At 43.7% G+C, this 71773-nt stretch overlaps 4 protein-coding genes across 5 annotated transcripts in view; 3 read left to right on the forward strand and 1 right to left on the reverse strand.

The window, feature by feature from the left end:
• The first annotated feature begins 1624 nt into the window (after positions 1–1624).
• On the forward strand, positions 1625–8562 carry LOC146635110 (low affinity immunoglobulin gamma Fc region receptor III-like). Its single transcript, XM_085350030.1, has 8 exons — positions 1625–1655; positions 5559–5594; positions 5775–6035; positions 6115–6360; positions 6447–6653; positions 7175–7267; positions 8126–8224; positions 8537–8562. Exons 1-8 carry the CDS (start codon positions 1625–1627, stop codon positions 8560–8562), a joined length of 999 nt encoding a protein of 332 aa, XP_085206156.1.
• Positions 8563–37150: 28588 nt separating this feature from the next.
• LOC146635111 (V-set domain containing T-cell activation inhibitor 1-like) lies at positions 37151–45219 on the forward strand. The gene is made up of 4 exons (XM_085345625.1): positions 37151–37211; positions 39088–39426; positions 39974–40312; positions 45029–45219. Exons 1-4 carry the CDS (start codon positions 37151–37153, stop codon positions 45217–45219), a joined length of 930 nt encoding a protein of 309 aa, XP_085201751.1.
• Positions 45220–56670: 11451 nt separating this feature from the next.
• LOC146635112 (general transcription factor II-I repeat domain-containing protein 2-like) lies at positions 56671–57647 on the forward strand. Its single transcript, XM_085350031.1, has 2 exons — positions 56671–57505; positions 57616–57647. Exons 1-2 carry the CDS (start codon positions 56671–56673, stop codon positions 57645–57647), a joined length of 867 nt encoding a protein of 288 aa, XP_085206157.1.
• Positions 57648–61012: 3365 nt separating this feature from the next.
• Positions 61013–71773, reverse strand: part of LOC146635113 (low affinity immunoglobulin gamma Fc region receptor III-like) — an 11106-nt gene continuing 345 nt past the window's right edge. The window contains exons 2-9 of one of the 2 annotated variants that reach the window (XM_085345543.1): positions 71519–71554; positions 71120–71392; positions 70795–71040; positions 70531–70716; positions 70289–70378; positions 67954–68052; positions 62591–62677; positions 61013–61318 (exon numbers count right to left, since the gene is read on the reverse strand). In XM_085345543.1, coding sequence (XP_085201669.1) covers positions 61275–61318; positions 62591–62677; positions 67954–68052; positions 70289–70378; positions 70531–70716; positions 70795–71040; positions 71120–71392; positions 71519–71554 — 1061 coding nt within the window. In that variant the 3' untranslated portion in view covers positions 61013–61274. Of the gene's footprint in view, positions 61319–62590; positions 62678–67953; positions 68053–70288; positions 70379–70526; positions 70717–70794; positions 71041–71119; positions 71393–71518; positions 71555–71773 lie in introns of both variants that reach the window. The other variant, XM_085345552.1, reaches the window with a different exon arrangement.

Consider the following 71773-nt stretch of genomic DNA (forward strand, 5'->3'; position numbering starts at 1 on the left):
GAATCAAACCTGTTAAACTGTTTTAATTTGGTCTACTTTCCTGGTCAATACAGTGTTATCCACACAGAAGCTGATATAGTCTGTTATGCAGGTTGTTAGGCTGGTTGGATGGGGGAGTGGCGTGTGCCTGGCGGCACTCTCGATGGAGACACTGAAGACAAGATACTTCAAACAGATCGTGAGAGCAGCTGAGAAGATCATTGGAGCTCCTCTTCCCTCCATCACCGATACTTATAGCACCTGTTTCATCGGCAAAGCCACCAGCATTGTGGAGGACCCCACACACAGTTTCTTCCCCCAAGCCGTCAGATTCCTGAACACTCAGTGACTGGAATGACACACACACTCGCACACCTCCATACTCATGACTACCAAGCACTTAACTGCAGTCTCTCACTCTCATACACACACACACAGGGAGAGAGAGAGAGACTAAGTTACTTTTGCACAATACTCAGCATTTTGCACATATCCATTGCATCTTGTGATTCTATCATCCTGTTCCATCTAGTGTTGCTGTGGACGGGCTGTGAGTACTCAGACTGCTACAGAATGCAACATGGAGGCCTGTTGACTTTTTCTTAAAAGTGGGTGAAATGACACTCTCTTCAGTTGACACAGGATACACACACACACACACACACACACACACACACACACACACACACACACCCTCCTACCCCTCTCAAAACACCTCCAATGCACATCCTTTATATGTTGTAAGGTGTGAAGATTCACGTGCTCTCTGTGCTGAGGTGTTTTGTTTTTCTCTGTTCTCAAACTGTTCTCATGTGACAAATAAAGGCTTATTCGTTCATTATTCATTAATTTATAATCACCCATAAAGGAAAATGAATGTTTTTGTCTGTTTTTGTAATGTTTAGATGAATTAACCTTTGGTTCAATCAAACTGAAGTCAACACTGTGTTGGAAAATTGATCAGCTCTTCTTTAGTTTATTAAAGTTATTACAACCTGATCTGGAAATCCAAAACAGTCATAGCTCAGTCATACTCGACCAGCATACCGTGTCACTATCTGTAGTCTGCGGTTCAGGTCTGTTCATGTGTCTCTGCACAGCTGTAATTAAAATGTGTTCAGAGGGCCTCAGTGTCTGAATGGTTCCAGTTCAGCTCCATAACAGCAGCGTCCCTGGTTTGATTCCTGTGTTTCAGCTCACATCTGCCTCTCTCACTGAGGGGGACGTAACTACATGGACATGGATTTGTTCATCAACCAAACTACAGATCACTGAGAGCAGAAAGGACTTCATTCTCTTTCCTTTTTGAAATTCTTCATTTTCATTTATGTGAAATAATGAATGATAGAGAGCATCACTGATATTAAATATAATCAGACTGTGTGAAAACATTTCTTATGTATATATGTTTTGCTTTATAGACAACAGTGGATTTTCTGTATACACTTATGTTTTCCTGGTCTTTGTTTGCATAGAAGCTTTAAGCCACTATCTTTTAATTTCAGGGTTTTTTACACAAAGGAAAATGTTTGTGTTGTACTTCAGTGTTTGAACCAATAGAAAGCTGGTGCTCAGAGGAAGAGGGCGGGCTTTACTTGGTGACAGTGACAGAAATGAAAAGAAGCTCAAATGAGTGAGAAGGACGATGAAGGAAACATCTGTGCTGTGTCTGCTCTGTAAGTAGAATCTCTGTGTTTGTTTGAATTCTTGTACTTTGACTGTCTGCTCTCCTGATAACTGATGATGGAGGAGAAGACATGAAAAACAAATCAGGCTGAATTCAAGTTAAGGAAATAAGGATAAGCTGCATTTGTCGGTTGCAGCTGCCTGCAGCTGAGATGACAGACCTAGTCAACCATACATACAATATACAAACAGTGGGGAGCAAGGCTGGACTGGGACAAAAAATCGGCCCGGGCATTTTGACTAGAGACCGGCCCACCAGGATAAAGATTGAAAATGTGACGTCATTCAGGGATAAAACCGCAAAGGATTCTGGGAACTTGTGGCAAGAGGTACTAGCGCACGCAGGCTTTCAATTGAACTCAGTTACACAGCGATAAAAAGAAACCCAAAAAATGCCAAGAAGCTGTTGTATTATTAACTGCAATAGTCGGTCGCATGACAGCCACGGGAAGCCGACGGGTAAAGAGATCTTTTTTTTTTTTATCGGATTACGTCGTTGAAGTGAAATTTTTTAAGCCATGTTTCCGAAGTAAGAGCCGACGGATGGTCTGGATATACCAAATATAACATCTCAGAACACTCCAGCTCACAGGTTAGTCTGCTCCAAGCATTCCCACAAAGGTCAGAGTTTTGTAGTAGTTAATACGTCATTTTTCTTAACATAATTGGTGATATAGGTTACAAGCAAGTCTGGCGCTGAACAGAAATTGTCGCGCTATGCTCCTTTGTTTATTGTGCATAAATAGTGAATTGTCCTGACACAATATTGCGTTTCGCTTCTGTTATTACCATGGTACACTGACAAAACCATATACTTTTATTCACAGGATAAAACAGTTGTTTTGTATCACTAATTGTCCATTGCGATTACAACATACAATATTATTGTCACTGCTACATTTCTGTAATGCTACTGTAACCGGTTTCTGCTTCATCCCGCTGCAACAGTTCGGCCCAAACAGACTCCTCGACTCTGCGTTGTGTAGTGTTTTTAAAAAGACAAGGAGTCTCTGATCGATCGTTGCCACTTTATTTCCTGAATGGAAACAACGGTGTATTATCAGTGCACAGGCTCGCCATACACCACTCCGCACAGCACACTCTCGTATGGCTACGGCAGACTGGCAGCGATTACTGCAGCAATATTACAATTTCTAATATACAATAAAATAACAGCAACAACAAATGATGTACCTGAATGGAAACAACGGTGTATTATCAGTGCACAGGCTCGCCACACACCACTCCGCACAGCACACTACGGCAGAACATCTCATTAGCATTCCGCTTTAGCATACAGTTTCACACATTAATAAACAAATGAAAAGTACATAAAACTGGTGTTGGACATGTGTCCACTAAGCACTTATTACACTCGGTGCTCGTCAGCTAATCAAACATGTTTTATGTGTCTGTACTACTTAGCTATATTGTGTGCGGAACAATACAACTCACCTCTCGTATGGCTACGGCAGACTGGCAGCGATTACTGCAGCAAGCTACACCGAGAGGGGGGGGGGGGCGCTGTTTCCCCATTACACTGATATTTGTGGCAAGTGGAATAATACCAGATAAACACTGTTACACTACCAGAAATTATTTCCACTACTAATTAATTACCGTTGAGCTCAAAGGTCCTATTAATAAACTGTTAATGAATGTGTATTTATGAAGACGATTTGTGAGACTGGTAAACTTATGATACGTACAATAGTCTTTCGTTCTACATGGTGCATTTCAAGGTCCTGTACCCATCCGTCGGTAAACTGTACCTGGGCTTGTTGCAGTGACCTGAAGTTACTAAACTTCATGAGTGTATGCACTCACTCCAAGAAGCGTATAATTATAAATCTGAGCGTGGTGAAAGTTGGGCAGAACGCTGACGTCTTTTGTCCACTCTTTCACTCCTTTGATTTTTTCCTCGTATCTTTTCTTTGTCTTTTCGTCGAGTCTGTCTTTGTACGGACCGGCATTGTTCTCCTTTTGTTTTGTACATTCCTTTTTTGTGCGGCAAAGAAAAAAAAAGAAGGTATTGGAACCGGAGAATGAACGTTTTGCGGTGCTGCAAATGTTTGCATTTGATGCGGTACTTGGATTGTTTTGCCACGAGTTCCCGGCATGCAATGCGCGAAAATCACGTGATTGTTAAACAAGGGGGAGGGTGCATCCAGCCTCCTCGGCTGTAATTGGTCCAGCCCAGAGTCGATCATGACCAATTGGCCAATCCAACACCTTTCATTATATATACCCTTCCTAAAAAAAAAAAAAAAAAAAAATAATCCATCGGCCCATAAAAACAAAAAATCGCCAGCGGCCCACCGGGCAAATGCCCGGTATGCCCGATGGCCAGTCCAGCTATGGTGGGGAGACAGGCCTGGCTAAGTAGCAAAAAAGGATAGACAATGAAATATGTAACACATAGGGGCAATTCAGGAGAAAAAATAAGGATTTCTGCTCATAATGACTCCCCTATTGGCAGAAAACAAAAAAAACCCACTCCATAGCACACAAAGAAGCACAGATATCATGGACGCTGCTACCTCATCGCGCCTCCGGCTGAGCAGCTGTCCCTATCAGGTGGGAGGTAAGCGTGGGAGGAGGCATTGGATCCGTAGAAGGGAGGGCAATGGTGAGGGCGTATCAGTATTACTGTGCGTTTGTTTCCTGAGTTCAGCTTGAGAAAGTGTCCTTTCGCCTATTACTCAAAGACCAAAAGTCCACGGCCTACGCAGGCGGCCTTGAGGAATAGGGCAGAGAGTCAGTTCAGTCTCGTTATCCTATCTTTTGGAAGAATGTTGTTGTCAACCTTTAAGCAGCTGGTGCCGTCTGGGGTGGAGGTGTATCCGCATGAGAGATGTTGGTTATGTGAAATAGGGTGAACAAACTGCATTAATTCTTCAGTCGTTTTAATGTCCATCACTGGTCTTCAGGTGTATCTGTCTTTTGGAGAGCATGTATCAGAATTTCAGGAGCAGGACCACGCTTCCAAACACGCTCCTTCCGGCTGTCATCTCTATAGGCTCCCCTAGTTCTGCAAGCTGATCGTTCTCGTTTACGTGCCCCACCCTCCCTCCCTTCGTCTCCATTCTTCAACTGCTTCACTTCTATTTAGTAAATGTGGATCTGCCAGGCCCGGGAGCCATCGCCAGTCCCCTTTTGAGCCCTTCCCCAAACCACAGCTCATTTCATGTCAAAGCATCACTTTTTCCTACTAAAACGCTGTCAAACAGAAATGAGGATGTTGGCCCAGCTAGTGAATTAAGAGCTGTGAGCTCTTCCAAGATCTTTCCCATATTTTCGTTCAGTAAGAACAGTCTGAGCTCTCACCACTCTTCCCACACTTTCGATCATAGTTGCAAGCCAGGTGGGTTTTCAACAGTAGTTACAGCTTTCTTCAATTTCTGATAAGCCAAGCCAGCTCCAAACAGGAAGAACCCCGTTATCATGGTGCTGAATAGGTAGATGTCTTCAGTATCCTTGATAGACAGTCCCGCCAGGAACACAACACGTCACTTCTGACACCTGTTCATCATGTATCCAGCAGGGAACATCCCTCCAGGATACTCAGGCGCTCCTGCACCTAGGCTTCTTGTCAATAGAGTGTCAATTGCATGAAGGGACCAGTTGATCAAATCCATAGTTCTTCTATAGATTTCAGAGAACAATAGCGAGACTGAGAGGCTCTATCAGCGTTAAAAACACCACGAGGACCAACTGCAGGTCTGAACTGACTCTTTATCTTTGCTCAGGAGTCGAGGAAACACAGCAGGCAGTGAAAAGATCAAATCATTCACTCGATATATGAACACAGCTGTTTGTGTGTTTGTCAGCTGTTTGTGTGGAGTTGTTCTTTATGTTCACCTCGAATCAACCTGAGTGTCATTTCTCTTTAGTTCTGATCTCACTGCTGAGCTGCACAACAAACCAAGGTCAGTAACCTTCTTCTGTCACCGTTTAAACCTGATAAATGCTCACTGATATGACCTGATTGGGTTCATGTTTCACAATGTAGCGCACATATAAAGTGATGAAATGAGGATTCTGCAAAACATTGATTTTACCATTTTATCACATATAAAATTATAAGTTTTTCATTGTAACCCTCACAGCTCGTCTGACTGTGAGTCCCAGCAGCTCTCAGTTCTTTAAAAGAGACTTTGTGTCTCTGAGCTGTGAGGAGGACGACAGCTCTGCTGAATGGACTCTGAGGAGAAACACAAGCACACGACAGAGGACTCAGTGTGGAGATGGGTGGGGAGAACCAGCTGGTTCTTCATGTAACATCACGGTTTACCAATCATACAGTGGAGTTTACTGGTGTGAGTCCAGAGAGGGTCCCATCAGTAACATGGTTAACCTGACAGTCACTGGTAAGCTGAGTGTGTGGAGTTAGTGTTGATGAAGCTGTGTGTAAATGGATGAAATGCTGTAGTTTGTCTCTGTGTTGAGGTGGATCAGTGATCCTGCAGAGTCCTGTCCTCCCTGTGATGGAGGGAGATGACGTCACTCTGCTCTGTAAAACAAAGACCACTCCCTCCGACCTCCCAGCTGCTTTCTATAAAGATGGCTCCCTCATCAGGAAGCAGCCTACAGGTCACATGACCATCCAGCATGTTTCCAGGTCTGATGAAGGCCTCTACAAGTGTGACATCAGCGGTCATGGAGAGTCTCCATCCAGCTGGATCACTGTCACAGGTGACACACTCACCTGTCTGTGTTTCTGCAGCTTTCAACATTCACAATGTGACAACAACTTAATGACTGTGTTTGCTTTATTTTAGGGGAACACACCACCACACCTCCACCTACATCCACACCTCCACCTACATCCACACCTCCACCTGCATCCACTTCTCCTCCTGCCTCCATTGCTAGCCCTGGTTCCCCTCTCATACCTGTGTTGTCATGTGTTGGATCAGTCTGTGCTGTGGTTCTACTGGTGTTACTGGTTCTGCTGGTGAAACAATGTGTTCACAGAAAACCTGAAGGTGAGAATCAAACTTCCTGCACTTTTATGTGTGCGGTCGTTACTTGATGCATGCTTGCATGTTACTTGACTCATTTTTAGAACTAAGCCCAATCTAGTCTTTCCAAACACGGTAGTGTTGCCACTTTACTATTTAGCATTCCAAATGATCTCCAAGCTACCCAATCCCATTGGGGTCATACAAAGAGATAAAAAGCATCAGAGGATGTCTCTGTGTGGGTCATACAGAGAGAACTCAGGAAAAGCAGAGTTAAGGAATGTATAAATGTTCTCTTACTTATGAGCAAACACGTGTCTCCACTACAAAGGGGTTACCACCACCTAAACAGTGGATATAGGGTATGTGAGCAATATGTCTCTGCACTGTGCTGCATGGAGCTCAGTTTATCAATTACTTACCTCTCTGAAAATGTGACATTGCAGCCATGGAGTTTTCTGTTTGTGCAGTAACAAATTTCTTAAATGTAATCTCTGTTTAGATATTTAATTGAACAATTTTTTTATGTTGAATGATTTCATCAGATCAAGAAGAAACCGAAGATGACATCATCACTCATGTCAAGTACAACATCAAAACATCCAGTCATCAACAACAACCAATCAGACGAAGCAGAGGTAATTTTGTGTTTTCTTCATGGTGAGGTTCAGACAGTTTTAGCTCCATGTTATCGTAGTAAAGATGGGGATCATTTTACTTGTTGTTTTGTTGGATTACTGCGTTGGACAATATGGTTGTCTGTGGTGACTGATTCACCTTTGGAGCCTCATGTGGACATTAGAGTAATTGCATTTTTTGTCAGTTTTTTCCATCTCTGGAAGTTTGTTTGATAGTTTGATTAAACTTTATAGCACAGAACCTCACCCATATGTGGACAAGTTTTACCAGTTTGGCTGCTAAATGGTTAAATTTGCTTCTAAGGACTTGGGTGTCGACTGAAGCAGTCGACAAACACACGGAGCAGCAACAGCGGCCAAGCCGAACACAGGCGCCATGTTGCGTGTCAACCTCCGTGACATCTCATTGATTCCGAGTAAAGAGGCAGACTTAACAGACAACCTCCAAATGCCAGGAAATGTTGCACAGAGAGAAATAAAGCTGCAGAGAATCAGCGGAAAGCAGTTTTGCCCAGACGTCTTGCTTATTAGCATGTTCAGAGCTACTGAATCCCTCTGTGTGTGGGTCATACAGAGAGAGGCAGAACGCAGGCAAAACAGTACTAAGAGATGTAGAAATTACCTCTTCTCAATGTCCAAACACAGGTCTCCACTACAAAGGGGTTACAATCTTACAACCAAACATGTACAGTACATGCTGGCTAAGTCTGAGCACCATGCTCGATGAAAATCTCAGTTTATCGAGTAACTCTGTGATGTCCAAATTGCGGGGATGGAGCACAGTGTCTGTGCTTTCTTAAATGTAATCTCTGTTTAGATATTTAATTGAACAGTTTTTTTTATGTTGGATCATTTCAGCAGATCAAGAGGAAACTGGAGAAGATGACATCCTGACTCATGTCAAGTACAACATCAAAGCATCCAGTCATCAAAAACAACCAGACAGACGAAGCACAGGTAATGTTGTGTTTTCTTCATGGGGGTGGGGAGGTCAAAGATGAGGGTCAGACAGTTTCAGCTCATTGTTATCATAGTAAAGATGATGGTCCGTGTACTTGTTGTTTTACTGCACTGGACAATGTGGTTGTCTGTGGGAACCAATTCGCTTTTGGAGCCTCAAGTGGACATTAGAGTAATTGCACTTTTTTTTCCAGTTCATTTTTTGGCTCTGGCAGTGTCACGGTTCTGGGTCAAATTGACCCAACATTTCGAGTTCTCATGTTTTGGTTTGATTTTGTATTTTTAGTTATTTTCTTGATCTATTGTCAGGAGATGATGATGATGACGATGATTAGTATTATTTAGTATGTTCCAGCTTATTCTGGTTTAGGTTTAGTTCTGCCCGTTTAAAGTCCGTGTTTCTTAGTCTCTGTCTTTGTGTATTGTTTCCTGTTTTATTTTGCCTTTGCTCAGTGTCGCATCGTACTCTCACGTTAACTGTGATCTGTCTGCCTGCTTAGTTCGGTTTTGGATTCTCAGTTTAGTGAAGTTCCTGTTCTGTTGCTATCAGCAATAAAGTCTTGTTGAGTTTACTTTTGCCTCCGAGTCCTAGATTTTGGGTCCTTTCTCCCTGCCTGCCTGCACACAGCCAGTTTCTGTTTGGTAGCCCATATTTAAGACAGGTATTACCAGTTTGGCTGCTGAGTGGTTAAATTTGCTTCTGTGGACTTTGGTGAAGGTTTACAGTGGGAACATTTATGCAACATGGTGATGGTATTTAAAAAACATAACATCGAGATCAGGTGTGCTCATGGTGGTGTGGCCACAAGTATATGTGACCAAGTGGTCAACAAGGGTTATATCAAAATAATACAATGACAATGCCACCAAGGGGTATTTCACCCCCAGTTAATATAAAATCTCCTTAAAAACTAGAAAAGATACAGGTTTAAGGACTCAACACCGAGGCAGATTGGCTCCAATATTAATATGTCATTTATTTGTATTTATCACAATTAAACAACAGATAAAAAAAAGATGAAATCTGACTGTGGCACCGCCTATTCTTTAACAGTGTCCTGGATTACATAAAACCATACATTGAACTGGACTTACCAGTAGCTGAAAACCACACAGAAATGAAGTTTACACTCCAGGTGCTGTACAGCAAAGGAAGTGTGGAAAATAACCATCACCAAAGGTCCCACAGCTACTGGTGTGTGCACTTTAATAAAAAAAACAACACAACAGTCATAAAGTTAAAAGTCAAAGAAAAACTCTAAAAGGAACCAAGCTTGTTGCGCACAGTCAGGAGACAGTGTACATTTGAATATTTAACCTGTCCACACTACACCGGTAGCACAGTGCTTGTTGCAGGCCTGATTCGAAGTTCGGGTGCGGTGAGGCTTAAAACTGTTGGCCGCTTCACTCAAGCTGAGCAATAAACAAAATATGTGCACTTTAGTTCCAGTTAGTACTCACGAGTCCAATGAGTTTGTTAGTGGGGAAATCAGAAACGGGCAGTTAGCAGTTAGTTCACCAGTAGTGAAGACAGTCAGGGGCGAGAAAACAGTAGGGTCCATCCGGGCAGAAACCTCTCTCTCCCTCTCCTTTGTCCGCTCTCTGGTATGTTGTATGCTCTGTCTATTGAACCGATGTGACATAATGTTAGGTGTTCTATTGCTGGTATGAGTTTAGCAGGTTTTAACATGCTTTTTAACCTATCTGCATGCTGATGATGTTATTGTTTTTGTTAGAGCGAAGCTCTTGCAATAGGGGGTTGGCGCACTGGACTCCCGCAACTTCCAGGTGGTTTGAAGTGGAAAAGGGGTGGTCTAAAGTATTTGGGTGTGTACTTGGGGGATGAGGATATGGTAAACAAGAACTGGGAAGGGGTGTTGGGGACAGTTGAGGGGAAATTAGGGAAGTGGAGATGGTTATTACCCCAGATGTCATATAGAGGGAGGGTTTAGATTATAAACTACCATGGCTGGGGCGACCATGGCTCAGGGGGTTGGGAAGCGTATCTGTAACCGGAACGTCGCCGGTTCGATCCCCGGGTTCTCTGTCCTGGTTGTTGTGTCCTTGGACAAGGCACTTTACCCTACTGCCTACTGGTGTTGGCCAGAGGGGCCGATGGTGCGATATGGCAGCCTCGCTTCTATTAGTCTGCCCCAGGGCAGCTGTGGCTACAACTGTAGCTTGCCTCCACCAGTGTGAGAGTGAATGAGTAGTGGCATTGTTATAGATGGCCATTTGTACTTCAGATCTATGTTCATGTGACAGTTTTGTTTTTTCTTTTCTTTTCCCTTTGTGACAAAACTTGTGATGTCTTGATGTTTATTTATTGGTAAAAAGTGTGTTGTTAAAAATAAAAGTCTGTCTGTCTGTCTCTGTCTCTCCTGACATTGTCATCTTGGAAGATGTGCCATTAGGTAACGCAAAAAAATCCACTTATGTAAAAACTGGCCCTGACCAAATTTTTTTAAATAATGAATTGCATTTATATAGCACTTTTTGACACCCTCAAAGCACTTTACAATTCCACTATTCATTCACTCTCACATTCACACACTGGTGGAGGCAAGCTACGGTTGTAGCCACAGCTGTCCTGGGTCAGACTGACAGAAAGCGAGGCTGCCAACACCAGTAGGCGGTGGGTGAAGTGTCTTGCCCAAGGACACAACGACCGAGACTGTCCAAGCCAGGGCTCGAACCGGCAATCTTCCAGTTACAAGACAAACTGCCAACTCTTGAGCCACGATCGGCCACATAACTTTGCTAAAGCGACCCCAATCCTCAGTACACAGAAAACATGATGGTGTCACTTTAACAGTAGCTCTTTTTACGCTAATGTGCTCATTGTACAGGAAAATCTGGGCTTATCAGATCACATGACCTTTGTCCATATTGGTCCACGGTCCAATATTCAATTCCCTTAACAAACTAAAGCTTTCTTTTTTGATCAGCGTCTCCAACAAATGGTTTTCACAGCTGTTTAGTCTCAACCATTGAGTTCTCTTTGCACTGTGCATGTGGAAAAGATTTCTCATTCAATATTAAAAATAACTCAGTCGTACTGTTCATTTTTTATGATCTGACTTTTTGCAGTGAGTCAGCATAACATTTCTATTCCAGTTGTTGTACCTGCAGTAATTTAAATGTTTTATTCTGCAGAGATTGATCCAGTTGCAGTGAGAACTGAAGACACGTTGAGCAAGGAGGTCCAGGTACAGCTGCTCTTTATCTTTATATTTGGACAAAGCCAAGCTAGCTGCTCATTCAGTTTCCAGCTATCACAAGATAAGCTAACCAAACCACATCATGACATAACCTCAGATCTTTGAATATGTCACGGCGAGTGAGATGAGCCGTGTGGAAAATAAAGGAGGATCCAAACGCAGGCACTTGTATGGGTGTGAGGGTGGTTTATTAAACACAAAAAGGAAATGGACAAACGGCGAACGGAGCAATGACTAAACTAAACTGGGAACAAAATAACTACAGTACACGAACCTGGACATGAATGAGAGCGGGCGGAAACAGATGATGGTTGACTGCAGGGAAACACACAGATGAAGCAGGGTGGAAACACAGACGGACCAGCAACTACAATGACGGAGGACACGACTTAAATACACAGAGAAACATGGGAATTACACACAGGTGGTGGACATAGCTGGGAATAATCCGTAAGACGAGACAGAGGTAAAACTGAACACACTCACATAAGACGCAGACCTTCACAATAAAACATCACACGCAGGCTCGACAGAGAGACAGACAGGAAATGACATATGAAACTAAACCCACATCTTAAACCCAGATAAACAGAAACATGGAACTCTAATAATAGACATCATAAACATCATCAACACAACAAGAGAACAAGAAAACAATCCCTGATGCAAACTAAAACCAAAACATAATAACCTCAAACATGAAATAACAAAAACATGAAACTCCACATACTGGGTCCAACGGACCCAGACCCGTGACAGTACCCCCCCTCAAAGGGCTGGCCCCCGACAGCCCCAAACAAAAAGCACAAGCACCAAGCCAGGGCGGGCGGAGGGGGCCCAGGAAGGAGGGCCCGAAACACAAAAAACCAGGAGCACGAGAGTCCAGAACCAAATCAAAAACAGGCCAACACAAAACAAGACCATTCATGAGTCCACAGTAAAGTCCGGGGGTCGACCATGCACACAGCAACGGCGGCGACGGGCAAACAGTTCTGGGGGCTGACCGTGCACACGGCAACGGCGGCGACGGGCAAACAGTTCAGGAGGCCGACCGCTTGGAAGGTAGTGGCGGCCACTGAGCAGGTCCGGAGGACGGCCGCAATGCCAGCGGCGGCGACGAACTCTTTCCGGAGGCAGTCTCCGAAGGCCATGATGCCATCTTAGAGGCCCGGAAAACGGCCGGCAGAAGCGAGGCGGAACGGGTCGAGCTGGCACTGACGGCGGCGTGGCAACCACAGGACCAGACGAGGCAGGACCAGACGAGGCAGGACCAGACGAGGCAGGACCAGACGAAGGCGGAGCTGAAGCTGGACCAGGCGTGGCTGAAGACACGTTGGCCGGACCAGGCGTGGCTGAAGACACGGAGGCCGGGACGGCTGCGGAACCTGACGGCAGCGGGACGGCTGCGGAACCTGACGGCAGCGACGCTGCAGGCAGTGATGCGAATGGTGATGATGTGAATGCTGTAGGCAGTGGCATGAATGCTGCAGGCAGTGATGTGGATGCAGGCAACGGTGTAGGAGTCACAGGGGATGATTCAGCAGATGGTAGCTGAACAAACTTCCCCGGACCACCAGCAGATGTGAGGATATGCTGGCTGGGTCCTCCAGGACCCTCAGCTAACGAGGCGTGGTGCTGGGCGGGCTCTTCGGGCCCTCCAGCAGACGTGGCTTGAGGCTGGCTGGGTTCTCCAGAACCGCCAGCAGACGAAACATGAGGCTGGCTGGGTTCTCCAGAACCGCCAGCAGATGAAACATGAGGCTGGCTGGGTTCTCCTAAACCCCCAGCAGACGACACTTGAGGCTGGCCGGGCTCCTCAGGCCCTCCAGCCGACGAGGCAGGACGCTGGCTGGGTTCACCTGAACCCCCAGCTAACATGACTTGAGACTGGACAGGCTCCTCAGGCCCTCCAGTGGAACCAGTCTCTGAAGCAGCAGGTACGGAGACCTCTGCCAGTGTGGACACTGGCTGGGACTGAGCAGCACAGTGGCTAGACTCAGGCAGCAACAGTGGGATACAGTCCTCAGAGGGCTGAAAGTGTTCCCCAATACACTCAGCAGAGGACTGAGGCAGACGGGTGAACTCACTTGAACTCTCAGGGGGTGCTGAGAGCCGAGACTGTTCTGGTGAGCTCTCCGGTGAGGCTGCTGGTGCTGGCGTCTTGACCTCTAGGGGTCCAGAGTTGGCTGGTGACTGACACCCAGCCTCTGGGGAGGCCCTAGAGGGAGCAACTGTCTCTGAGATGGCCAGCTTAAATGAACCAGCAAAAGTTTGTGTGGAGTGTGTTCCCTGCTTGTAATGAGGCTGTGAGGATAAAGGCTGGGTAAATGAGTGGACAGGCTGCTGAACTGGTGGCAACTGAGCTACAGGTAGCAAAGTAGTAACAGGTGGTGGAGTGGCTGGCTGAACTGATAATAAGGCTGATGAATCTCTTGCCAACTGAGCTATTGACTGGGCTATGGACTGTAACATGGTGTCTACTGGGTCTGACTGTGACTGTAATGGAGGTGATGATTGAGCGGCTGACTGAGTTAGCGACTGCTGGGCAGCTAACCGAGCTACCGGCTGAGCAGCTGACTCAACAAACACAGCCCCGGTATAAACAGTCATATGAACTGGTGAAACAGACGGAACGTCTCTTCCACTCACCACAGCCGGCAGTTCCGAAGTCCCACTCTCCAGCTGTGGGGCGACGCGCCGACGGCGCGATCGTCGCTTCCTCCCGGGCAAAACCTCTGGCGGGCCGGGCAAAACCTCCGGCGGGCCGGGCAAAACCTCCGGCGTCCGGCTGGGTTGGGAAGCGGTAGCGGCTGGTGGGTGTAGGTGAAGTTCGTGAAGGATGAAGTCTTGCACGAGTGGGTGTAGCGAGTCCAATAGCCAGGGATAATCCGTGAGCAGCTGTTGCAGTCTGGCTTCCAGAACGTGGAGGAATGCCTCCCCCTCATGCTCTAGCCACAGGTTGATTATGTTTGAGGCGGAGTTCGTGATGAGGTCCCGAAGCTCCGTGGGTGGGGTGAATGCCGCTGGATCCATATCTGGCTGGTCCGTACTGTCACGGCGAGTGAGATGAGCCGTGTGGAAAATAAAGGAGGATCCAAACGCAGGCACTTGTATGGGTGTGAGGGTGGTTTATTAAACACAAAAAGGAAATGGACAAACGGCGAACGGAGCAATGACTAAACTAAACTGGGAACAAAATAACTACAGTACACGAACCTGGACATGAATGAGAGCGGGCGGAAACAGATGATGGTTGACTGCAGGGAAACACACAGATGAAGCAGGGTGGAAACACAGACGGACCAGCAACTACAATGACGGAGGACACGACTTAAATACACAGAGAAACACGGGAATTACACACAGGTGGTGGACATAGCTGGGAATAATCCGTAAGACGAGACAGAGGTAAAACTGAACACACTCACATAAGACGCAGACCTTCACAATAAAACATCACACGCAGGCTCGACAGAGAGACAGACAGGAAATGACATATGAAACTAAACCCACATCTTAAACCCAGATAAACAGAAACATGGAACTCTAATAATAGACATCATAAACATCATCATCATCAACACAACAAGAGAACAAGAAAACAATCCCTGATGCAAACTAAAACCAAAACATAATAACCTCAAACATGAAATAACAAAAACATGAAACTCCACATACTGGGTCCAACGGACCCAGACCCGTGACAGAATAATATCAGACTTTTCATCTCTCTGTCAGAAAAAAAGGTTTCATCGAAAGTTGACCGGTTTCTTTAAAAGAGAGATGGACAGGAGAATGTAAGGTTGGTTACACGCTCACCTATCATAGGTACACTGATTCAACTGCTCATTAACACAGATATCAAATGACCAAATCACTCATTTGATTAGCTTATTTACTTTCCACCTCGTAGGCCCAACAGCCTACCTGACTATTGTTGTTGACCAAGCCCATCCCTTTATGACCAGAGTGGACCCGTCTTCTAATGGCTCCTGTGCACCACTGCTCACTGAAGCCAGAGCACAGTTTCTGTGTCTGCAGACTCACTACTGATCAGTACGGCTGCGCAGAAATGTTTTGTCAGGCTTTTTTTTTTTAAATGACAAAGTCATTAAGTTGGTAGCAATGAGGTGATGTCATGGGCGTACATGGTATTCACTTAAAAGTCTTTTCTTTTTTTAGTTGTTTTTGTCATGTGGTTGTGGGTTTCACCTAGTGTCTGATGGAAAAGATGATTTGTTTGAATTTGACTGGCTAACCGATACACACCTCTGCTCCGCAACCACAGACTAAAATCAGCAGGGACATCATTCAGTGGGGGCAAACTACAAAGAAAAGCTGCAGTGCATAATTTATTTGTGTTTGAGACTGAAGAGATTTTATTTCTTTTTATTAGTCCCTCAGAAACCGATCAATAATATCAATGCCATCATTCCAGCTTTTGATCAGCAGCATCATTTCTTTACATTGCACGCTAAACATAACTTAAAATGCTGCTGCTACTAACAAATTGTCTTTACATGTTTGCAATGTGCCACAAATGACATAGGCAAAAGTAGGAAGTACAAGTGATATATTTCCTTGTAAGCTAGGCCTTTATTTTATTGTTTGATGAACTATAAATGAACATGTGACTTATCTCAGAAATCTTTCAGGAACACATCACCTAAACCAGCACAGAGTTCCTCCTGTTAAACCTCCCAGTAACACTAGAAACTGCTCCCATCTACTGGTATAACCTGGTGTTACAGCAGAGCAGCTTTAATAACGGCAACAATTTAACCTCTTAATGTCGACTAGGTCATCACTTACAGGCAGGGTTAGGGCTTAGTTCATTTTCTCGACATGCTTTTTTTTTTTTTTTTTTGGCCTGTCCCGTTTGGCTCTTTTGCCATCAGAATTGTTGTCTAAAGGCAAAGAAAGATGCCCAACGGATTTACTTTACCAAACTGACCATCCCAGCCTTGCCGTAATGGTCCATTTGATTCACCTTTTATTGTTTATTTTATTTTCACTTACTGAATACGGGACAGACTTGACTGGGGGAAAGAAGGGGAGAAAGAAAGAGGGAAAGAGAAACAGCTGAGAAGAGGGACGGGGGAGAAGGGCAAAAGACAAAAACCAACAGAACGGGCAGAGAAAAAAAATGCATATATCAATCACCTGGATCACCTGCTGAGAAAGAAAAAAGAAAGCAAGCAGAAGAGAACAAGAGTAATAGAATAAACAACATCACAATGATATATGGGAATATGACAGTAAATACTAAATGTTAAACATTATTGTGCAGCACATAAGATCAACAGAACACAGTGTGCTTTGAGGTAGGAGCCAAAAAGGGTGTAGTTTGTGGGTGTGATCACCCGTGTGTACACCTGTGAGCATGGACGCGCTTGTTTTTTGTTTTTTTAAAAGGTTCCTTCATGTAATAATCTGCTAGAGGGTGTGGGGGGGCCACAGCCCCGTCCTCCAGGGCGTGAAGCAGGTGTGGAGGAGATCAAAACTCCAGACATCCAGAGGCCCCCAGAACACAAGAGACCAAGGAAGACTAACAGAGGGGCAGCTGCGCCACTGTCCCGGAAAGAGCTGAGGAGAGTCCCAGATGAGGGCTCACTCAGCAGCCGCGGAGCAGAAGCCAGGGGGAGTTGCAGTGACGCGCCCGTGAGCTCCGCCGGCAGCCAGCTGCGCCTGAGTGACCGAGCCCCAGGCCGAGAGGCCGGGGGCACCCCACCTCCGAAGTGGCCCGAGCGAGCCCCAGGCTCCAGGCCCCGATAAGCGGCCGCCAAGGAGTGAGCCGGTGTGTACCTGGACGCCCATCCCCGGACACAAAGAACCACCAACGCACCGATGTCTGAGGGGGTCCGCCACTGGCAGGGGAAGTGGTGGTAGGGGGAGATAGGCCTCCAAACCTTGGAGGGCCTGAGATGTCCCCAGAGAGGTGGCGCCTGACACCCAACCTGACATATAGACACAGACATACAGGCACACACAGATACAAACATCCATTCCCACCCTCATGCTCTCATATGCACTTACTCCACACTCAACCAACGTGGAGACAGACATAAAGAGACGTTGTACACACGATCACACTCCCCAAGCGTACTCTACAAACCGGGTCTAGGTGCCCCCGCCCCTGGAGGGGGGAACTGCACCCAGACCCAGGTGGTGTTTCCCTTTTCCCTGCGGTGGGGGGAGGCAGACCGCCCCGACTCCGCAGCAGCAGGAAGGCTCCACACTCCAGACCGCAGTCGGACGGCCAACTCCTCCTCCTAGTCCTAGCCCCCCTGCTCCAGCAGGTCGCAGAGAACGGGGGTGAGAGAAGACTCCGAACCTCCCTCCACCCGCTCATTGTAATGTTGATGCATGTGTGTTCTAAGGTGCATTTAAAACCCAGGAGGGCATGGAGCTACCTGCCAGAGAGCAGCAGGTAAGCGCATGGTCCCTCCTGCTAGCCCTCAATGTCTACGTGTATTTAAAATTGAGAGGTGGGCAACGATGCCAGGGGTGGGGTGTACACCCTGATGGTACTTTGGACTCCGTGTATCGTGCCCACCCCCAAGATCCTATATGTATGTGTAATGAGAGTGTGAGTAATGTGAATGTCTAAGTTGTGGGATAAAATTGAGGCAGAGGCAGCCAGAAGGGGACAGAGGGGGGGGGGGGGGGGGGTAGCCTCCTCTGCACCCTGGTGACATACCCCTACTCCAAGGCCCTGCATGTGTGGGTGGTTGTGGTGGAGCGGGAAGAGGGAGGCAGCTGGAGATGGGGAGGGAAGGAAGGGAGGGGCAGGTGACCCCTCCCTGGGGCCAGCTCCCCCGCTGACCCCAGTAGGCACCCCCATACTCCGCGACCCGCCAGGGAAAGGGGGCCCAGGCCCATCCAGACCGGGCCCAGTGCAGCAGCGCCGCCCGGCCCCACAGAGCCCGGGACAGTCCACCCAACCCCACCACAGAGAAAACTGCACCCACCCCACCATCCACTCATCTTCCAGACTACATAAGACAATAAACACCCAGGCTGAGATCTTCCTCCACCTCTCCTGTATCTCCCCCTCCTGCAGAGGCAGCTCCTGAGGAGAGGAAAGCTCCTGCAAGATGTGACAATCTCCCCCACCAGTTGAAGAGCCCCCCAGGTGGCTCGACGCACCGGCGGCACCATGCTCCAGGGCTGGGCCCCCATGCACCCACCCGCCCACAACCCCGGCAACACACCAACCAGGACCCAAGCCCCCGAGGCCCGGTCCGGGTCCCAGCCCAGAGACGGAGCGCCCCCAGAACCTCACGCCCATCCCGGACCCACCCAGGGGCAGCCAGGCTACCAGGTCAGTAACCCACGTCCGTCAGCACAGACCCTCCCCTAGCCCCGCTGCACGCAGCCGCGAGGAAACAGTCACCGGAGAGCCAAAAGAGCCCCTAACCGGACATGACCGCTACCCCGGGTTGAGCCCCCCCAAGGAAGATGCCTCCGGGGAACCCCCCGACGCCCTAAGCCTGTCCCTACCCCCACACCAATCACAACAGTGAAGGCGGGATTTTCTCGACATGCTAAATGTCCCAATTCAAATCATTTTTTATGTTAAATAGACAAAACTATTTTGTATTTCATCTGATCTCAGAACCGTCCAAGTAAGCATGAAATAGTTGCGAGGGAAAAGAACAAGATGAATTCCATCGGTCCCACTACAGAACCCTCTGGAACTCCAAAACTACACATAAAGAAAGCAAATGTGTTTTTCCCCAGTATAATTTTTGAATGCACTTTCAGCTAAAACAAACTAAAATGGCTCAAAGAGGATTCCTTTTTTTTACTGTGCTGCAATTGATTACTGGATTATTTGTGCCATTAATTAGTGTCAACTAATTTTTATTCAATCTCCACATAGGATATGCTTGTGAAGATGGAATATGGGGGAGAGCAGAAGTGCGTTGCAGTTCCACAAAGTGATGAATGAAGGACAAGCATATTGTATTGAAGAAATAAGTGATGAGAATGCTGTTATTTGCATTTACCATGTCAGACCTTTTGATAAACAAAATTCTAATGAAAGTGAGAACATGTATAATGTTACATCTTCCAGAAAATGTTTTGAAATTGTGGTGCACAGTTCAGAATAAATGTTTTTCAAAAACCATTGCATCTTTTTAGTAAATGTTTATTTCCAAAAGAAATTTCTAGAAGTTCAGAACAGTAAAATTCCTGCTTTTTAGAATGAATTAGAAGATAACTCTTACGTAGTTAAACTAAAATACTCTTTGAGAGTTAATATATAAACTCTTAACACCAAGTGTTAAATTATCAACTCCAGACAGATTTGGTGTTTAACATTAAATCAGAGTTAACGTACCAACTCTCCAAAAAGAGTTAAATTAACACTCTCTGGTGTGGACCCATATAGACACTTTAATAGTGTTGAAATCAAATCTGACAGTGTTAATTAGGACATGCTGTCACGGACGAGAATGCGGTGGACTCAAGAGCAGACTCAATTTGCTTAGAACTGTGTATAATTTATTGAAAAGAACAAAACGTGAACGGAACTGGGTTTAACAAAAACCATACGCAGAAAACTAAAGGAAATCCGTGGGCGGAGAAACCGGCGTAGAGCACGGGGAGACTTCTAACGGGAACTTTTGGCGACCCTAGTCATTTAACGGGGAAAAGGCTGCCAGGGGTGTATTCCAAAGAGGGTCAAGAGTGGAGAGTCCGGTCCAGATTCCGAGGAGGTGGAGAATACAGACTGAAGGGCAGGCTGAGGAGAAGTGGAGTATATAATCCTCGGGTTCCGAGCAGATGGGAGGACAGGATGGAGACCAAAAACAGCACTACTGGTGAGTGCGATGGGTGGAGAATCACAGATGGTAGCAGGACGAACTGGCGAGGAGTGGCAGGCCGTGCTGGCTTAAAAACCCTCTAGGTGGAGCCCCGGAGATTGACAACAGGTGATGAGCTGGCCAACTCCACTCCCAGGGACAAATGACAGGAACCTGGACCACGCCCAACCAGACACTCCCACAGCATATGACAGTACCTCCCCCTCAAGGGCCGCCACCCGGCGACCCCCCAGACCGGGCCCTGCGAGGGGAGGAACGAAACGCAGCGATCAGAGACGGGTCCAGAACGAGCGACCGGGGAACCCAAGAACGCTCCTCAGGCCCATACCCCTCCCAGTCCACCAGGTACTGGACACCACGACCACGGCGGCGCACGTCAACGATCCGCCGGACCGAATAGGCCGGATGACCGTCCACGAGCCGGGCGGGAGGCGGGGGAACAGGCGGTGGACACAGAGGACTGCTACGGACCGGCTTGACCTGAGAGACGTGAAACGTCGGATGGACACGCCAGGAAGCCGGGAGCCTGAGACGGACCGCCGAGGGGCCGACGACAGCAGTGATCTCATAGGGGCCAACATAGCGGGGAGCCAACTTTCGAGAAAGCGACCGCAAGGGAATGTCCTTAGCACAAAGCCACACCCGTTGTCCAGGCCGATACGCCGGAGCGACAGAGCGGCGACGATCCGCATAATCCCGTTGCCGGTTGACAGTTGCAAGGAGAGCCCGCCGGACCCTCCGCCACACCCGCCGGCAGCGTTGAAGGTGATGCTGGACCGAAGGAACAGCCAAATCCGCCCCATCCTCTGGGAACAACGGTGGCTGATAGCCCAGCGAGGCCTCAAAGGGCGACAAACCCGTCGCCGAAGACGTGAGAGAATTATGGGCATACTCCACCCAAGGCAACTGAGACGACCAGGCCGCCGGGTTCAGTGACGAGACGCAGTGAAGAGCGGATTCCAACTCCTGGTTCAAACGCTCAGTCTGGCCATTGGTCTGCGGATGGAAACCAGAACTCAAGTTGACCTTGGCACCCAGGGCCGTACAGAAGGCCTTCCACACTCGGGAGACAAACTGAGGCCCCCTGTCAGTCACAATCTCCGAGGGTATGCCATGAAGACGGAACACATGGTCTGTAAGGAGCTGGGTGGTCTCTGCAGCCGTCGGCAGCTTGTCCAGGGCCACGAAGTGAGCCGCCTTGGAAAACCGATCAACTATGGACAGAACCACCGTCTTCCCCGAAGAGGCTGGGAGGCCGGTAACAAAATCCAAGGCGATATGAGACCAAGGCCTATGCGGGGTACTCAGCGGTCGGAGTAAGCCAGACGGGGGCCGATTAGAGGTCTTGTTACGGGCACAAACGGAACAGGCAGCTACATAAGCCTTCACATCCTTGTCCATAGAACGCCACCAGAAATACCTCTTCAACAAAGCCGTGGTCCTACTCACTCCCGGATGGCAAGTAAACCGGGCTGTATGGATCCAATGGATAACAGCCGACCGGGCGGCAGAGGGCACAAAACGCCGACCGGGCGGGCCGGTTCCCGGATCAACGTCGTCCCGTAGTCCTTGGCGTATAGCCTCCTCCACATCCCAGGTGAGGGAGCCAATCCTGCAGGTGGAAGGGAGAATGAGCTCCGGGTCCCGGGAGTCCGAGTCCGAGGAGTACTGGCGAGACAGAGCATCGGGTTTAAGATTCCTGGAACCAGGGCGATAGGAAATATCAAAGTTAAATCGAGCAAAGAAAAGGGACCACCGAGCCTGGCGGGAGTTCAGTCTTTTAGCCGTTCTGAGATAAGTCAGATTCTTGTGATCTGTCCAGATGATAAATGGATGTTCCGACCCCTCCAGCCAGTGGCGCCACTCCTCCAAAGCCAACTTAATGGCCAGGAGCTCCCTATCCCCAACGTCATAGTTCTGTTCGGCAGGAGAAAGGCGTCGAGAAAAATAGGCGCAGGGCTGGAGCTTGCCACGAGGACCAGAACGCTGAGACAGCACAGCCCCCACCCCCACACTTGAAGCATCAACCTCCACCACAAACTGCCTACTCGTGTCAGGATGGACTAAAACAGGAGCCGAAGTGAAAAGTCGCTTGAGTGTGGCAAAGGCCGAGTGAGCCTCGGGGGACCAAACGAAGGGGACCCGGGAGGAAGTAAGGCGAGTGAGAGGCGCAGCCACCCGACTGTAGTCCCTGACAAAACGCCTGTAGAAATTTGCGAAGCCAAGGAACTGCTGCAGCTGTCTACGCGAACCAGGAACGGGCCACTCCACCACTGCCTTAACTTTTACAGGGTCCGTCTTCACCTGCCCTTCCGCCAGTAAGTAGCCCAGAAACGAGATAGACGAGACATGAAAGTCACACTTCTCGGCCTTCACATAAAGGCGGTTCTCCAACAGTCGCTGCAGCACACTCCGGACATGCACCCGATGTTCCTCAAGGGACTGAGAAAAAATCAGAATGTCGTCCAGATAAACAAACACAAAAACATTCAAAAAATCCCGGAGCACGTCATTCACCAGTGCCTGGAAGACTGCAGGGGCATTGGTGAGGCCAAACGGCATCACCAGGTATTCAAAATGCCCCAGAGGAGTGTTAAAAGCAGTCTTCCACTCGTCACCCTCCCTTATGCGGACAAGGTGGTATGCATTCCTCAAGTCCAACTTAGAGAAGACAGTGGCCCCGTGGAGGGGTTCGAAAGCTGAACTGATCAAAGGCAGGGGATACCTGTTCCTAATCGTGATCGCATTAAGGCCCCTATAATCAATGCACGGCCGGAGCGACGCATCCTTTTTAGAAACAAAAAAGAAACCAGCGGCCACCGGTGAAGAAGAAGGACGAATGAGACCGGCCGCCAGCGAATCCCGGACGTACGTCTCCATAGTCCCCCTCTCCGAACGGGACAGGTTATAGAGACGGCTGGAGGGCAGAGGGGCACCGGGGAGGAGATCAATAGCACAATCATAGGGCCGATGAGGAGGCAGCGACAGAGCCCTGTCTTTACTGAACACTTCTTGTAGATCATGATATTCAGGAGGGACAGGGGAAAGGTCAGGGGGGGAGACAACCACTGGAGGAGAAACAAAAGCCCCCGAGGGCAGAGCTGACTTTAAACAGTTGGCGAGACAAAACAAACTCCAACTCGCTACTTTCTTCCCTGCCCAGTCAATGTGCGGATTGTGCTTCTGCAACCACGGAAAACCAAGGATCACTGGCACGTCAAGGGAAGAGGTGGCAAAGAGAGTTATGTCTTCCTGATGATTACCTGACGTGACTAACTTGACAGGCGCGGTCCGGTGAGTGATCATCGCGAACACCTCATTATTCAGAGCGGCGGCCGGGATCGGAGGCTCGAGCGGAATGAGGGGCAAATCGAACGATTTAGCCACTGCAGCATCTATCAAATTCTGCTCCGACCCGGAGTCAACGAGAGCACGGAGAGAATGAGCCTTAGTACCGGACATCAACGAAACCGAAAGCAAAAAACGGGGTTTATCACTCTTAAAAACACTGCCCACCCGTAACCCCGGACTTACCGGCGGGCCACGCCTTTTGGCCGGACTGGGCAAACAGCGATGCGATGGCCGCTTCCCCCGCAGTAGAAGCACTCTCCGGCTCGGAAACGCCGCTCCCGCTCCTCAGGAGTGAGCCGAGCGCGGCCAATCTGCATAGGCTCAGGGGAAGGAGATCGAGAACGGACGGATGATGTCACCGGAAGCGACGGGGGTAACGCCGAAACGGCCGCGGGTCGAAACAGAGACGGAGAGGGTTTGGACCGCCTCTCAGCGTCTCTCTCCCTCAGTCGACTATCGATCCTGAGAGCAAGAGAGGCAAGCGCTTCAAACGTGGCCGGCTCGTCGTGCACAGCCAGCTGATCCTTCAGTTGTTCGGAAAGGGACGCTAGGAAAATACCCCGCAGCGCAGCATCCGGCCAACCCGCTTCAACAGCAGCGGTGCGGAACTCGATCGCATATTCCGCAACGCTGCGTTTTCCCTGGCGGAGTCCCAACAGCCTCTTAGCTGCAGTACCCTCAGAGATCGGGTGAGCGAACGTAGCCTTGAATTCCGTGAGGAAGTCCTCATAGGAACACGAGGCAATAGGATGAGAAAACAAAAACGCCTCAGCCCACGCAAGCGCCTTACCCCTAAGCAACCCAACAAAATGGGAAATCTTGGCAGCCTCATTAGGAAACGCGTGCGGCGTGCGATTGACGAACAACGACCACTGAAACAGGAACCCCCCACACAGCCCCAGCTCTCCATGAAAAGGCTCCGGTGGAGGAGAAGAGATGCCCCGATAAGCCGATTCAGGACGCGCAACGGCGGGTGCAGGCAACGGTCCCGGCTGACTAGGAAAAACGGGTGGATTAGGCTCCCTGATTTCTGACAACCGGGTAAGTAACTCCTCCTGTTTTTCACTGATAGCATTACACTGGTCCATTAAGGACGTCAAAGTCTGTTCATGCCGTCCTAACACCGCGCCCTGTTTGTTAATGGCGGCGCGAATTGGGTCCGCTGAGTCCATTAGTGGCCAGTTCGTTCTGTCACGGACGAGAATGCGGTGGACTCAAGAGCAGACTCAATTTGCTTAGAACTGTGTATAATTTATTGAAAAGAACAAAACGTGAACGGAACTGGGTTTAACAAAAACCATACGCAGAAAACTAAAGGAAATCCGTGGGCGGAGAAACCGGCGTAGAGCACGGGGAGACTTCTAACGGGAACTTTTGGCGACCCTAGTCATTTAACGGGGAAAAGGCTGCCAGGGGTGTATTCCAAAGAGGGTCAAGAGTGGAGAGTCCGGTCCAGATTCCGAGGAGGTGGAGAATACAGACTGAAGGGCAGGCTGAGGAGAAGTGGAGTATATAATCCTCGGGTTCCGAGCAGATGGGAGGACAGGATGGAGACCAAAAACAGCACTACTGGTGAGTGCGATGGGTGGAGAATCACAGATGGTAGCAGGACGAACTGGCGAGGAGTGGCAGGCCGTGCTGGCTTAAAAACCCTCTAGGTGGAGCCCCGGAGATTGACAACAGGTGATGAGCTGGCCAACTCCACTCCCAGGGACAAATGACAGGAACCTGGACCACGCCCAACCAGACACTCCCACAGCATATGACACATGCTGGATTTGCTGTGTAGAATTGTTGTCATTTCCATAACCTGCCTACTTCCAGATCCAAATGAGCTTTTGAGGTTTATGAAGATGTGAAGATTCCTCTTTCTTTTGTTGCTTTTTATTGTTCCACTTACACACATTTCCACTTCCACCGCCGACAGGGATGAGGTGAATCATCTGGCTGACTGGTGGGACACCAACAACCTGCATCTCAACACAGAGAAGATCAAGGAGTGACAGGAGGAATGCTTACCCACATCCACCCATCTATATCAAAGGTACAGCTGTGGATCGTGTGAGCAGCTTCAAGTTCCTGGGTGTCCACATCTCCAAGAATCTCACCTGGATGACCAACTGCTCCAAGCTGGACAAAAAGGTCCACCAGCGCCTCTTCTTTTCTGAGGACTCTGAGAAAGAACCACCTGTCCTCAGACATCCTCGTGAACTTCTACCAGTGATCTTTCGAGAGCATCCTGACTAGGGATGGGTATCCTTTAAGTTTTATCCGATATCGATGCCAAACCGGTACTTTTGAAACAGTGCCGGTGCTTATATTATATTTTTACATGCTGTAGTGCCATTTCTGGGAGCATTTCAAGTTGATATACATCAATACAACCATTATAGCCCATATTTTAATAATACGTATGCATTAAGTGCATAGTAACTACATAAATTGCAAAAAAGTGTAATAAACTACAAAAAATTTGAAAATCATTTTTGTTTTTTTAACATATATTTCTAGTTAGAGAAATTTAAGAGGCTTATCCCTCAAAACTGTAAATACAAAAAAGTTGCACAAAATACTTTCCCACCACAGGAAATTTTGATTGATTGATTGATTGAATCTTTATTTTGAACATGTTGAAAAAGTATATAAAAAAAATAGAATTAAAAGAGACAAATGAACAAAGCAAACAAAAGGAAAACGAGCAACCACAACTCCAAATAACGTCCATGTTCAAAAAGGAGCAGGAAGAAGCATAAGCTTATTTAATCCCACCCCTTTTCCACTATCTAGTATCAATAGACTACAGAAATACCTCCTTGCAATTACATTATATGTTATGTGTAATTTTTTATTTTTTATTTTTTTTAAATATATACACATATATGTTTCTATCTATCCATACATACGTATATACACACATACGCACATATACACATTTTCAATAACCCCATTAACACCTCAAGGATACACAGCCTACAATTATATATATATATATATATATATATATATATACCCATACCAACAAACCCGTGCATGCGCACACACATGAAAATATTAGACAAGAACACCCTATCAAATCTCTACCTTTTCCCTGTACCCTGTAAAAACCGTATCCTTAAACCGCTTTTTAAACTGCGCCATGCTTGGACATTGCTTCATATCTTTACTTAGTCTGTTCCACAGCTTCACTCCACACACATCCATCCATCCATCCATTCATTCGCTTCCGCTTATCCTTTTCACATAGGGACAGACAACCATTCATACTCACATTCACTCGCACATTCACACCTAGTGGCAATTTGGATTATCCAATTAACCTATCTCCACAAGCTGCATGTCTTTGGACGGTGGGAGGAAGCCGGAGTACCCGGAGAGAACCCACGCAAACACGGGGAGAACATGCAAACTCCACACAGAAAGACCCCGGCCTGATGGTGGAATTGAACTCAGGACCTTCTTGCTGTGCGGCAACAGTGCTAACCACCGTGCCACCGTGCTGCCCACTCCACACACAGAGATGCAAAAACTTTTTAATGTTGTACGGATACGAGGATGTTTTAAATTTAATTCCCCCCTCAAATTGTATCCCCGTTCCCTTTTAGAAAACATTTTTAGAATATTGTCAGGAAGCAGGTTATTTATTGCTTTATATATAATTTGTGCTGTGAGAAAATGAACCAGATCTGTGAATTTTAGAATTTTTGATTTTAAGAATAGTGGATTTGTATGATCTCTGTAATCAGTTTTATGGATTATCCTTATGGCCCTTTTTTGTAATATAAAGATTGATGATAGCGAACATTTGTAAGTATTGCCCCAAACCTCTGCACAGTAATTCAAATACGGTGCAATCAGGGAACAATAGAGAATGTGGAGTGATTTGTGGTCCAGAATGTGTTTTACTTTACTCAAGATTGAGACACTTCTTGAAATTTTGTTATGTATATGATTTATATGAGACTTCCAGTTTAATTTATCATCTATAATCACACCAAGAAACTTATGTTCAAGTACTCTTTCAATTTCCACACCATCTACATGAATCTGCACTTGTGCATTTCTAAGGGAATTCCCAAATAAGATAATTTTAGTTTTACTTAGATTTAGCGATAGTTTGTTCCTGTTAAACCATTTTTTAATTTTGCACATTTCTGAAGTAATTGTATCCAGCAGCTCCTTTAGATTCCCCCCAGAACAAAAAATATTTGTGTCATCTGCAAATAATACTAATTTTAATATATCAGATGCCTTACAAATATCATTTATATAAATAATAAATAATTGTGTCTTCATAGTTTTATTTTTGAAATACACCAATTTTTATTTACTGTAGGAAAAACGAAAAACAATATTATAATGCAAAATTGCAAAAAAAAAACAGCATTTGCATCAAAATAAACTATTTCCAGCAGTGCAATATGAGTCCTAAGCATCCCAGAAACGACACAGAAAGTCATAAAGTCAAACATAACTTTTAAAAACACAAGTATAGGCTCATAAGGCCCTGATGGTAAAAGACTACATTTCCGCAAAATGATGTCACTTCCGGTTTCGGGCAGGTCATGGCGGACATGCAATAGTTCACGCTGATGGACGTAGGAAGTTTTACAAACAGCTGATGGATCGGTAAAGCGTGTTTCTGGAATATTATGTTTTTGTTGCTGCAAGTGCTTTTTATGCAGTTTTTGCAAAGCTACATGTGGAAGGAAACTGTGACCGAGGACAAGCTGATGGCATAAGATGTAAGTACAACTCCTCCGGTTTCATATGCAAAAAAATTTATTCCGCTAGCTTACGTGGTTGCAGTGCTACCAGGATTTTAAAAAAGTTAGGCAAAGCCCGCTCCGACCGGCTTTAAAGGGTTAAACAATGGAAAAAACACAAACTTTGTCCAAAAACCTCTCGTGTTTAGCTGTTTTCCACTTTTTCTTTGGTCATTTTAGCCTTTTTGGCCAGGGTGAAGGGAGTATCTGCCATCAAACAAGAAGACAGCTGCATGTAGCTATGATGATGTTTGCTAGTTCACCTTACACACATTAAGTTAACAATGTGGTTAGCCTACTCAACGGAAATTACACATGAACAACATTAAGCTATTCGCCCAGAGAAGAACAGCTTCTGCTGCCATCATCATCCTCATCATTTCTGCTACACTGGCAGGGCTAGGGGCCAGGACTGTACTCTTCGGGTTCTTGGGGGATGTTGCTAACTCATTGAGGCAATTGTCAACAGCAGGCCAATTACCAGAACTTCTAATGACTCCAACGATTTAGACGCACTTACATCCAATCATCTACTTCTTCTTAAAGAGAAGCCAGTACTGCCACCTGGATTATTCCAAAGAGAGGACAGGTGGGTCCTCAGGCATTTTTTGGAAGTGTTTGACTAAAGAGTATTGCCACTTCTACAAGAAAGACAGAAATGGTTAGTGACTAAGAAAAATCTTAGTTGACGACAGTGCTCCAAGAAGTTCCAAGAAGAGAACAGTTGCTGATTCATATTGACCTTTCAGACGTGTGTTTGTCAAAACCAAAACTAGCATTTTGGAGGGGCCTATCGACAAGTTATGTTTATTGCTTGAAATGGAGGCAACAGTTTGAATCTTAGCCTCATGTGTAACAGATTTATGTTCAAGACATATTATTTGCGTTTCATATAGTGTTTGGTGAAGCCAGTTAAATTCTGATTGTTGATATTAAATCACACTTTATTGTGTTAATGTGTAATTGTCATGCCTCATCAGTAACAATTAGGGGCTGGAATGTTAGCACCATTTATAGTTATTTCATGTTTTCATGTTCTTTTGTTTTTGAAAAGATTCAAAAGGATATGTTGCTTTTATTGTGAAAAGTTTTGTAAAAAAATAAAAAAATAAACAAGCAAATAGCAGAGCTGGTTTTACAGTTGTTGTTGCACAAACCGACACATAAAACAATCTCTTGTCCATCCAGAGCAGGGTGTAGATTTGGTTTTGGCATTGGTGGGGACGGATGATTCAACCACCGAACCCTGTCCTGTTTCCTTTTTTTTTAAAATTATTTTTGTCTTTGCTTCTTGATAAAAAAAGGAGACATATACTTGCCTAAATATGCTATTCTACATGCTTTAAATATTACATTTAAAATTACAATTCATAGTTTTATATGTGAATTAAATAAAAGGCAAAGGTGCTGCTACAAAGTATTAGTTTGATAAGGGTGTGCATATTTGTGCAACCAGGTTATTTTAAGTTTTTTATTTTATTTTCCCCCTTTTTAAAGGTTTCTGCATGTTTTTCAGGTGCATTGTACATTAGAGGTCACATAAAGGTGGAAGAAGTTTTGGAACTATTTGACTTGCTGTAATTTTTTTTACATGACAAAAACCTGGCATTTGAACATGGGTTTGTAGCTTTTTTTTATAGCCACTGTACATGCGTTTTATCCTCAGATTAAAATTATTATTCTGTGCTTGATGTGCCTCACCTTTGGCCCTGGCTCCTCCCCTCTGACTGCACTAGGACATATTGCCACCTGATAAAATAACACATTGATTCGTGCCATATAAAAGTGAGACATGGTAAAAGGCCTGTATTTATATAGCGCTTTACTAGTCCCTAAGGACCCCAAAGCGCTTTACATATCCAGTCATCCACCCATTCACACACACATTCACACACTGGTGATGGCAGCTACATTGTAGCCACAGCCACCCTGGGGCGCACTGACAGAGGCGAGGCTGCCGGACACTGGCGCCACCGGGCCCTCTGACCACCACCAGTAGGTAACGGGTGAAGTGTCTTGCCCAAGGACACAACGACCAAGGCTGTCCAAGCCGGGGCTCGAACCGGCAACCTTCCGATTACAAGGCGAACTCCCAACTCTTGAGCCACGATCGCCCCCCATGTCAATTCAGATCCGTTGTCAAATATACACTAATGAAACAATTTACATCAGCAGCCTGACAACTGTCATGATAATAAAAACTAGTTAATCTATAGCACCAAATCATCAGTCAGTCACCTGTGACCTCGCCTCTTCACCTCTGTCCGAGCTACAACATGGCAGAGCTGCCTCTGTCACCTGATAAATAACAGTGAGACATTCCACATACATGCAATCCCACATGTGCTTCAAATACAGTCATGAACCAACAAGTCTTCATCCAGTTTCACCTGTGATCTTGTGTCACCATTACTCTCCGAGCTCTGTGTTGGTTCTTCTGTCATCTGACAAATAGGACATAGATGACAATAAGAATAAAATGTGGAGCTGCTTCAGTGTTTCTGTCAATTTGTGCAGATTTTGACTCATCAGTAATGTTTGTGAGTGCATTTTTAAAACAATTTGTGCAAACTGCACTACAAGGTGGAATATTCCCAAAATCATGACCATTCATGATACTGGAATGTGGTCTGTGGTCTGACGACAATTTGTCCACAACTGACATCTACAGTTCTCTCTGTTAGGTAGATTATGCCTGGATCCCTCTTGTGTATCTTACATTTTAAAACAACTGCAATATTATACTACAGCAATGGTGAAATAAGAGACTAAGTGATAACTTTATTTTAAAGCAGTAGGGTCTCACAGGCTGCCAGTTTAGAATTAATATCCACGTGTGTGAAAAGGAAACACCCAAAGCTACAAAGCTACCATCTTCTTTCAGTGTATGCTGGCAGATTTTACCACAAAGCACAAAGCAAACACGTTCTCACAACAAGAAGACTATTCTTAGCCAAACCAGAAAAAATGGTGACAGGTCTCACCAGTTTCAGGGGTTAGTTAACTAGAATCAGCAAAAGCACTGTGGTTTTAGCTTAAGAAATTTAAAGAAGTCAAAAATACTCACTGTATTAAAATAATGTTTGGTAAGTTTTTCTCTTTATATTTCTTACAGTTGCTCAGTTAATGACCAAAATGGAGGGCTTGAAAACAAGGGGCTCAATTTACAATTTCACTGTATATGTAAAATGAAAATAACTGGCTGCATAGACTGCAGCTAACTGGCCCTTAAGGCCATACCATACCATACTATACCATACTATATTAGGTTACACATGAATAAAGTATGAAAGCAATATTTTCACCAGTTTAACCAAAATTTCCATACTAATTGAAATGTCTTTTCCAAGGCAGAAGGCCTTTTTTTTAAACATTAATGTTAACATCAGTCAAGTATGTTTATGAGGCTAAATAATAAAGAAGACCTTCATCCATGTACATGTACATAATTATACCATGACCTAGTTACACAAGCACACCAAACCATCACAGCACAGCTTCTTTTCTAAAGCACAGCTTCTTCCAGCTGCTACATGACATAAGTTGAAAGAATCAACTAACCAATCTCTACATTTTTTATGTATATCATTCACACAAACCCGAGTTACACTCAGCACATGATTATTAGGACACTAGTTTGCTGTTTCATTTTTCACCACTAGATGTCGCTAAAACAAAGCTTTTAATGAGTTAACTCATTTTCATTAAAGCTTATGTTAACCATTCCTCGCCATCAGTCCCCTGACCGTGGTCGGGAGACGCAAGGGGAGATGCTTCCTCCAGGGCCGAAGTTTGTCCTCCTTCGGGGTTAACTCCCTTCACTTTTGTGGAGTAGTGAGGCAGACAGAAATCAGCTGAGGCACCGGAGAGTACTGATAATAACAGTACTGCACACTTCGAAAACACACTGCATAGGCTGTAGCCCATTAGAACGCTGCTCCCGGTCGCCCTCTCTACCCATGACACACTGGCTGTTTCCCAATTCATGGTCTGCAGCCTTAAAGTACGTACAGCCTCAACGATCCTCAAGGGCCACGTACTTAAAGACCGCTAAGGCCGGAAGTGCGAAGCTTGTGAAATGGGACGTCTAGCCTCCGTTGCGCTGCCCAGGTTGCCTAGCAACCATGATACTAACAGCTGGAAACGTTTCATACAGCTTTGTTTAACAGAAATGAAGGAGAAAATCATTTGTTCAAGTGTTTGTTTGTTTCTACATGAGCTTTGATCATTCACTGTAAGATTAAGCTCAGCTATTGAACGGCGTATATTTTAAAGTAAAGGCTTTAAAACCAAGTTAGTACAAACGTCACTAATGTTACATAACTTTGCCGACATGTGGCCAACAGTAATGTTTTAATGTTCTTCGTTATTAAACATTTGCACATAAATACCGTAAGTGACATAATGTAACAAGTGTCACCTGGCAGTTTGTTGCTCTCTGCCAGGTGATTGGCTGAAGAGCTGTGAAAAGGTAGTGGGTGTGTGGGGTGAAGTCAGCGCTCTTCTGTGGAAAAAAACAGAGGCAATTAATTCACTCAGGTGCGAGTGGGTATACTGTCGGTAAGAGACTTTTGCCATTTTTGTTTGGATCTTTTGCATGTGCCTATTTTTAATGTGTCATTGGACTTTTTTAGTGTGACCACGAATTTTAATAGAAGAATTGATCAAGCCCTAGATCGACTGCGCGCAGGGAAACTGATCAATATTGTAGGTATATTGAGTGTTTGTTTTAGCTTCATGATTTTGAATGGTTTCATAAAATTGCTATTTTATTGGGTAATATTTTAATTGATAATGTTGTTTGTTTTTCAGCTGTGCTGTCTCTGCTGTCCTTTTTTTCGTTCTTTTGATTGATTTGTAATTTTGTTTTGGTTAGTCCGTCCAGCCGTAAAGGTGGTTATTGATTGAGAGTAAGTTGTGTAAGGGCGGACTAACCTCCCTTTTGTTTTTGTTTTTTTGTTTAATTGTTTGTGCCACTTCCCTTTTTCTCCCAGATCACAGGCCATACATAGCACTGATTCCCAGCTGCGCTGAGACCCGAATTGTTTGCAGTGTGTGCCACGATTGCAGTGTCGCTAAGCGGGGTGTGACGGGTTGCAGTGTTATTTTCACACAGTTTGTGTGGTAAGTCTCATGTGCAGCTGGGATATCAGCAGGATGTGTTGTAAGTCCTGTCTGGAAATGACTGGGAATTATTATGTCTAATTTATGTAATAAATAAACGATCAATTTATTTCTTTGCCCGTTTACTCATCCTTTGTCCTCGGTTACAATAATATTCAGTACTTAAAGTTTACTCTTCTTTTTTTTTTCGGCAAAATTATCCACACCCACCGCTGCGCTATGCATTGTGGGATATGTTGGGCCACGAAGTCTACACCGCCACATCCTTAAAATTCAGGGAAATGAAGGACGCATTTGAGGGCCGCATTTCGAGCAGCCTTTGAATTGGGACAGCCTTCGTCGCGTGGCGGTGACGTAACCGCACTTAAAATGCAGCCTTTAAGGCTGCAGACCCTGAACACAGCCTCTCTCTCTCTCTTTTTCTTCCGCTCCCCGCGTTTCCTTCACGCGCATGCTCACACACACTCCTTACTGCACCCAGCCACACACAAGACGGCAATTCCCGCAACACTTAGAAAGCGGTTCAACACTGGTTCACTAGTGCTAACCAAAGTACAAAATAATGCATGTCAAAAGGACAAATTAGTGATGGATCAAACAATAATGAAGCATCACTAATAGTGTGTTTTTCAGACACTATGAGTGAAACCTCACATTGACGCGTGTATCGCTTTAAGAGAAATCATGTGACCGGCACAGCTGCTGTGTCTTGTGGTGTAGAGGCGCCAAATTCTGAAGCCTAACTTTTTGACTCATTTGCATTTATGCTGAGGGGAGGACATGAGGTACTACAACAGAACCGCAGAGAAAAAAGGACATTTTCTCCAGTCTGAGATTGTTTTGATATCATATTAGGGTAAATTAATATTTTTTATCTAGATAAATGTGTATTTCCCCCTATATTACAAGCAGTTAAGCACACACCACTGTCACGAGCACTTTACTTTATAAACAAAACCTTTACCTTTTATGTAACATTTTTCACTTATACTAAAGTGAAACAAAGTTTAAAAGTCTACATTTGAGATACCGTATTTGTGATTAGTTAAATTATGATTAGTCAGTCATAATATTTTTATTATAATCAAATGACCTGAAATACATACACTACCCTTCATTCAGTTATAATTCTATTATAAGCTGGTTATGCAGCTAGTTATGTTCAGTCTTTATCCAGGTTATCTGCAGTGATTTTTTTTTTATTTTTTTAATCCAACACGTCACTCTTGAGTGTCACACCAACACAGTGTGGACACAGAAAAGTGAATGTCCCACACACTCCAAGACATCATCTACTCATCTCTATCTTAACTAGGTTAGTGTCACATGAAGGTTAATTATAATCTTCATGGAACACAGCCATGAGGGAGAGCACAACAAAGAGCAAGAGAAAAATGAGACAACATGTATACACAGGAAAACATGTGGGAGCATGTTTTCCTGTGTCTCATCACAGATGATGAGACACAGGAAGCAGAACTAGACCCAAGAGACAAGGAATAACAGAACAAAATAAAACAGACAAAAACTAAAAAGCACAAAAGATCAGATCAATAACTGAAGACGAAAAATTTAGAACATAAAATATTCCATCCATTTGCTTCCGCTTATCCTTTTGAGAGCTGCGGGGGGACACTGGAGCCTATCCCAGCTGTCATAGGCCGAAAGGCGGGGTACACCGTGTCTGCTGTAATTATGTCACTCTGCTCCACACTGATGTTTGTCCTGTTCGTCTCTGCAGGTGAGATTTAACTTTGAGTATTGGCTGCATAGTAAAAATGTTTCCCTAAGACTTGAGTTTTTAATATACTGTACTTTTATAAATGTTAACATTAAATACTGTGTGTGTTTCTAATTGGCTGCTGTAGAAGTGAACAGCTGTACTTTGACCTTTAACCTCTCTGATCTGCGTTGTTTCCTCTTTCAGATGAGAAAAACCATCACAGCTGAGTCTGGACAGAACGTGACTCTGACATGTCGAGCTTCAAACAACAACATCGTGAGGGTAGAGTGGAGCAGAGCTGACCTGGGAAAAAATGATGTGCTTTTGTACCTGGACGGACACGTTCACTCAGATGAGCAGCATCCATCTTTTAAGAACCGGGTGGATCTGCAGGACAGAAAGATGAAGGATGGAGACGTGTCTCTGATTCTGAAGAATGTGACGATTAATGACACTGGAACATACGAGGGATGTACAGTAGATGGGATGTACAGATCACTTTCTTTATCTTTAAGTGGATTTTTGTTCTATCCTGATGATCAGAAGAGTGTTTGAAGGTTTCAGAGATGCTTCAGAACAACAGTAAGTGTTTAAAATGAGCTTCCGGCCTTTTAGATGATTGCAGTCACTTGATTTCCAGGAAGTGCTGCACCTGATGCATGCTCGCTCTCTCTGCAGACTATTTGCTGCTGCCTGTCTCTACATGTTTTCTCTGTTTCTGCTGCTTCTTTGTCCTCACTGTAAACAGATGTACTGAGAGACTCCTGCACTGATGTTTCATAGGAAAGTCCAAACAGCCTCACTGGTTCTCCATGAAGAACAAAGATTTGCTCTCTGTGGCTCCAACACAACTTAAAGACAATCAAAGGTGGACAAAGTTCTTCAGAACAGCTCTAAAGGACCTTTGACTTTATTCATTAGAATAAGTTTATTTGAATTTACTGACAGACAGAGTGGAAGGTTTTCTCTACACCTTGACCTATTTTCGTGTTCATTTCCTGTCACTGTAAAACCCCTTGTTACGTTGTTACATGTATGTGGTTAAGTGTAGGTGTGATGGTTTTGCTAAGCAGACGTGTCTGTAAAACAGGATGTCAAAGCGAAACAAGAGTCAATTGGTTCAACGTGGTGATGGAGTAGAGCTCACCTACAAAGTATTTTTGAGAGTTCCAGACGTCCTTCAGAACAACAGTAAGTGTTTTCTTTCTTTTTCTAAAACTCACGTTCACTCTTTTAAGCTAAAAAACGTTTCAGTTTACAATTTACCTTAATGGATAATGTGAAGAGAAAATTTAACAGAAAGCCTCAAATTCTAAAACTGATGAGTCTTTGTTCTTTAAATCGGACAGCACTGGATGAACTGGTGATTTACACAGGCTACTGGTTTTGTAAACTGGTGCAAGTTGCTGCTGGTTGGCAGGTTAGTCAGAGTTATGTCGTGGTGTTGTTTGATAAGTAAGCTGAAGCCTAAATCGTAGCAGGAAGAGATGGAGCAGAATGTGAGCTCGAAACTTGCTGTGGGAAACAAACTCGGTGCAGAGACAAAACAAACTTCTGCTTCAAAGACAAAAAAGTGTTCATACATGACGACTGACACATGAAACAGGTTAGAATTTGTTTCTGTGGAGATCGTTCAACAACCGAACACTAAAACTTTTCCACTTTGCCTCGTTTTTATGACGCACTTATTTCTGCGCATCCTCAGTTTAACCTACCAAACGTCACAAACGCCACGTCTTCACGAGACACGGAAGAGTTTGAACCGCAGCTTTAGCTTTATTTAAACCTTAAATGTAATCTGATGTGTTCAGGTTTAAACTCAGGTTCAGTTATTCGGTGAAAATACCGACAGACTCAGACATTTAGAACAAACTAAGAGTCAGATCAGCAGAAACAAAAACACGGAAATGTCTGCTGTACCTGCGTCACTCTGCTCCACGCTGATGTTTGTCGTGTTCGTCTCTGCAGGTGAGATTTAACTGTTATAAAACAAACTGAATATGACTTTGGTTAAATTATTAACAATATTTAAAGAGTTATTTTCATATTGATTCAGTTTGTGTGTGTGAAGGTGACATGAGGCTGGGTGGACAGTGGCTGTAACCCAGCAGTGACAGACACAAAGAAGTGTAATGTGTGTGTCAGTGTGAGTATCAGGAATCGGTATACAGCTAGAAAATGTATATATTATTTTATATAAGCTTACAATCAGCAGTGTGTACTGATTGGTCCTTATTTTGATGGGCACACCATGCGACCAATCCTGAGCAAAGACAGACTCTGATCATGTGTGTTTTCCTGAGTAGTAGTAAATGCATAAAAGTTTGGCTTTTGTGAAAACAATTATTGAAATATTTCTTCCTTGAAAAAGACCAAATATACAGTTCATTACATAAAGTCTACAAAGTGTGTTTGAATGCTAGAGATGCAGAGTTGTGTGTGTGTAGCATGAGTGTCTACATGAGTCTCACAGGCCTGAATGTGCAATTGATGGCATTTATGATTATAATTCAAGATTTGTAACTTGTTTGATCACCAGAAACAAATGGACATTTAGGACTTTCAACTCAGAAAAGTTTCAGTTTTTCATTTTCTAAAATAGAAATTTCTGGGGGTTTTTTTTTCTTAAAAACACAGTTATTAATAAAACTGGGAAGTGATAATGAACTACTAGAAATGTTTCTGTAATTTTACACATTTAATTCTACAGTACAGTGGTAGTGATGGGTTGATTACATCTCATGGAGGGCGTGGCGCATCCTACTTTCTGAACCACGATGGAGATCCTTCAGTCTGCTGTTCACATATTGTGGGATTATTGGGATTTAAAAAAGGGAAGTCATTAGATATCATTTGGGATGAATCGTTATAATTATCTGTTTGTCATGGTCCTGGGTCGTGCGACCCAGTGTTTTGTGTTTAACCTATTTTGATGATTATCGTTTATGGTTTGTTTAGGTTCACTAGGTAGTCCAGCCAGTTGTATATATTAAGTCTCCCTTGCCCTTCGTGTGTGTTTATGTCTGTGTGTCTTGTATTGTCAAGGTCATGCTGTCAGTTATGTCATCTCCCTGTACTACGTCTCCCCGGTTCATGTGTTATGTCTAATCTCCATGTTTCCTGTTTTACTTTGAAAGCCTGTATTCACTGTCAGTGTATTCAGTTTCACCTCTCCTGTCCTGTCGTTAAGTTCATGTGTGTCAGCTGTGTTCCCATGTGTGGCCACTTCCCCTGATCATCCCTCATGTGTATTTAGTCTCTGTGTTTCATACAGTCTGTGTCGCGTCGTCTGTGTTTCCACCCCCCGTGTTTTGTATCCTCAGCCATAGCCTTTTCATAGTTTGTGTCCAGTTTAGATTTCTGTTGAGCTTCTGCTCTTGTGCTGCCCTCATTCTTGTTCGTTCCTTTCAATCAGCCACAATAAAAGGCTCGCTTTTGTTTAAATCTACTCCTTCATTCTCGCTTGTGTTCGCACCTGGGTCCACCACATGCATCTCCACACGGTCTGCCTCCGCAGATCGTGACACCGTTATTATTTCCCCTTTCTGTTGTGTCATTTTTACCAGTTTGTTCATAGAGGAGAGAGTCCTGGGAAAGCAAGCAGGTAAGTTGGAAGCAGAAATCCCCATGAAGTGGAGTGTTTAGACCTTGAACTTGTTCATAAGTATTGTTAGATGATTGACAGCTTGATGTGAAAAGGTATGCCAGGCTGTTGAGTGTGAGCTGAGAATGCCATGGAGGGAGGAAGAAGGCCCATCTATCCCACAACCTGGGCTCATCTGCAGAAGCGTAAGATTGTACTTTGACCTTTAACCTCTCTGCTCTGTGTTGTTTCCTCTTTCAGACCAGACAATCATCACAGCTGAGTCTGGACAGGACGTCACTCTGACATGTGGAGTTACAAACGACAACAAAAAGATCATAGTTGTAGAGTGGAGCAGAGCTGACCTGGAGCCACAACATGTTCTTTTGCAACAAAATGGGCAGTTTGATCCAGATGACCAGCATCCATCTTTTAAGAACCGGGTGGATCTGCAGGACAGACAGATGAAGGATGGAGACGTGTCTTTGATTCTGAAGAATGTGACGATTAATGACACTGGAACATACGAGTGTCGAGTTCAGAGACAGAGAGAAAGTTTAAGTCTCATCACCAGTGTCTACCTGAGTGTTGTTCCTCCAGGTGAGCGATCAGAGCGGAGAAGCTGTGTCCTTGCTTGTTGTTTACTGATTATAAGTTGGAGGATATTGAGTTCTGAGCTAACGCTAAATCGGGGGATATAGAAAATGGTACTTCAAATCAAATCACTTTTATTGTCACATCACATGTGCAGGTACATGGGTACAGCACATGTGAGTGAAATTCTTGTGTGCGAGCTTCACAAGCAACAGGTGTGTGTGTGTGTGTGTGTGTGTGTGTGTGTGTGTGTGTGTGTGTGTGTGTGTGTGTGTGTGTGTGTGTGTGTGTGTGTGTGTGTGTGTGTGTGTGTGTGTGTGTGTGTGTGTGTGTGTGTGTGTGTGTGTGTGTGTGTGTGTGTGTGTGTGTGTGTGTGTGTGTGTGTGTGTGTGTGTGTGTGTGTGTGTGTGTTATCAGCTGAGGAGAAGGTTGTTATATGAGTAACAGTCCCTTTGCTGCATGAAGCTGAGAGTGGGAGGGCTTCTTTCAAATCTGACCTGCAGTCAGTTCCAGCGTCTCACTTCAATCTGCTCTGTGTTGTTTCCTCTTTCAGACCAGAAAAACATCACAGCTGAGTCTGGACAGGACGTCACTCTGACATGTCGAGCTCCAAATAATAATCCCATCAGTGTTGTAAAATGGAGCAGAGCTGACCTGAGAGATGAATATGTGCTTTTGTACAAGAATAAGCGAATTGAACCAGATGGTCAGCATCCATCTTTTAAGGACCGGGTGGGTCTGCAGGACAGACAGATGAAGGATGGAGACGTGTCTTTGATTCTGAAGGATGTGACGATTAATGACACTGGAACATACGAGTGTCGTGTCATCCTGGGAGTCAGACAACCGTTTAAGCTCATCAACACCACCTACCTTCATGTTGATCCTCCAGGTGAGTGAGCAGAGTTGAGTGTGTGTGTGATCAGAGGTGAAGCTGCTTCCTGGTTGTTGATGTTTGTTTCTAAAGATGTTGTTGATGAGACTTTGTAGAAAGCAGCTGGTCTGAGTGATGTGATCAGAGTGCAGTAGATAATGTCTGACAGCAGTTTGAAGAGGAAATGGATTCTGTTCTGTTCTTCACTCATCACCTACCTGACAGCTGACACCTCACACCTGTTTCTCACCTGCAGGTCAGCCAGGAGGAGGGAAGGAGGCAGGAGGGAAGGAGGCAGGAGGGAAGGAGGCAGGAGGGAAGGAGGCAGGATCTGTTGGACTGAAAGTTGGTCTGCCAGTTTCTGCTGTTCTTCTTGTTGCTGCTGTTGGTGGATTTTTGATCTACAGAAAACATGAAAAAACAAAGAGTCAGGATCCGTACCATCAACCTGCTGAACTGTAGTCTGTTTAAAATGTGAGTTTTTTACAGCTGAACTCCTGGAGTCTGAGTCTCCTGCTGAGCCAGACTTCATTTAGTGTTATTAAACTTTCAGAGGACATCAGTCAGCTCTCAGAGATTTGAAGTTCCTGTTTTTGTTTGTTTGCCTGCATCAGTATTAGCTATTAGTTTGTTTTAGCTTCCAGGTTAGTCGCTCATCTCAGTGGAAGAGTTTATGTTCTTAAACAGTGTTATTTACACTTTTGCCTTATTTATATGTGGAACATTCAGGACTTCATCATTCAAACAAAGAAAAGTTACAAATCTGAGAATAAGATCAGTGATATTCAACAACAAAAACCATTTTATGTGACAAACATCTTCTTTGTCTTTGATGTCGACAGAAATAAGTTTGTTCACAGTGATGAATTCAGCGTCGTCTCTGTCACAATATCAGAATCAGTGAGTTTGTCTCATCTTCAGGTTCAGCTGTTTGTGAGGTCAGACTCACAGACTGATCCTCGTGTTTAGATGTTACACAATAATTACAGACACTGACTGACAACACAAACACAACACAAAGTGCTCAGGGTCCATTTATCAGCTAGAACTGAGTGACTGAATAATCTGATATTATTATGAAACCAAAGAGAAATGTGTTACATGGAGCTGCAGAGTCACATGTTTCCTCTGATCTATGAAGCCTTAACTTGTTCTTCCATGAAGGAGACTCTTCAGTTTAAACACGTCAAGATTATTTATTATTGATTTTTATATGAGCTTGTTTATCGATAAAGTTTTACACGTGTTGCTCTTGAATGTTTGTCTTTGCTTCCTGTGGCTGTAAAAGTTTCCTGACCTGCTGTTTGAATGTGTGCAGATTTGATCTCACCTTGAATGTAACGGTGTGAACATTTATACATTTAACCTGATATTATTACAACCTGTGATCTGTGGAAGCTCAGTATCACCTCCTCTCAGAGATAGGAGATAAATGACAGAGCTGAATATCTGGCAGTTCATGAGATATGATGTGGGTTATTGAGCACAACACTGTACACAGTTTTGTGTATTAACATCTTTGTGCCTGCTATATGAAACAAGCAAGTTAAATTACTGCCTTGTTAATGAGAAGAGCTACAAGTTGATTTGTTCTTTTGAATTTCGAAATGACATTCAGCTTCTGTGCTACTAAAACCTGCTGTTCTTGTATAATGTGTCTGTCAGACCAGAACATTCTGTTCATATCCACATAATAAACATAATCTCTAAAAGATAAATAATTCGTTGTCTATGATTGTCTGCACACCACAGAGTTGAGGCATTAACCAAACATAGTTACAACATCACCACTAAACTGAGGCCACTTCCACTGTGTGAAACAGATGGAAACAGGCATGAACGTAGACTCAAAATGAACAGACAGTTTCGTAAAGAACTCATGAATACTGTTCAGATGAAATCATTTGAAGTGTCTCAATGTTATGCTTTATATGAACTAAAATGCCATATAACCATACAGTGTAGTATTAAGTGGACACGGCCCTGAAAGTAAAGGGATTAGACTTGGGGGTAGAAAGCTGTAGACTCGCTCACACCTGCCTAAGAAAAAGTAGATGAAGTCAAGCTTATTGGATTTACAGGACTCGAACATGTAATTTGAACAAAATAAATGTTTGTCTCTAAGGTGAATGTAATGAAATCATATAAGATCTACATGCAATTTACCAACTTTACACCTCTTAAATGTATTCTTGTTGATATGACACGATAAAATCTAATAAGAGTGGTTAGCTGCCTTAAAGACTCGCGATATCACAAGTTCACACGTGACTTTAAACCACAGGAGGCAGGAAAGCTCATGATTTGCTTCACGTTCATCTTGGAAAAGTAAGAGTCAATCTGTCTTCATCCATCTTGATGAAAATACTTTTTGTGCAAAGGTATCATCAGTTTGTTGATTCTTTTCAGTTCTATTTATTCACATTTGTTCATTGAAATGTATAGTTTTCAGGGTTTTTATTGGTTTTCAGCGTTATTTTGTTATCGTTTTTATCGTTTACTCGGTTTTCGTTGGTCTTTTCCACGTGTGTTATGAATAAATTTTCTTTTTTTCGGTACTAGTTTTATTTTGTTGTATTTATCCGCGACACCTTAAAGGCCGATCCGTGAAAATATTGTCGGGCATAAACCGGTCCGTGGCGCAAAAAAGGTGTGACTGTACAACAACCCACCTGGACCCATAGGAAGAACAGCAAGTTTGTGCAGAGGGTTATTATCACTGCCCAAAAAATCATTGGCTGCCCTCTGCCACCTCTGGAGACCATCGCCAGATCCTCTTGTCTGAGTAACCCCCATAACTCAGGTCAGACAGACATGGACTATTCAGAATCAGAAAGGGTTTTATTGCCAAATGTTGAGCAGGTTTACAACATTAGGACATTGCTGCAGTACTTAGTGCAAAACATACTGTCAGATAATGCTTAAATAAACATAAAAATTAAAATTACAAGTGCTAAGTAGATAGATATATACATGAGTGCAGGTGGTGATCAGTGCCAAACATGGAATGATGCAGTGAACACAGTGTAGGGTCATGTGTTAGTGGTGGGAACAGTCAGATGTCTGTGAAGGTTCTCAGTCATCCAGGTCATTGTAGTCAAAGGAGCTTGCAAAGCAAAGCGTCTGGACTTCTTTAAGTTGCTTGAAGACGTTTCACCTCTCATCCGAGAAGCTTCTTCAGTTCTAAGGTCAAATGGTGGAGAGTCCCAGATTTAAACCCAGTGGGAGTGAACCTGTACTTGGCCTCTCTGTAGCAGTCCCTGTCTCCACTTCTGAACGCCTTTCTCTTTTCCAGCCACAGCTTTTTGAGTTTAGGAGTAAACCAGGGTTTGTCATTGTTATAACTCACCCTGGTGCGTGATGGCACAATGCTGTCCTCACAGAAGTGGATATAGGAGGTGACAGTGTCCGTAAACTCGTCCAAGCTGTTAGAAGCAGCCTTCATTGTGTCCCAGTCTGTAGACTCCAAACACGCTCGAAGCTCCTCCACAGCCTCGTTGCTCCACAGTTTTTTAGTCCTCACGACAGGTTTGGAGAGCTTCAGCCTCTGTCTGTACGCGGGGATCAGGTGGATCATGTCGTGGTCAGAAAGTCGGAGTGAAGCGCGGGGCACCGCACGATAGGCCCCGCTGATCGTGCTGTAACAGTGGTCTAATGTCCTCTCCTCTCTGGTCGGGCATTTAATATACTGCTTATATTTCGGAAGCTCATGGCTCAAATTGGCTTTGTTAAAGTCCCCAAGAGCAATGATGAGAGAGTCTGGGAATGTCCGCTCCATGTGCAGTATCTGCTCCGCGAGTGCGCACTGAGCTGCCTGCGCATCCGCGTCTGGCGGGATGTAAACAGCGGCCAGGATGAATGAAGCAAACTCCCGCGGAGAATAAAACGGTTTGCAGTGAATGAAAAGGTATTCCAGAGAGGAAGAGCAGTGCTGAGCAATCACTGTTACATCTGTGCACCAGCCACTATTGATGTAGAAGCAGACACCTCCACCTGTAGTCTTACCACAGAGAGAGGCCTGCCGGTCCGCGCGCAGCAGATGAAAGCCCTCCAGCTTGAGCGCGCAGTCCGGGATGTCCTCACAGAGCCACGACTCCGTAAAACATAAGACACAGGAGGAGGCAAAGTCTCTGTTCATGCTTCTCATCAGGGCCATTTCGTCTATCTTATTCCTGAGTGAGCGTACGTTGGAAAGGAAGATCCCAGGAAGAGCAGTTCGCAGTCCACGTCTCCTCAGACGCACGAGTGCGCCGGCTCGCTTTCCTCTCCTTCGGTGTCTCACTTTCCTGATCAAAGTCTGTCATAAATCTGCCGCAGATGCGACAAATATTGGAAGTAAATCCACAGGTGTTGTAGTCCTGTGGTTAAGAAGCTCTTCTCTGTTGTAAGAATATCCAGCGGAGTGCCCAGACACACAAGTTATGCACAAAAACAAAACAGAAGTAGTGTACTGAAGTACCAGGGCATCCATACGCGGCGCCATCTTGGTCAGGAAAAAAGTATTTTCTTTGCAATACTTTGAAGGACTTTACAACTATTTTGCTCTCTAATATGTATCTTCCCCTTATTGTTGTATATATTCTTACTGTCTGCTATTTATATTTTATTCCAGCACAATTGGTGTGTAGCACCCACAATTTCGTGGTACATGTACAACAACAAATAAAGGGATATTCTATTCCTGTTTTTATGCTTGTTTTTTCTGAACACATCCTACCTGTTTCTTACCTGCAGGTCAATCAGGAGGGAACAAAGATGGAGGGAAGGAGGCAGGAGGGAAGGAGGCTGGATCTGTTGGCCTGATAGTCGGTCTGTCAGTTTCTGCTGTGCTGCTTGTTGTTGCTGTTGTTGGATTTTTGATCTACAGAATACTTAAGCAGAGTCAGGATTTATACCAGCCTCCTGTTGAACTGCAGCCTGTTTGAAATGTCTCAGAGTTTTTTCCAGATGAACTCTGAGTCTCCTGCTCAGAAATTTATTTTTGCTCTGGAATACAAGTAAATCACTATAAGTTAGCATCTTAATCAACCAAAAAATAATATGATTTAGTTATTTTTTTAGCATTACTAAAAGGCCCTCTGAACACAAAAGCATTACTTCAGCATTAAAAATATTTATTAATCCACAGGCGTTGTTGTTGAGGTTACTTTTTGGTTATGCCATGTTTACCAGTAATTATGAATTGGGAGAAAAGGTTGTTTGAAATCATTTTTCTTCTAAAATAATGTTTTATGTAACTTCATTATTTTTGTTTGGGAAATGTTTTGGTTTATTCCATTTGTATTATGTTTGTGTAGATCAGAATCAGAATACTTTATTAACCCCTGGGGACACTATGAGTGAGATTATTGAGTGAATGGATTCTTTGCTGTTAGAAAAATTATTAGTTATGGAACACTCTCTGAAATTAGAGCTATACAGCACTTTTTACAGTATGATGAAGGATTACATCTCTGTCCCTGTCTCTCTGTTAATCCACACTTTTAAAGAACTGGCTCTTGTGCCTATGTGCTGCTGATGGTGTTCAGGATCCCTTTGTCAGTCAGAGTATTACAGTGTACACTATCATAAAACTAAAGATAAAAAATGTGTTAAATGTGGCCCCAGAGTCAGACGTTTCCTGGAAGGAAGATTTAAAGCTTCAAGTTGGATCCTTGAAGCTTTAAATCTTCCTTCCATTGTGGAAGCAGATTTCTTTTCTGTTGTATTAATCACATATTTAAATTATTTCACATTATTAACTTTCTCACTTAGTTGTATGCATGTTCACTACAGAGCTCTACACTGAGTCCATTGTAACGGGAGATGCTAAAAACATAACAATGTGAGAGGGGCCAACGTGTAACCGTTTGTGGAATGTTCTTTGTCTGTACATAAGATGTAAGGGCGGTGGCCACAGTTCAGAGATGGTGCTGGTGTTTCACTGGGATGCTCTCTCCACATTGCAGTCTGTTTATTAAACCCACTTCAAATCAAGCTCACTGGGTGTGTTGCAGGTTATTGTTAAATTTTCCAAAACACCATCCATCCTCTTCTACTTATTCTTGTCATGGCCACAGGAGGTGGGGCTGGAACCTGTCCCAGCTACCACTGGGCGAGGGGAAGTGTGCAGCCTGGACAGGTTGCCAGCCTGACGCAGGGCCAACACAGACAGACAGCCAGTCACGCTCACATTTACAATTACGAGCAATTTAAATCTATCAATTAGCCAAACCCCACTAACTTTTTAACTCTTTCTTGCATGAGAAAGTCTGTTACTTTAACTTGAACATTTCAAGAACTGTTTACACTCTGGCGATTTATTTTTCATTTTCCAGGACTTTGTCCATTACTTAACAATACTTAAGATTTGCATAGCAGTACTTTTTACTGCTGATTGTGTTTGTGAAATATGTTCAGTGTACTATGGAATAAACAATTTATCGTAGAAGTATTACAACCTGGTCAGAAAGTGGACTGAACTCCACAGTCAAAGAGTCCATTGTTCATATTTTTGAAATCAAGTAAACAGCCATTTTATTAGGAACAGCACATGCTCATCATGCCAAAAGAAATTGCGGAAGTGTCACTGATTATCTGCTTGTATCAATGTCAGTATTTTAGGTCCAACATCTCCCTCTAGTGGCCATTTATAGAATAGAATAGAAAAAAATAAAATAGAATTCAACTTTATTGTCATTGCACATGCACAGGTAAAAGGCAACGAAATGCAGTTTGCATCCATCCAGAAGTGCTTTAGCCATGATATAGATATATTACAAATATATATTAGCAGTAATATAGATATGTGAGTATATTACAGAAATGGGTCTATTATGGTATGTTATAATGTACACAGTATGAAGTTGGTGGTGTCATGTCTGCTTTGGTTGTAGTTGTTGGGTTCCCCCGCTCAAAACGAGCATAAAAATCTACCTTGTTTTTGTAATGGTGTTTGGCTTTTTTGATGCCCTTCTTTAGATTAGCCCTGGCTGTGCTGTAGGCGTGTGCATCTCCTGACCTAAAGGCGGTGTTGTTGCGGGCCTCCAGGAGGAGACGAACATCCCGGTTCATCCAAGGCTTCTGGTTGGGGTACATGGTGATCCGTTTCTGGGTTGTGACACTATCTGTGGTTTTGGAGATGTAATCCAGTACAGATGAGGCGTACTGGTCCAGGTCTGTGTGGGTGAACATATTCCAGTCTGTGTTTTTAAATCTGTCCTGGAGCACTGCGTCTGTCCCCTCTGGCCACACTTTAATTGTCCTCACAGCAGGTTTCACACGTAGGATGAGTGATGAATAGGACTTTGGAGTTGACGTCACGCCGCAATGCATTTTCAGGGTCTACGAATCAAAACAAACACACTGTGTTGGAACGACGATTACAAGATGCTTAAAAGCAGCTCAAAAGAGAATGGACTGTATAGAGACCGATTTCGTTCAGAGGGGAAGCAGCGGTACTTGCACAAAATAGCGTGCATTGGAAATGTGGACCCGTATGAAATACGGCCGTGGAGTAGAAACCCTGAAGACCAACCGCTACTGATGTAGCCTGACATATTTTCGGACCTTATCTGTGGAGTCAGCGCGTACAAGTCGTCATTCAAACAAAGGTAAGTCAGCTCGAGTACTGCGAGTGAAATGCGTTTGATTTCCCTGCAAAATTTCACATTAGTGCAGCATAAATTCATTCATGAGGGGAAATTACAGTGAGAACATGTGGAGGCTGTTAGGTTATGGTTCTAGGTTCACTGAAGTTGCACCATTTTTACAAACCAATTCTGGTTCATCTGTTTCACTCAACAATCGGCCATGTGCGTATGAAAACAAAGGCACTGCCCATGCGCGTTTTACTCATATTCTATCGCGATATTTCATTTTCCTATCGTTGCCTAACATTATACCGGTTTTACCGTGAACGGTATAATATGGCCCAGCCCTAATTAGCACATCAGATGCTGCTCACGACCTAATGAAATTCATAAAGGTATGATTTTTAGAAATGTGTTAAACTAGCTTTCTCTTTTGATGAGAACAGATGCAGATTATCAGATGTTTTAAGAGGGCAAGGGGCTCCACCGCGCAGCAGATGTATCTATGCCAGACAGGCTTGGTGTTGCAGCACCGGCATGTCATTGTTTCCATTTAAACTAAATGTACAAATTGGAACAAAAATAATTGTGCGCCCGTAGTAAAACATTTTAATATTGTCTTAATTTTAGGCAGCAATGCTGCCACTCAACATCAGATTACCAATTTTGTTTAATGTGAATCATTAAAGCACCACTTCCTGCCATAAAGGACATCTACAGGAAGCGGTGTCTGAAAAGGGCTGGGAAAATCATCAAAGACCCCAGTCACCCATCACATGGACTCTTCACCCTCCTGCCCTCTGGGAGGCGCTACAGGAGCCTCCGGACTAAGACCACCAGGTACCGGAACAGCTTCTTCCCCACAGCTGTCAGACTCCTGAACTCTGCCTCCTGACATCTAACCCACGTTAAACTCATGGACTGGACATACACACACCCACAATGGACAACTGTACCCTCAAACACACAATAATAACATGGACATACCAAGATGGCACGGCCACGTCCAGACGCCTTCCTGACCGCTCCGCTCCGACTATCCACTTTTCTTGTTTTTTACCTATTTTTTGCTCTGGTTTACATCCCAAAATCCTCTAGTCTTATAGTATACGACAGCGGATCACTTGTAAACATCGGTGCCAAGGTTGCACATCTAATCTTGGACACTTTTAAACCTGACCCTTCCTGGCCGCCAGAGATTCTACGCGGCGCGGAGAACAACAAAGGACGGGCCGCTCATCCGAGGCGCAGAACAAAGAAGCGCCGGGGAAAACGCGCTGGTATTAGGAACAGACTGAGACAGCAGGCGCATCGCGCACCACTGCCCAGTATCCTACTGGCCAATGTACAATCCATGGAGAACAAGCTCGATGACCTAAGAGCAAGGGTCACCTTCCAACGTGACATGAGGGACTGCAACATTCTGTGCTTCACGGAGACATGGCTGACCCCCACCGTGCCGGACCAGGCTGTAACTCCGTCGGATTCATTCTTTGTGCTCCGCGCGGACAGAACGGCAGAGTCGAACAAAACCAAAGGTGGAGGAGTGTGTTTCATGGTAAACAGAAAGTGGTGTGATGCCAGGAGCATTTCTACTGTCTCCAGCGGCTGCTCGCCACATCTGGAGTTCCTGAGCATTAAGTGCCGCTCTTTCTATCTGCCCCGTGAGTTCACCTCAGTCATCGCCACGGCGGTCTACATCCCACCCCAAGCAGACACAGGTATGGCTTTGTCCGAATTACATGATGTGCTGAGCTCGCTTCAAAACAAGGACCCGGGCGCAGCCCTCATTGTAGCAGGAGACTTTAACAAAGCGAACCTCAGACAAGTCATGCCAAACTTTTACCAGCATGTCTCGTGTCCAACGAGAGGGGATCGAATTTTGGATCACTGCTACACGCCATACAAGCAGGGCTACAAAGCTGTCTCACACCCGGCTTTTGGGAAGTCTGACCACAACGCCATCTTCCTCATTCCCCAGTATAAACAAAGCATACGGAGGGAAGACGTGACCAAGAGGGAGGTAAAACGGTGGACTGCCCAATCAGAAGCTACGCTACAGGACGCACTCAACGACGTAGACTGGGACATGTTCAGAGCATGCGCAGTCGACATCAACGAGTTTACGGAAGTAGCAGTATGCTTCGTCAATATGCTAGCGGAGGAGATTATCCCCACTGCGAGAGTCACCACATTCCCAAACCAGAAACCGTGGATGGACAGATCGATCCGCACTGCAGTAAACGCCAGGACCGCCTCCTACAACGCGGGTCTCGCCACTGGCGATATGAGCGCCTACAAAGCGGCCTCATACGGCGTGCGGCGCGCGGTGAGAGATGCCAAACGCCGGTACCGGGAACGTGTGGAGTCCCGCTTCCACCAGGGCGACACACGGAGTATGTGGCATGGACTACGCACCATTACGGACTACAAAGCCAGGGACACTGCGCCGATCAACGCCGACTCTGCATTCACCAACGAGCTGAATCGGTTCTACGCCCGTTTCGAGGTTAGCCAGGCGGCTAATGCTATCTACCGCCTGACTACCGAGGACAGTGACGTCATCAGCGAGAGACCGGTGACCAGCATCGCGGAGCATGACGTCCGAGCGGCACTGAGGAGAGTGAACACAAGGAAAGCGGCGGGGCCAGACGGCATCACCGGCCGTCTGCTGCGCTGCTGTGCTGACCAGCTAGCAGGTGTGTTCACTTACATCTTCAACGAGTCCCTGGCGAAGTCTGTGGTCCCCACATGCTTCAAAAGATCCACCATCATCCCTGTCCCCAAGAACAGCAAACCCTCATCCCTGAACGATTACCGGCCAGTTGCACTGACCTCGGTAGTAATGAAGGTGTTTGAGAGGTTGCTGAAGAACATCATCTCCTCCTCCATCCCAGACACCACAGATCCGCTGCAGTTCGCCTACAGATCCAACAGATCCACAGAGGATGCCATCGCCCACGTCCTACACACCACTCTCAGCCACGTGGACAAGAAACAGGGTAACTATGTGCGAATGCTGTTTGTTGATTACAGTTCAGCGTTTAACACAATAGTGCCCTGCAGACTGTTCACAAAGCTGAGGGATCTGGGTCTTAACAGCCGTCTGTGTGCATGGGTGTTGGACTTCCTCACTGGCAGAACTCAGGTGGTGAGGGTGGGCAGGTGCTTCTCCAACAGCATCACCATCAACACAGGAGCACCTCAGGGATGTGTCCTCTCGCCACTGCTCTACTCCCTCTACACTTCAGACTGTGTGGCCACCCATGGCTCCAACACCATTGTGAAGTTTGCTGACGACACAGTGGTGTTGGGTGCCATCTCCAACAACGATGAGGCGGCCTACATGGATGAAGTGAAGAATCTGGCATCGTGGTGCCAGGACAACCACCTCCAGCTGAACGTCAGCAAGACCAAGGAGCTGGTGGTGGACTTCAGAAGGGGTCAGCACAGAGACTACAAGCCCATTATCATCAATGGAGCTCCAGTGGAGAGGGTGCAGTCCTTAATGTATCTTGGTGTCCACATCTCCTCAGACCTGACATGGGCTGCCCACATTCAGGTCCAGACCAAAAAAGCTAGGCAGCGCCTGTATCACCTACGACAACTGAGGAAGTTCAGGGTCTCTCCAAAGATCCTCAGAATTTTCTATACAGGCGCTGTGGAGAGCATCCTCACACAGAACATGACATCGTGGTTTGGGAACAGCTGTGTGAAGGACCAAAAAGCTCTCCAGAGAGTGATCCGTACAGCAGAACGCTGCTGCAGGATTGCTCTCCCCCCGCTTCAGGACACCTACACCAGGAGATGCCGGACTAGAGCAGCGCAGATACTGAAGGACCCGTCCCATCCTGGCAACAAACTGTTCCAACTTCTGCAATCAGGTAGAAGGTTCCGCATCTTCCGGGCAAGGACAGAGAGACTCAAGAGGAGCTTCTATCCCCAAGCCATCCGTGCCCTAAACACACACACCCGCCCGCTCACATCATCTATAATTGACTGAGACAGGACTCTTCCAGACACTAAACCAAGGCACAATGTACATTTCAATTCCTTTAACTTTAAATATGTTTATATTGTCTATCCTGTAAAATAGTCAGATGTCTATTCATATTAATGTACAGAATTCACCTGCTTGCTGCTACTACTGCACATTCACCCAGTGTATATACTATATGTATATGTATATATATATATAATGTTCTTCCTCTACACCCCCCCCCCCCCCCCCCCCCCAATTTTTGCACATGTCGAGGAGCGTGTCAGACTACATTTCACTGTGTGTTATACTTGTATAACTATGCATGTGACAAATAAAGTACCTTGAACCTTGAACCTTGACTGAACCACCACTCACAACCACTAGCACTTTATATAGCCTCTGTAGGAATTATATCTCACTTATCTTAACTGCACTACTGTATAGCTCTGTGTAAATAATCATTCTGTACATTCGATAATCTTTAATCCTACAACTGTTTACAACTTGCATAGTTCCCATTTCTGTATAGCTGTATATCTCAGATTTCTGTAAAGTTGTTTATTTCATATTCTGTATAGTTTTTCATATTTATATCCTGTTCATAGCCTGTACATAGCTTGTACTCACTACAGCCTGTACATACTTATAGTTATAGAATATTCACAACATACTTCATACCGTGTACATTATAACATACCATAATAGACCCATTTCTGTAATATACTCACATATCTATATTATTGCTAATATTTATTGCAATATATCTATATCACTAAAGCACTTCTGGATGGATGCAAACTGCATTTCGTTGCCCTGTACCTGTGCATGTGCAATGACAATAAAGTTGAATTCTATTCTATTCTATTCTACACTGTGTATCCTCACTTCACTGTTCTCCCACCACCCTTTGTTCATCTTTAATCTTCCCCACAATCTAAGCTCTCACATGCAAATGGCAACAACAATGATACAGAGGAAAGGCCTTCTCCAGAGTGTCAAAGTACTTTGCATGGCAAAGTGAAACAGCATTAGGTGGTCATTTCCAGTCATGGTCATGGCTCCAGTCCCAGGGGTTCAGTTTAAGGATACTGAGCTGAGTTGAAGACTAAGCTAGCAGCTACAGATGGCCCCACCTGCCACTCAAAAAGGCCACGCCCCTAATAATGCAAACTTTAAGCCTTAATGCAATTTTAGCAGGCAAGACTTAAAATCTTTCTGAGATTTCCTTACCTGGCTGACTGAGAATGTGTCAAGACATTTAAAGGTGGCTGTAGCTCAGGAGGTAATACATTTAACAATACAACTGCCAAAGGGTGATCATTTTGACCCCATCGGGCAACAGCAACGCTACTTTTCTACTCTAGTACAGTAGAAAACCACTTTATAAGAGCCAGTAAACCTGGACATCTTAACATCAAAGGCAATGAGGCTCACATTTGGAGTCTCAAGTGACCATTTAACATTTCTTCAATTCAGTTTAAAGCCTTTATTGTCATTGCATTTGGGATTGCAATGGAACTTGTGACATAATAGATATATATTTATGTAAGGTCAAACTTGTTTTTAAACCTTGTTTTGGAACAAAGTCATCTTTTTATTAAGAGGTTAGTGGTAATTCTATCATACAGCTTTCATCTTCCATTTCAAGTTATTCCTCGTTTCATGTAGACTGGAGCTTAGACTATCTGCCCCATAGATGGAACATGTATAACTGCTGAGTATTTGTTGTTCCAAATATTTTTGGAATCTGGCTTTATCACTATGAGGACATGTTCTCTGCTATTTACCTTTCCAAGAGGCTTACTTGGTTTTAGTCGCTATAAGTTTGGTTTTAGTTTGGTTCTGTCTATGATTATGATTGATTTATCTGAAAACATCATGGAACATGTGAGAGATGATCAGAAGTGTACAACTGAGTGTAAACAGAAAACACTTTTTTACAGATGTTATATTTAAGCTTAACCCTGAAATCACAGTTATTAGTTTGATAGAGTTACTTTCATACTTTACAATTTAACTGTGTCATCATCCTAATCAGATTATAGTGTTTTTCTTTAAAGTTGTGTGTTGACCATTGTTATTGGTGTGCTGGACTGTGTGTTTTGTTTGCTTTGGTTAACAGAAGCAAACAGCTTTGCAGTTGTCCATTTTCCTGTTTCCTGTTAAAAAGATTCACCTTCAGTCATTTAAACACAGGACTGTTTCAAAAGAGAAGCATAATTTATTAACAGGTATATTCCAATCTCTGTGTCAGTAGAAATATGATTTATTTAAAATGATCTCGTACAGCGGTCACCACAGTGGATCATCTGACTTCATCTCACCACAGCCCTATCCTCCTCTGTCACACCAACACTTTGCAATACATCTGTTAACCTTTTCTGTTGTCTTTCTTCTTTCCTTCTGCCTGGCAGCTCCATCTTCAACATCCTTTGTCCAACATAACCCCCACTCCTCCTCAGCACATGTCCAAATTCTCCCAGCCTTGCCTCTTTAACTTTGCCTCCAATGCCATTTTGCTGCTCACTGATCATCACCTCTTTACTTAACCTACCTTCAACAACTCTTTCATGTTGCTTCATGGTGTGGCTTATCAATTTTATCCCTCTGTCATTACTGCAGCTCTGTACATCAGCCTTGTTCTTGAAACTCAGTACCAGTAGACTTCTTCATTTTTCAGGCATCCTCTTACCCCAAGATTGTATTAAACAATCTGGGCAAAAAGTCCCATCCCATCTCTTCTACCATGCAACCATTTATTTGCATCCATCGATTTTCTCCTGTTCATCTTAGTTTGGGCTGCAAAGATGCCCAGACCTCTCCCTCCTGAGATATCTTCTTTAACTCTTGTAAGGGAATTCCAATGACTTGCCAAGACAGCTGAGAGACATAATCTCTCCCAGAGAAATTATCTTTCCACTGTGTCTTGAGTTATTCCAAGGTCTCAAAGCCTCCAAGGGAACAGCCAACTTAGCAATGGAGATACAGAACATGGTCCAGTCAAATCTTCCTTGAACAGCAGCATCTAGGTTTTCTATTTTTAAAAGAAGAACAGATCCAGACGTTAAAGAAAAATCTATAATAATTACTGTAGGTCAAATAGTTGGCATAACTTTTGACAGAAATTCAGTTGTTTCAAGGGCCAGTGTTTCCCCACTGGAAATGTGTTGCTTAAATATGATGATATTAAGAAGGTCCGTGGTTTAGCAGCTGATAAGATTCATGAGTGTTTAGATTAAAACCTCCATTTATAATCACTTAATATTAATTAAATATTAAATATTAATTAATATTTAATATTAGGAGTCAAAAAGTTAGAAACTCAGTCAAAAGTAATTCTGTTAAATTAGAACTGAAACACAATGAAACAGCTTTAGTTAACTAACTTTTTTATTGTACTTCAGAAGAATTAAAAGATTTGGTGCCCAAAAATAGTGAAAATCCCCGATACTTGAAAGACCTAAAACATGGCATGACACGTAAGAAATTCCATTTTACATTCACCAGCCACTCATGTAAAGCTTACAGTATGTGGTTAAGGACAAGTTTTTATTTATTCTAAATCAAGTTATTAGAATGTGTCACTGTTACAGATACACAAAGAATGATTAGACAAGATGCAGCTTGTCATTGCTGAATAAGCCACCATGTTGGTTCTACTTACCTACAGTTAGAAGCCATGTTTTTTGGTTTGGCTAAGAAAATACTTCTTTGGATTGCTTGTTGTGAGAACATGTTTTCTTTGTCCCCTGTGGTGAAATGTGTTACTTTGTACTGCACTCGTCAGATCAAAGACATCCAGAGGTACAGCTACTCTTTAACTTTGAAAAGAGTTAAAAGTTACTTGGTCTTTATGCTAAACTAAGCTAAGCCAGCCTGACTCAAGATGTCAAACTTCTAATGTCACAAAGAAATCAGTTTAAAGCTGAATATCTGCTGCGTTTTAGGCTGCTATAACATGCACCATAACTAGCTAGATGTGACCAGTAGACAAATATATCTGGGACTGTAGTTAGATGTTAGATAATCACTGCAGGACTGAATGCTGCTGAGATGGAGGAGATTGGATCATGATTATGTGGAGAACCAGGCAGGTTGCTGGCTGTGCAGAGCAACAGGGGTGCCCAAATGGCCAGCATAGAGCCTAGAGCAGGGGTCACCAACACGGTGCCCGCGGGCACCAGGTCGCCCGCAAGGACCACATGAGTCGCCCGCGGGCCTGTTCTAAAAATAGCTCACCATAACAACTTACCAGTAAGCTGCATCTATTTTTATTTTTTCTTGCTATTTTTTTTAATCACAATTGCATTGGCGTTAATTTGTTAGAGATAATATATAAAAAAATGTTTATTATTAAATATTAGATCATGATCTAATATTTAGTGCTAGCTGGTCTCCACGGAAACAGTTGCCGTGAAGACCAGCAAAGGCAAAGGTGAGGAGATGAGGAAAACATGGCGGAAAAAAGGAAGAAAACATATAATTTTCACAGTGAATGGGAGGAAGAGTTCTTTTTTACCACTGTGAAAGATTCATGCGTGTGTCTCATTTGCGGGGCAACTGTGGCAACGGCAAAGCGGCACAACGTGGAGAGACATTTCCGAACGTGTCACACAAGCTACCATGCTAACTACCCAAAGGGCAGCACACTGCGAGCGGAAAAGGCCCGCGAATTAAAGGCAGGTTTGAGCAAACAGCAGTCTTTTTTCACGAGACCGGTGAAAAACTCTCAAAAAGCAACCGAAGCCTCATTTAGAGCTACACATTTCATGATTAAGAAAAAGAAGGCATTTTTAGACGGGGAGTATTTCAAAGAAGCAATGATGATAATTGCAAAAACTGTGCTTAAAGACGAGAAATATGGAAACGATGTAATCTCCACTCTCTCTGATGTCCAGCTGGGGGCAACTACAATTGTTAGAAGAGTGTCGGCTATGTCCGGGAACTTGGCCGATCAGTTGGATCAGGATCTGGCAAAGTGCAGTTGGTTTAGCATCCAGTGTGACGAGTCCGTCGACAGCAGCAGTACAGCACAGCTGATGGTCTTTATCCGGATGGTATTTGATGGTTTCTCCACAAAAGAAGAACTTCTGACACTACTGCCGCTAAAGACAACAACGAAGGGAGTTGACATCTATAACGCGGTGAAGGAGTTTTTCGCGAAGAAAAAGGTACCGTTGGAAAAGCTGGTATCAGTGACTACCGACGGGGCTCCTGCTATGATCGGCCGACATACGGGATTCATCGCTCACTGTAAAGGTGACACAGAGTTCCCAAACTTCATGCATTACCACTGCATCATTCACCAGCAGGCGTTATGCGCAAAGGTGATCGGCTTCGAGCACGTCATGACTCCCGTCGTGAAGATCATAAACAGCATCCGCTCCAGAGCTAAACAGCACAGAACATTCAAGGTGCTATTGGAGGAGCTGTCAGCTGAATATGGTGACCTGCTACTACATACGGAAATCCGATGGCTCAGCAGGGGACGGATTTTGCTTCGTTTTTTGTCACTTTTGGGTGAAATCAAGGAGTTCATGCAATCCAAAGGGGAAGACACATCTCTGCTGGAGGACACTGAGTGGACACTTGACCTTGCGTTTTTAACAGACATTACTGGGAAACTGAACCATTTGAACTGTGAGCTGCAAGGCAAAGGTAAGACTGTTGCTGACATGATAAGTGCTTTAAATGGATTTAAAGCCCAGATGAACATTTTCTCTGTGCATTTACAGAGAAAAAAGGTGCTGCACTTTCCCTCTGTGCAGATGGTGCTGAAAGACAATGCTTCTGCATCTGAGACTTTTGACAAAGTTGCAGAAAAGTACACTCAAGTCATAAACCGACTTGGTCAAGAGTTTGAGAACAGGTTTTGTGACCTTGATCAGCTTGAGCCATGTGTCTCATTTGTTTCCAATCCTTTCATGAATGTGGACACAACATGCATTGCTGAGCAACTAAGTTCAATGTTCAGCTTGGATGCTGGACAGGTGGAAATCGAAATTGTAACATTGCAAAATGACGTCCACCTCAAAGCCTATCTGGGTGCACCAAACTTTTGGTGCCTTGTTCACACAGAAAAGTACAGTGGTGTGTGCACAGCAGCTATGAAGGTTGCCAGCCTGTTTGGTTCAACCTATCTTTGTGAATCAGCCTTTTCTGACATGAACTTCATCAAGAACAAACACAGAACACGCCTCTCCGATGCACATCTGCAAGACTCACTCAGAGTTGCAGTGTCAAGTTATACCCCAGATTACAACACACTGGTGAACAGCATGCAATGCCAGGTTTCCCACTAACAGACAAAGAAAGCCATATTAGATGTTCTCAGTGGCAACATTACAGTGTCATGTCAAAGTTGAATTTAATTATTGAAAAACAAATGTGTTTGTTAAGTGTAACATGTGACAATTTGCTTTAAAATGCTGCCAATTTGGTGAAAAGTTCTGTAAAATTCGAAAGTTGATTTTTTTGTATGTTACATACATACAAAAATAATGTATGTAACAGTGCATGATTTGTTAAAATTTGTTAGTGGTAAGTGAAAATGTTGTAGAAGTGATCACTTCAAAATGTAAATACTTGCAGAGATATATAGAAATAAAGCGTTGCATATTGATATTTATGTTTCCTACCTTGTTTCCTAATTGCATTCTTTATAATTATGGTGAAAAATAATTAACATAATTAGTGTCCGTACATAGATGAATATCATTAATTATTAATGATAACACATAATTAAGTTAAACTGAGGAAATTTGTTATTTGAGAAGTGTGTGTCAAACTGGTAGCCCTTCACATTAATCGGTACCCAAGAAGTAGCTCTCACTTTCAAAAAGGTTGGTGACCCCTGGCCTAGAGCAAGGGTGGGCAATCTCATTTCACGAGTGCCAGTGTCCCTGCAGGTTTTAGATGTGTCCTCGAACCAACACAGCTGAGTGAAATGGCTAAATTAGCTCCTCAACATGTCCTGCAGTTCTCCAGAGGCCTGGTAACAAACTAATCATGTGATTCAGGTGTGTTGACCCAAGGTGAGATCTAAAACCTGCAGGGACACCGGCCCTCGTTGACTGAGATTGCCCACCCCTGGCCTAGAGGGTTTTTGCTCAAAATTACAATGACAACTTTAATAATAAGAACTTTATTTACTTTACTTTACTTCTAGAAGAAAATACTTCTTTGGATTGCTGTTATCGTTGGAAGATGGGGTCAAAATGAGCCCACTTGGCAGTTGACATGCCAAAACACCAACAGAGCATTCTGGGAATTGTAGTATTAGCAGTACATGCACTGTATAATACTGGCAGGCCAGCTCTAATGGTAATTTTGTATTTCTTTTTTTTTGTATGTCTGTGAAGGTTCTCAGTCATCCAGGTCATCGTAGTCAGTAATTTTGTATGGCTTCGCGGGCCAAATGTAATTAGGCCAAATTTGGCCCGCGGGCCAGAGTTTGACACCTATGTTCTAGTTGCTCCTGTGCACCACTGCTCACTGTTACCCTCTGTAGTCAGAGGGTGATGGGAATAACAGCGTTAAAAGTAACGCGAGTGCACATGAGTGCTGCTGATTGGCTGAGGAACATAGTAGCCATGGTAAACCAATCACATGACCAATTTAAGATGACATAGCAACAAGATGCTACATCAACCCAAGTCAACCCTGAGTCTCCAATTTTGTGTTAAAAGTGTTGACTTCAAACTACACACCAAGTTTTAAATTGTGTTGATAGGCCAAACCAGCACGCGAGCAATGCAGTTTTACTTTAATACAGTATGTCAAATTGGAAAAATAACAGTAAAAAACAAACACAATAGTTATTTTTCTTGGTAACTAGTTGCTTTAAGAATATTTTAACCCAATGACTAACTCAATTAGTTACTTTTTTGAAGAAGTAACTAGTAACTAATTAATTACAGGGTTTTGTGCTCCAGCCAATATGCTTTATGTTATACACACTTCCTTTAGGCATTGAAAACCTATTTTCATTACAATAGAGATACCCAGTTATCTTTATCGATGAAGCCAGACAATGCTAATCAGTTAGTTACAAGGATGTCTTACAGACCTGGATGTGTACATATCTGTGATCCTTTTCATATCTTTAGATTTAGATCTATTTACATTGTGCAGTCAGATGGAGAAAAAAATGTGCAGATCTACTCTATTATAAAGAATGATGTGCAGCAGGCTGATCAGGGACAGACGGGCTTTATTCCAGCAACTCCCAGTTATTCCAAGACCAGGTGAGATAAACAGTAAAATCTCACCTGTTAGTGACTCTAACCTTCTGATTAGATTAGATAAACCTTTACTAGTCCCACATGTGGGAAATTTGCTATCCACACACTGGTGATCCTTTTACTGTCATTGATTTTTTTTCTATCTATGTGTTGTACCTAATTTGAAAGTATAAGATAACTGATTTAAAATGTGACATCTTCTAGTAGAGGTTCAAGTGCTGTCACAGCAACCGCTCTGTTGTAACACCAGGTTTAACCAGTAGAGGGCAGCAGACTTTAAATCTGCCTTTGCTTTTCAGCTTTACTGAGAGGTAACTGTTTGAGCTCTGTGCTGGTTCAGGAGCCAGTCAGAGTCACGTGGTCATAAGTGTGTATTTTATTAGACACCAAAATGTTTCAGTTTCATGTTTTATCCTAAAATACTGAGTGTGACAATAATAATAAATAAATAAAACTGTAATAACTGTAAAATGCCGACTATAATAAAAACTAACTATTCAGGTTTGTTATATTGTTGACCCCACAACATGTTCATGTTTGAGAGAAAACTGAGAGAAACTGCTGCCAGAAACCATATTGATTTAAATGTAAAAGTGTTTCCATGCCAGCTGCATGGTGGTTTCTGGATGCCTACAGCAGTAAACCTCTTCCTCCATCAAGCATGCTGACGCTGCTCTGTGCAGTTTGCAGTGCCTGCTGCTTTGAGTCTGTGGCTGTGGTTTAATATACATCTTTTTGTTTTGTTTTCTGCACTGAAGCCAGGCTTGTATTGGTAAGCCACAACAAAAGTGGAGCAAATCAAGTTTTCCATCTCCCCCCATGTTTGAAACCCACAGAACCACACGGGGAGCATGAGAGAGCAAAATTTAATCAATGCCACAGAGATACCCCCGACCCCATGCTGCGTGGGAACAGGAGCAGGACAAATGTAAACAAATACCACAAAACATCTGGAAGTTTTTAATGTTACATAGAAATATCTCTATTTTACATTATTTACATAAATATTTCACATTGCTGATTTTGCATCAAAATGCAAATTATGAATCACGGGTCCAACAACAGGAGATTAAGACATAAAATATATTTAATAAAATCTGTAACATGTGGATGTCCTCTGGTCTGAGGTGCTGGGGGAACCAGTTAGAGACCAGCAGCTGGACATCTGTGGTTGGACTGGTGGACTACTTCAGTGAAGAGTAGACGACCTCTGACTCTGGTTTAAAGTCTGAACACAAGCAGTTGAAACAACAGGAAACACGATTAATGATCAGTAATGAGCTCATCAGCGTCACTGAATGACATTTAAATTTAAACTGACAGATTTTATCAGACAGGACGAGCAGCGACGCTTAAAAACAGGAACCAGCTCCAGAGTCTGCCGCCTGTTTGCAACTCAGCAAGATTTTCAGAGGAAACAGTGTAATCCTCACATGAAACACAGAAATAGTTTCCACACCATCATCTGAGGCATCGCTGGTTTTTTTTTTTTTTTTTACTGTTTTACCCTGCTTTAACTTTTGTACCGACTGAAACAAACTTTAAGCGTCAAATGATCAACGTCCCTATTTAGTCTGTAGGTCTGTAGGTCTGTGGTGACAAAATTAGCAGTTTGACACTAAAAGCTGAGGCTACATGTTGTCTACAATGTACCAGGATGGTCCACTGGTAACTAGGTGTGTTGTTGATTTGTTTTTCATGAAATATCCTGCAAACAGACTTAAGTATCCATATATACTCTATGCTGCACTGTACACAGCAGGCTGTGGTTTTCATGTAGGTTGCAGCAAAGGCAGTAGGCATCAATCTAAATTCAAGGTGATGATGTTCACTCAGTAAATTCTACCTTTGAAATTAGCTGTCTATTATCAGGGGTTTAAAATTTATGACAGCTCATGAAACATCTGCTTTTACGTGATTAAATCAGCTGGCTCAGTTCACAACGATCAGTGAATATCAGTCACAGCCTGTACCCACAGTAAAGTCTACCACATGATACATTACTATGTGATTCACTTTTAAGTAACTCTTTTCCCCACGCTGCACCACTACAGCCAATCTTAAGGTTTCCCCACCTGCCAAATCACACATTAACCCCTGCCCTTCACTAAAATGTGACCACTGAGATATTTCCTTCTTGTGTGGGTTGATTTTGGCTGTTTATTTTGTTAGTTTTCTTAAATTTGTCTCAAATTGGTGCAGCACTTGAAATTGAAACTCGTTCTCAAAAAAGAAAAATGCTTCTTTATCTTACGTTGGGCCTTGAGCTGATTGGTTCGTCTTCTGTCTAAAAACACCCTGGTTTAGTCATTTGAAAACTTGTTATCAGTGTAGTATGCTTATGCATCACACTAAGACGAGGAGGAAGTTGTTTGGTTCCTGCGTCTTTCAAGATGCGAAGGTTGATATCCTGAGCTTGAGTGAGAACATGGTTAGCTTAGCTTAGCATGACACTGCTAGCTTTGCTCTGTTTAAAGTGAGAGATAAAGAGCAGCTGTACCTCTGGTTCTCTTTGGGCTGATGGCTACTTGTTCATAACTGAGGTCTTTAGTTTTCACTGAGGAGTAGACCGCCATGCTGTCGCTCTCTGTAAAATAAAACACATTTAAATTACTGCAGGTACAACAACTGCAACACCACAGCTACTACAAAACACTTTATTTGTTATGTTGCATCATGAAGAATACAAGTGATACAAGCGATGAGTATTTTTTAAACTCCAAAGGGGTTTTCACATCTCTTCTCCCCTTCACACCTCTGCTGTAAGCCAATGAGTGAGTGGATAGAAGCGTGAGGTGTTTATGAGAAAAACAAAGGTGACATCCACAAAACCGCCGTGCTCTTTTACTGCAAACTGCCACACTTTCCCCACAGCGCATGAAGCAAACATCTTATTGCAACACTCCGCTGTTAGCCAACCCAAAGCAAACTGCACTGCATCTGGCCTCAGGCTACACGAGGAAGTTGCTGCTGTGGTTTGACATGCAAATTAAAAAAAAGATAAGTTAATGAATCGTATTAAAGGACTGCTTGAGAAGCTCCTAGGAACTACTTCAGATACAAATCACAGTTTCCATGCTGCCCACACTTTAACTGTTACTTGAATCATCCATGAAATTAACAAAAAGCCACATTAAAAAGTCAAACACTTGTTGATTCCAACTTCTCTCTTTTTTTCCACCCTGACAGATGGGCGGAGGTGTGAGACGTAAAAACAGGAACCACCTCTAAAGTCTGCTGCCTGTCTGCATCGCAAGAGTCAGCAAGATTTTCTAAAGACACTACGTCCTTCCTCACAAGAAACCATCCCGAGACCATTTTTTTGTTTCTTTTTTTAACTTTATCTGTCTTCTGTTTTTATGATGGGAATAACTCGTGTCTCAGACAGAAAACGAGCCGGCTTACATATTTGTTTTACATATTTAACTACTTCATACAAGGCATCTTGTAGGAGGTAATTTTTGTTCCTACCTAGTGGTTACAAAGGGACTGTTTTATGGAGAGTAACGTATCCTGTGTGCCATGTGTGTCGAGGAGACGATAGAGTAAAAGGTTGAGTGCACACCGTCCTGCCCTGTTGGTGTTTTTGTTTGTTTGTTTGTTTTAAATAAAATATAATTTTAAGAGAAAGCCCACCACACACCCATAGCCCAGAAAGACCAGAGAGCATGGTTACAATTGTACAATTGTGTCAACACTGAAAACTTTTGCTGTGCCACAGGCCTGAATGGTCTAATTATAACTAGGACTCTACAGGTATGTTCAGATATTTGTTCTTTAGGCAGATGTTCAGTTGTTAGTTTGACTTCTTTGTCCAACTCTAATTTACCCAGTCACAAGCACATACAGTACTTTTATCTATGCCTAAGCATTCTTGCATTCACACATTCAGTCACACTCCGATCGATGTTTCAGGGAGAAGTCATGGGTTGATCTGCTGACCTTCTGACTGGTATGACCCAACTCTACCACAGCCACAGACGTCCGATCCTACTGATACAGATTAAGTAATGGAATCACACAAAATGAGTTTTATATAAATGTGTTTTTAGCTGATTCAGTCGGCCTCATCTCTGTAGTATTAAGCTGATGCCAGCTTTATGACAACATTTACAGTCACGTGACTGAGATCATTTAAAACAGCTGCTGGGTCTTTTGGGAAGTGATATCTGTATGGCTCTGGTGTAACAATAAAGGAGATGTTGTGGGGGGGTTTTTTAAATGGAAGAACTTAAATAGAAAGAAAAATAGGACCTAAGGTTGAACCTTGTGGTGCACCACAGACAGTGTGAGCTGTAGATAAAGAGAAGTAATCCATGGTGACCAAAAAGTTTCTTCCTAAAAGGAAAGAAAAAAAAATACCCCCAAAACTCACTGATGCCAGTCCATGTTTTACTTTGATTGATTGATGCACTTGAAGAATTACAGTTGCTTTTTCTCCCATTTCAGCTTTTAAATGAACATTATTTGTCAGCTTGAGTGGGCAAGTTTCTGTACTGTGTAGAGCTTTAATGTAGCTAAATGAAGCACAGCTGTCGTCTAATGCTTGTTGAATGGTAATGTTCACTGTGTCAGCATGAGAGCTACAGTTGAGTGTCCAGTAAGTGCACAGCTACCTGTGTTCAAACAACACCCCAGCAAACATGTTCTCTCGGGCTCTCCACTGAGGAGCGTAGAAGGCCAGCAGCAGCTTCTGGTTATTCTTCGTCAGGACACGGAGGAAGTGCTGGGCCTTCTTTACCAGGGTGTTTAAGGGAATTCAGCTTGAGGTTCATTTATGAGCACCACCAGGAGATGTTCACTACCTCCTGTGTGTGGTTTTATCTTCATCATAGTTGACAGTGATGTTGGTTGGGTGAGTTGGTGTACAGTCATAGTCGTACAGGGTGTAGAGTAGGGGGCTGAGAAGGCAGCGCTGTGGGGATCTGTTGCTGAGTGACAGTTGGGGGTAGAGATGGTCCAGTTTGGTGTTGGTCATCTATAACTAACCTCATATGCTGCTCACATGTCTTTATTAAAAGGTTGCTTTCAGAGAAAGATGAGAAGTTTGATATCAGTTACAATTCTGACCAAAGCCCGAAAGTGAGTCATAATGTCACTCATAATAGTGACTGCAAGAGGACGTAAATCTACTCTGTTCAAGGTTAAACATAACGAGGAGCTTTATCTCTGGGCCTCGTTGATCCGACCTGCTTAGTTTTTTCCAAAACTGATTCCAGAACTGCTTTTGATATGATTACTGGGAATAACTGTTAGGTCACGGAAAATATGTCAAAATTGTATTTGCAATGTTGCATCATGTAGAAAGTACATGTACTTCATACACTGCAGCAGCACCTCACACCTCTTAACACCTCTCTGCTCTGAGCCAATGAATGGCTGGATAAACCTGTGAGATGTTTTGTGTGAAAAAGAAAGGTGACATCCACCAAGCTGCTGCTTCTACAATGCTAAATGACACACTTCACCACAAGCTACAGTCTCACAACATGAACACTATTACTATCCAAGCCAGAGCACATAGCAGATTGAAATCTCACCTGCTTCAGACTAACTGGTTTCAACCACAGGACGTCGCTTCTCTATCTTGTGTATGTACCAAGGCACATCTGGGCCTAATGTGGGCTGCTTTTGGCATGTATCGCTCTATTATACAGCATGGCGGATGTTCTGTGGTAGAGAAGTGGCCCAAATGTTACTGCACACATGGCATCAGGTCAATTCACAGGGCACTTGTGGCTAAGCTGAGGCAGACGCTGAGAGCCACATGTCGCTCAAAGAAAATGGCAGATGTGCCATATTTGTGCTAAAATCACATCAGAAAGCAGAACTATTGAGCTGGATGACCTGTCTGTTCATCATCATGACAACATGCTTACACACACCATCCTGCAGCAACAAGTGTGGATTAATCTGCTGCTAAAGAAAATCGACAACAAGTGCAGCGTTTCCTGTTTCTTTGAGTGAAGCAACACAGAGGAAGTTTGAACGTTAGATTTTTAGTGTTTTAACATTTTATGTATTCGGTTGGAACCAATGAGCCACCACAGACAGTCATGCTGTCAGGAAGTGTTGAAAGAACCAATAATACATTGTTATCTTTGGCCTTTCTCTAAGGTTATTGTTAACAGGAATGAATAAAAAACATTAATAAAAAAACTCTTTGTCTAAGAGCGAGCACGGGCTGCTCTGCATCTTGTATCCAGATCCTACTCACAGCTTGTGGCTGAGTAGTAGTAGACAATTAGCTCAAATCGTAGCATCAACCCTGCTGACATCCTCAGATGTTACTACCTGCCCAATCTGATGTGCCTTTTTTGGGGTAATGACATGACCAGCGGCAGCTGTTTAGGATTGTTTGACAGCAAAATTACAACTTACAGCGACTGTTTGGGGCTGACGCCACAAGTTAAAGCGGCTGTTGTGAAGAGAGACTGCCACAGTGAGCTGAGCTTAATGCCAGATTTGTTTTAGTGTCATGAAGGTGAGTCTGTTGTCTGGTTATGTCAGATAATATTAACAGACAAGATTTTCCAGGGTAATAAAAGTTACATGTTTATTTTTTATTCTTTCTTCACACAAAATCCTCATTTAGTCTTACAGTGACAGACCTTAACGTATGTGAACTGCAGGATATAACTGCTGCTGATTTATTCCTCCCTCATAAAGCTCCTGTAAATAATCGAGCCACTGTTTGGATTTACAGTCACATAACAAGTTTAAGTACAACCTCATTGTGTCCACAGGAATTTCTAAGATAAGCAGCCAAACACTAATCAAATGCACTTAATTAACTGATCATCAGCAAGTGTTTACTGCAGTTTCCTCAGCAGTCAACATCCCAGCAAATTGACCCCAAACTGCAAAACATCCAACAGCTACACCTCAGACTCTACAGGTTTTACATGCTAAATGTTAAAGTTCATTATGGTAAAATTAAAACAATTCAAATAAAAAAAGACTTCCCAGGGGAAAACGTCTTCTCTCTTTATGTTTTGTTTTGGGATTTTTCGCATCTGAACAAACCAAGAAATCAAAAATCAAGACTTCTGGAACTTTGTCCTCAGATGAGACCAAAGAGTAAATGTTTGTCCATAATGCACAAGACAACATTTGAGGGAAAACCAAACACTGCACATCAACACTGACGCCACATACCGACTGTCAGCATGGTGGTGGAGGTGTGAGGATTTGGGCCTGTTCTGAAGCACAGGACCTGAGCACCTTGCAGTAAATGAACCAACCAGTAACTTCCAAAGTGTTCTAGAGTTTAATGTGAACCCAAAAAACAAAGCTGTGACACTCCAGTTAGAGCCCAGACCTCAGTCTGATTGGAACGCTTAGGAGACCGTTAGTGATCTTATTAAGAGAGCTGTGCATCGCAAATGCCCACAAACCTCAAAGACCTGATTCAATGATGCAAAGAAAAGTGGGCCAAAATTCCTTCACAATGACAAGACTGTGAAAGTCATATAGATAAGAAGAAGATGAAGAAAAGAAGATAAATAAATGAGGTATACTTAGTTTTTCACGAAACAGCTGAGGATTCTGAGAAAATGTTCATCATCACATGACCGTAGGAAGCCAATCAGGAAACTGGCACATGTACGTAAAAAGAACCGTTTGCTGCTTAAAACCTCAAAGATCCAATTTAGCTCACTGTTTAAATGCAGCAGTATGTTGTTTGTTTCTTGTGTTCACGATGCTTGGTAATTACTAAATATTAGCATGCTGCTAAGATGGTGAACATGTGAAGTTCAAATGTTATGAACTATTAAAGTGTTAGCATTCATATGTTAGCATTTAGCTCAGTGATTGGATGTAGAAACGAACCCAGATGGAGAAAAAGAGGAGCAGCTCTACCTTTTGTCTTTGACTTTTTCTTCTTGTCTTTGATGACGATTTCTCCATAACTGACGTCTTCAATTCTCGTTTCAGAGTAGACTGTAGCAGAATCACTCTCTGCACAATAAAACACAAACTATTTAGATGATTTAGAATGTTTAAAATAGTTTAAGCAGAAGATAGAATCACTGAAAAGGTGAAAAGCTTCTGTGACAAATAAAATGTAACTGAGTGACCACAGATCAGGTAAACGTGCCACGATATCACACAACTAACAAATGATTACCTTCATAAAAGGTAGATTCAGAGCCTAAACAAAGATACTGAGATTAATGGAATTTAAGATGTTATCACATAAATGTTTTTCGTGTTTAAATAAGTTTAAACTAACAGCCCTGTGTTGAAACACCTGCAGCTGAAGTGTTTTCTTTATGTCACAAACAGGATGCTAAACAACTGCGGAGCTGTTAGCTTCAGCTAACCGCAGACAACAGACCGTCCAGCATGCAAAGAACAATTCTCACTTAGTATGGTGTGAAACTTTACATACAGATATATTTAACTAAGATGGTGTTGCATACTACCCATGAAAAAGCCATTTAACTAACTGAATAATCTTTATCATTAAATGTGTAAAATATGAAGGTGAGCTATATGCCTAACATGCTTCATAATATTCTCGCGATCTATCATAAACGCACAACGTTAGACTAACGCACAGTCTTAACCTCTTGAAAAGATGAAGCTCCTCATGATCCAGGGCTCAAAACACACACTGTCACATGCTTCCAGTTTCTTATGTGCCCTTTTACATTTTACGTTTACGATTTTACGTTCCTGAAACGTTAGCCCAAATCTAACCACTCTGGAGCCAATCAAATCTGATCAAAGCTGCTTAGACCCCTTTCCCTCCAGCAGGTCACACTTCTACTAAACATGCGCCCAGTTATCTGCCCCATGCTGTCTGTGGATGTAGCTATATAAGCTAGCTAGCATTGGCATTGATAACTTCACACTTCTCCTTCTCATAAAAAACAGAGTCACATTAGTCTAAATGAAACTAACGTGTCAGAAACATTTACTTTAAGGCTTGAAAATGCTGCAGACTTTCAGAAACTGCTGGATGATGTCATAGAGCCTTGTCCATCTTTGGTATACAGTCTATCGAATAAGCTACATGGACACAGGATGCCAAGAAAAATGATAAGTGCACTCACGTAAATCTTTACAAAAGTAACAAGTCATTTGTTTCCTATTTCAGCTGATGCTTGTTTCTCAAACATCTCCATCTCCTTTGTCACGTGGTGTGAGCAGAATCATCTGCAGCTCAACGTGGCAAAGACCAAGGAACTGATCGTGAACTTCAGGAAGACCAGGAAACACTTGACCCCTGTTTCAATCCAGGGGGTCAGTGTTGACATTGTGGAGGACTATAAATACCTTGGAGTACACATTGACAATAAACTGGACTGGGCTAAAAACACCACAGCACTTTACAGGAAGGGCCAGAGTCGTCTCTATTTTTTGAGGCGACTGAGGTCCTTCAACATCTGCCAGAAAATGCTGAGGATTTTCTATGAGTCTGTGGTGGCCAGTGCGATCCTCTATGCTGTTGCATGCTGGGGGAGCAGGCTGAGGGTCGCAGATGCCAACAGACTTAATAAACTGATCCGTAAGGCCAGCAATGTTGTGGGGATGGAGCTGGACTCCCTCAAGGTGGTGTCGGAGAGGCGGATGCTGTCCAAGATAAAGACAATGTTGGATAACACCTCCCACCCACTCCATGACATGTTGGTCAGTCACAGGAGCTCGTTCAGTGAGAGACTGAGATTACCGAAAAGCACCACTGAACGACACAGGAAATCATTCCTGCCTGTGGCCATCTCCCTGTACAACGCATCCACTTAACACACTGTTTGCTGCTACAACTACACATGTTTCTTTTCCAACTATTTATTTATGAGTGACTTATGTATGTATGTATGTATATATATGTATATATTGTACTATTCTTAGTTAGTGTATTGTCTGTCTTGTCTTAATGTTGGTTTAAAATGGAGCACTGTAACAAAAAATAATTTCCCCCAGGGATCAATAAAGTATTCTGATTCTGATTCTGATTCTGATGTTACTGAACTGTGTCATAGATTTCCATATTCTCCTGTAGATCTGTTACTGAAGGTCTTTACCTGAGGCGACTGTTCCTGTCACATGAAGTGAACTCTACATGCTTTTCAAAGATTTGCTTTATATATTTGGAAATGCTTTAGTGGTATAAAACTGGCACATCTCCCTTATCGTAAACATACAGCTTTCTGACACCATCTCCCGCCAAAATTTCCCCAAACATTACCTCTGCTGTGTTTCACAGGCTGCTGTCGACCATGTGATATCTTGACGTCACTGTATGTGACATCTTCTCCTGCAGCTTTGTCTTGATCTGCTGAAATGTAACAGTAATATAATTTATCGTATGAATGCAAATGTTATTATCACAGACAGATAAAATAAACACTGAAATCTAATCATAATAATGTTTAAATTGTTCAACAAATCAAAGTCCACACATGAAAGATCAGGAAGTCTGAGACTCACCTTCAGGTTTTCTGTGATTATGTTTTCTCACCAGCAGAACCAGTAACACCAGTAGAACCACAACACAGACTGACCCAACAGAGATTAACACAGGAAGAACAAGATGCGGGGCAGGGGCTGATGTAGGGATAGAAGTGGATGTAGATACAGGTGTGGGAGTAGATGGAGATGTGGTTGTAGATTTCCCTTAAACATACAACATGTAATCATTAGTTTATTGTGAATGTTGAAAGCTGCAGAAACACAGACAGGTGAGTGTGTCACCTGTGACAGTGATCCAGCTGGATGGAGACTCTCCATGACCGCTGATGTCACACTTGTAGAGGCCTTCATCAGACCTGGAAACATGCTGGATGGTCATGTGACCTGTAGGCTGCTTCCTGATGAGGGAGCCATCTTTATAGAAAGCAGCTGGGAGGTTGGAGGGAGTGGTCTTTGTTTTACAGAGCAGAGTGACGTCATCTCCCTCCATCACAGGGAGGACAGGACTCTGCAGGATCACTGATCCACCTCAACACAGAGACAAACTACAGCATTTCATCCATTTACACACAGCTTCATCAACACTAACTCCACACACTCAGCTTACCAGCGACTGTCAGGTTAACCATGTTACTGATGGGACCCTCTCTGGACTCACACCAGTAAACTCCACTGTCATGAGGCACCATCAAATTCATGTTACAGGAAGAATTAGTCGAACCAGCTGGTTTTCCCCATGTACTTCCACACTGAGTGATCTGTCCTTTGCTTGTGTTTCTCCTCAGAGTCCATCCAGCAGAGCTGTCGTCCTCCTCACAGCTCAGAGTCACAGAGTCTCCTTCGAAGAACTGAGAGCTGCTGGGACTCACAGTCAGACGAGCTGTGAGGGTTAAAATGAAAAACTGATGATCACGTCTTTGAGATCTTTACTGAAAGTTTTAATCCAAATGTGTGAAACCTGTCAAAGTTTCTCAGGTTTAAACTGTGACAGAAGAAGGTTACTGACCTTGGTTTGTTGTGCAGCTCAGCAGTGAGATCAGAACTAAAGAGAAATGACACTCAGGTTGATTTGAGGTGAACATAAAGAACAACTTTGTAATATTTGATATATAATTCTACAATGAAACTGATCACAACATTTCATATTTCATGCTCTAATGTAGTTACTGTTACACAAGGAATCACATACAGTTATGTTGTAATAATACGTAACTGTATGTATTAGTAAATACAAAAGACTAGCACTAAACTGAGGTCCACG

This window comes from Diplotaxodon limnothrissa, linkage group LG3 (assembly GCF_057381915.1).
Source record: "Diplotaxodon limnothrissa isolate DT_005_m linkage group LG3, D_limnothrissa_male_GT1.1, whole genome shotgun sequence".
Classification (NCBI taxonomy): domain Eukaryota; kingdom Metazoa; phylum Chordata; class Actinopteri; order Cichliformes; family Cichlidae; genus Diplotaxodon; species Diplotaxodon limnothrissa.

Coding starts and splice junctions, on each gene's coding strand:
- LOC146635110 (XM_085350030.1), top strand. CDS start 1,625: ATGAAGGAAACATCTGTGCTGTGTCTGCTCT. Junction 1,656..5,558: donor ATCTGTGCTGTGTCTGCTCT/GTAAGTAGAATC, acceptor ATTTCTCTTTAG/TTCTGATCTCACTGCTGAGC. Junction 6,036..6,114: donor GGTTAACCTGACAGTCACTG/GTAAGCTGAGTG, acceptor CTCTGTGTTGAG/GTGGATCAGTGATCCTGCAG.
- LOC146635111 (XM_085345625.1), top strand. CDS start 37,151: ATGTCTGCTGTACCTGCGTCACTCTGCTCCACGCTGATGTTTGTCGTG. Junction 37,212..39,087: donor TGTCGTGTTCGTCTCTGCAG/GTGAGATTTAAC, acceptor TTCCTCTTTCAG/ACCAGACAATCATCACAGCT. Junction 40,313..45,028: donor CCTTCATGTTGATCCTCCAG/GTGAGTGAGCAG, acceptor TCTTACCTGCAG/GTCAATCAGGAGGGAACAAA.
- LOC146635112 (XM_085350031.1), top strand. CDS start 56,671: ATGATAATTGCAAAAACTGTGCTTAAAGACGAGAAATATGGAAACGAT. Junction 57,506..57,615: donor CTGTGAGCTGCAAGGCAAAG/GTAAGACTGTTG, acceptor CCCTCTGTGCAG/ATGGTGCTGAAAGACAATGC.